The sequence below is a fragment of the Heteronotia binoei genome, chromosome 2, assembly GCF_032191835.1.
Source record: "Heteronotia binoei isolate CCM8104 ecotype False Entrance Well chromosome 2, APGP_CSIRO_Hbin_v1, whole genome shotgun sequence".
In the NCBI taxonomy this organism is placed as follows: Eukaryota; Metazoa; Chordata; class Lepidosauria; order Squamata; family Gekkonidae; genus Heteronotia; species Heteronotia binoei.
In genome coordinates, this window is record NC_083224.1 from 155022443 (window position 1) to 155094531 (window position 72089).

Here is a 72089-nt window from a genome sequence, read left to right on the forward strand (position 1 = left end):
TAATTGGGCACCTATTTTGGACTCATCCTGGTGTCCCAGCATGATTTCTTTCTTCTATATGTTTCAAGTACAGAGCTAGGTGCTAATACCTCAATTCCTCTCTAGTAGAAGACATTATGTGTGTATGGTCTGCTTTCTACCTTTGGGCACACTGATGTTCCTGATCTCTCTGCTTCCTGAGCCCAGCATCCATAAGCCTGTTGTCAAAGCTGGTGTCACAAAACTGCTTCCACTTCCTTTCCAGTGGGAGGGGAATCTCTTCCCATTTCCTTGGTTTCCTTTGTCTCGATATTGATAGGGTGGGAGGTGCTGCAGCAAGGTGCCTTTTGCCAAGCAAGGGTGCCTTGTGAGGCAAGGTGCCACCCTTGATGAGCCAAAAGCCTGCAGTCACTCTAGGGTTCCTGTTGGGGCAAGAGATTTCTCATCCCCAGCAGGCCCTTCCAGCCACTGCTCAGCTGGGCTGTTGCAGAAAAATGGAGAGGCAATGACCAGCATTGTGGAATGCTGATGCTGCTTCTGGTGCAACCAGCAGTGATGTTAGCACATTTCTGATGATGCTCTAGCATTCAATCAAAACTGTAAACCATAGAGTTTTGGCTAGATAGAGCACTGGCAGTGACACAATGATAGAGCACAATAATCTCACTGGCAAGCCCCACAATCCAGCAGTGAGTCTTCCACTGATTGCCAGCCTCATTCTGGCAAACCAAAGTTATCCCTGCAACACATAGGCTGAAATCCAAGAGTATTTCTATTGAATGTTGTGAGAGTTAACTAGAATTAAATGTATCTAGAATCTGCCCCCTACCCCTCAGATAGGCAGGTAGAATCATAGAGTTGGAAGGGACCTTTAGGGTCATCTAGTCCAACGCCCTGCACAATGCAGGAAACTCACAAACACCTCCCCCAAAATTCACAGGATCTTCATTGCTGTCAGATGGCCATCTAGCCTCTGTTTAAAAACCTCCAAGGAAGGAGAGTCCACCACCTCCCGAGGAAGCCTGTTCCACTGAGGAACCACTGAGGAAAGTTCTTCCTAACGTTGAGCTGGAACTCTTTTGATTTAATTTCAACCCATAGGTAGGTAGGTGGGTAGGTGGGTAGGTAGATAGATAGATAGATAGATAGATAGATAGATAGATAGATAGATAGATAGATAGATAGATAGATAGATAGATAGATAGATAGTAAGCTTACTAGCCTCAAATAAGGCTGAAACCATCAAAGTGGTGGCAAACTTCCTTTACTGTGTTTATAAGAGAAGTCTGTTTAGAATGTTTAATTAACCACCTTCCCCCCCCCCCCTGCTTCCTTGATTTGATACTGTTGTTGTTATGCCAATAAAGGCTCTGTGACTGTGACAGACAGACAGACAGACAGATAGATAGAGGCAGGAAAACCTGGCTTGACAAACTCATCCCTTCTTGAAAATTTCATATAGTATTAGTTACATATCTAATACTAGTGATGCAAAGGTTTGCTTCCTATTAATAGCCAGCATTCTGAGAGATCCCAGAGAGACATTTTACTTAACTTCACTAATGCCATGACCTTCATTTGTGTGTATGAGAGAGATGTAGGGATCCTCTGGAATTGCCTATTCATCAGTTATAGTAAATGAAGTGTTTGCTTGAATGAGAAATACGGAATCAGGCTGTCAGCCTTCCAGCTCATTCATTTGGTTTCTCTTCTCAATTGAGTCAACAAATTAAGTTAAAAGTATAGTTGGTAATTTCACAATGCAAATGTCTTCACTTGTGAAGTGGGCTTTTTGGTGCCCTCAATCAAGAAAGGCCTGAGAAATGATCATCATCCAATCTTGCTGCTTCAGCAAACAAATCAATGTAGCAGATATTCCACAAAGTCACACTGAAATCCATGTACACAAAATGCACATGCAGCATTTGTGTTTACAGAGTGATTCTTGCTCATTGGTCCCAGCACTTGTGGTTGTGAGTGTGTTCAGCTTTTTTGTTCATGATATTTTTAGATTGATGCCTTACATATTTGAAAGACACACTTAATAATATGAAGCACTCACAAAATAAATGTTTTTAACATACGGTATGTCTCACACAGCTACAGTCGTTCATGAGTCAAGATTCAAAGAGCAAATTTACAGGCAGTCTTAAGCAGAGTTATGCCCTTCTAAAACTGTAGAAGTCAATGGGTTTACAAGGGTATAACTCTCCTTCAAATTGCACTGTTAGTGGTGAACCTGGGGTTTCCACTGACTACAGGATCCCCCAATATGGTACTACAAGCCCCAAGGGGCCCAACAGTACTTCTCCTGGTGCTTACTAAGCTTTTCAGAAAGTGGTTGGGGCTAGTGTAAGGCAGGGCTTTCTATTGGCTGCCCTCATTCAAATGAATGGATTTGCTGTGGCAATAATGGAAGCCATGGGTGGCTATGGGAGAACTGAAGACTGGTAAGCAGCACCCAGACTTTCCTTAAAGTGTGGTTCCATTCCCCATTCAGGTTTTCCTTCTTTTTGAATTCCTATTTATTTTTCCTCCTCCAACCCGGGCTTTCATTCCTTTATTTTATTCTCCTTCTCTTCTTAGAGAAGCAAGCTTTGGTCATTTTCTACTGGGGAAAAAAGGCTTTTAACGCCCCCCCTCCCCCAAAAAATCTGAACAATATGGAATTCAGATAAGGGTTTAAATGACACAAATATCATTATGTCACTGAATGCTTGTCAGTCAGAATGAACCAGTTCTGACATGGACAGACCAATGGTTTCACTCAGCATAAGCCTGCTTTATGTGGCTTATCATCACTATTTCACACAGGGCTTTTTTGTAGAAAAAGCCCAGCAGGAACTCATTTGCATATTAGGCCACACCCCCTGATGCTAAGCCAGCCAGAACGGCATTCTTTGCATTCCTGCTCAACTGTGACCTGATCAACTGTTGCAAAGCAGGGAGTGAGCTTCATTTTGGTCTTAGATTTCAGGGAGTTGTACTTGTACATGAAGAGAGATAGGTGTTCAGAAGCAGAAGCTTGCCTGCTCCTTCTCCAGGGTTGCTGGTCTCCCAGTGGCTGGATAATGCCAACCAGTATAGATAATGCCTCCCAGTGGCTGAATAAAGCCAACAAGTACAGATAATGCCAACAATGACCAGACTGTGAATGAGGCAGCTTCATGCGTTCAATGTGCTCACCAAGCAATTCTTTTGCAAAGCAAGAAGGTGGGTACTGTATTTGACTCTGCCTCTTGCAACATCCATTTTGGGTTGGTACTCACCATTTCCTCTCAAAATTGCAAAGGTATCCACTGCTTCAAAAGGCTGGGAACCTCTGACTCACTGAATATATACTATGACCTTTCACTGTTCTACAAAGTCATAGGCCACATTCAAAGGCCATGAGAAACCTTGGTTTGTGACAGAAAGTTGTCAAGACATCCAAAAGAAAACATCTGGGCAAATAAGAAACTACTTCCCACAACTGGGGATTCTAAATGATAGCTCATAATCTTGGTTGCTTGTATTTCAACATCGAAGTAAAGTGGAGTTTGAATGCTTCCAAAGCTAGGAAGGATTCAACTGTGTTCCATGCAGTAGTGAAGGAGGGAAAGGAGAGACCAAGTATGACTCAGTGCATTTGTACCACCCTGAATAAACAATTATTTGTCATGGGTTCTGAATGTGGTTAATTCATTCATTCAACTGCTCAATAATATCACTTTCTCAATGCCTTATAATAAATATCTGAATTTTGAAATTTGTAGCCATAAACCTAAAATACAAACTGAGAAGAATTTAAATGAACATTTCTGCCACTTCAAATTATGAATTTAAATTCAAATTCCTGTGAAGTAAAACAATTTTTACATTCATCCTATATCTTAGCAGAAAAGATGTCTGGTAAATGCCCTTGAGTAGAGAACTACACAAATATAGCAGCACCATTGAGGACCTTCTAGATCCTACCAGCTCCTGACTGCATTCAAGGCCATTTGTAAAAGAAATTCCTTGGGCCAATAGGGATGTGCATAGTAGAGCAGTGGGCATGATCAGTGTACATAGACTGCGAGGCAGCTAAATGGGTGAGCTGAGAGCAATGACAGCCATAGCATTGAAGGAGAAATGAAATAGTGTGGAAATTCTGTCCATGGCGTTATATATAACTCTGATGATACATTTGTATCTGCTAGCATTCCCTTGGGACTGAAATGATCTTCATGCACTAGCCAAGTCACAATCAACACTGAACAGAAGGAGTCATGGGGAGGAGTGAGACAGGAAAATCCCCCCAAAAAAGAAAAAAAAGAAAAGGTCCAGTCAGACCACTAGGAATTTGTTAGCAACAGCTTAATTACTAAATCACAAGTGTGTGTATTAAATTCATGGTTGAATACAATTTGTACAATGACTATGGATGAAAATACATTTTATAAATGGTTAGCAATGTATGAGAAATAGAATTTTTTATGAAGTTTGACAATAATTTCTGTTAAATTTTGGAACCTGAAAAATGGTAATTATTGTGCACATGTCCACATTTAGCTCTTATCACAGACATTTTTCCTTTGTATGCATTTAAACCCAAAGAGTCTTGTTCTGTGGTGCTACTACACCACTAGGCTTCCCAATCCCCAGGTCCCAGTGGGGGATCCCCTGGTTTTACAGGCTTCCCACCGCCCCCAGCCAGCTGGCTGGTGGGGAAGCTCCACCCCCACTGCCACCATGCAGCTCTAGATCTCTGGCAGGTTTAGAAACCTGCAAACAGGTCCGTTTCATAATGTGTGTGTCTGTGTGCCTTTAAAGTTGAGCAGGAAGTACTTCATGGGAAGGGTCAGCAATACAGTCTCTTGGTTTGTTTTGCTTTCGTTTCAGAGGAACTAAGTGTGTGTGTGTGTGAGAGAGAGAGAGAGAGCAGCGTAGCCCCTGTTCTTTTCAGATGTCATTGTGGAGCAACCAACCCATAAGTGTGTGTGTGTGTGTGAGAGAGAGAGAGAGAGAGGGTTGCCAATCCCCAGGTTTGGAGGCCCTCCCTCCTCCCCCCACCTTAGGGTCATCAGAAAGTGGTGGTGTGGGGGGAAATGTCTACTGGGCAATTATTTCCTATGGAGAATGATTCCCATAGCGAATAATGGGGAATTGATCTGCGGGTATTGGGGGCTCTGAGGGGGGGCTGTTGTTTGAGATAGAGGCACCAGATTTTCAGTACAGCATCTAGTGCCTCTCCCCAAAATACCCCCTCCCCCCCACATTTCAAAACGATTGGACCAGGGGGTCCAATTCTATGAGCCCCAAAAGAAAGTGCCCCTATCCTTCATTATTTCCTATGGAAGGAAGGCATTTAAAAAGGTGTTCTGTCCCTTTAAATGTGATGGCCAGAACTCCCTTGGAGTTCAATTATGCTTGTCACACCCTTGCTCCTGGCTCCACCCCCAAAGTCCCCAGATATTTCTTGAATTGGACTTGGCAACCCTATACACCACTTTCACTTAAAGTTAATATTAAAAAATAAATAACATTTCCATATTCCTGTCCGGAGTTGCTGGTGTACTACATAGATATTAGGAGAGCATCCGGAATAATGAAGTGTGTTGCATTTATGTACTCCAAGATATTGTAAAATAGAGTTCATATGAAGGCACTGAACGTGAGAAAGAGAAATACTTTTGCAAAACTGGCCTATAAAACAGCAGTTGGGCCCTTCCTTCCCTTACTGAGCTCCTTCTGAATGCCAAGCTATGCCAGGAGCTGAGCCGTTGTTGCTCTCTATGAGGAGATAGAAAGCCAAGCAGCAACAAGGAGCAGGGGTGTCATATACATTGGTGGCATTTCTTAGCTGCAAGGGGATATGTTAGCTAGCAACCATCACTATTTAGGAAACTACCCCCTGGCTGACCGATGAGATGTCAGCACAGGCACAGCAGTGAGACTGTTTTATTGACTAGTCTGTGATGGATGGCCACAGTACTAGTGGGAATCAGACCAAGGGCAGTTTGCCACAGTGGCAGTGAATTATTTAGCAGGGGATGATGGATGCCAAGAAGAGCCACTTAAGAGGGCTTTGCCTGGCAGACAGGAGAACATCACAAGCACTAAGGTCATCACACACAGTAAAAGCCGAGACCAAAGGTGCCACACTTGCAGCGTCGGGTGTCTAATGTTCCGTTTTGAGCAAGGGTTCTATTTCACCTCTTAGATGCTGTCTCAATACAGCTGTATAACAGTTCTCCCTTTCGTCCTTAGAACCAACTAGCCTCTTGCTTCACATTTGGTAAATGATGGTCCATGATGTTACCATCCAGGAAATATAGCCCCATTCTCTGGGTTTGTTTTATGGAAGTTATGGCTGCATCTGAAACTCTCCAACTAGTATCATTCACTTATTGACTCCACTAGGAGGGTCCTGGGCCACAGTTCAAACAGCTAAATTATTTTAGGTGGTTGGCTGTCAATGTTCCCTCTAAGCTGTGAAGTCTTGTGAGCAAAAATTCCACTTTGTGAGCTACTGACATTAAAGTTGTGAGGTACTGGCATTAAAGTTGTGAGCTGGTGCACAAATTAGTTTGCTCTAGGGCTATTTTTCCTGAGCTGAGACAAAAATGTGTGAGCCAGAGGCTAAAAAATTGTGAGCTAGCTCTCACTAACTCACCTTAGAGGGAACATTGGTGGCTGTTAGTCTGTAGCAGTAGAACAGCAGTAGAACAGAATCTGAGTCCTGTAGCATCTTGTGTGGTTGTGTAAAGTGCTGTCAAGCCAAAACTGACCTATGGCAACTCCAGGGCTTTTTTTGTAGCAGGAAAACCTTTGCATTCTAGGTCTAACAGTGTTCCCTCTAAGTGATCAGTGTTCCCTCTAAGCTGAGTTAGTGTGAGCTAGCTCACAGTTTTTTAGTCTCTGGCTCACACAAACTAATTTATGCAATAGCTCACAACTTTAATGCCAGTAGCTCACAAAGCAGAGTTTTTGCTCACAAAACTCCACAGTTTAGAGGGAGTATTGCCTCTGATGCAGCCAATCCTCCAAGAGTTTACAGGGCTCTTAGTACAGGACTTACTGTAAACTTCAGGAAGATTGGCTACATCAGGGGTGTGTGGTCTAATATGCAAAGGAGGTCCTGCTACAAAGAAAGCCTGAGTGACTCCAACACAAGGTTTTCAAGGCAAGTAAGAAGCAGAAGTGGTTTGCCATTGCCTTCCTCTGTCCTGTCTTCCTTAGTGGTCTCCCATTCAAGTATCGTATTAGCTTCTGAGAGCTGACAAGATCCAACTATGGCATGCCACTTTCCCTCCTGTAGCTCCTTAAAGACTAACACAATTTTTCAGGGTTTAAGCTTTTGTGACTTTGACAAAGACTTCTATTCACAAAACCTGGAAAATTTTCTTGGCCACTAGAATATTATTGCACTTAAATCAGGGCCTAAATAGGTAGGGTTTCTTATCTACTTCTGCACCAGTTATAGAAAGGCTATGACTGTATTAAAGGAAATTGATTTGCCAGGTGCGACTGAAGAAATATCTGGGGACTTTGGTGGTAGAGCTAGGAGCAAGGGTGTGACAAGCATGATTGCACTCCAAAGGGAGTTATGGCCATCACATTTAAAGGAACTGCACACCTTTTAAATACCTTCCCTCCACTTGAAAATAATGAAGAATAGGGGCACCTTCCTTATGGGGTTCATAGTATTGGACCCCCGATCCAATCTTTTTGAAACTCAGGAATTGTTTTGAGAAGAGGCATCAGATGCTATGCTGAAAATTTGATGCCTCTACCTCCTATGAAGCCCCCAATACCCACAGATCAATTCTCTATTATACTCTATGGGAATCGGTCTCCATAGGTATAATGAGTGCCCAGCAGACATTTCCCTCCCGCTCCCATGTTTTCTGATAACTCTGAAGCAGGGGGAGAGCCTCCAAACCAGGGGATCCCCTGCCCTCAACTGGGGATTTATACAGGCAGTAAGACGTGAAAAATAACCATGATTTTCAAAACCACTCAGTTCTATTACAAATTCATAAGAGTCATACAAACCTCAATATCACGGAGTGCAAGGTTTGGGGGTGGAGAAAGTCATGTGAGTTCCCTTCCTTCCCTTGCAAGGCAGCCCCGTGATCCACTGAACTAGCAAGGTTTGGGGGTGGAGGAAGTCAAGGACACTATGTGGGACCCTTCCTTCCCTTGCAAGGCAGCTCTGTGCTCCTCTGATCTTGCCCAGCCAGTCTTGGAGGGAGGCGAATGTCTCTCTCTCTCTCTCTCTCTGTGTGTGTGTGTGTGTGTGTGTGTGAGAGAGAGAGATCCCATGACCAAATGCAAGGTTTGGGGATGGAGGAAGCCATATGGGTCCCCTTCCTTCCCTTGCATCCAGGTAGGACTGGAACCACCATACTGAATAAAGTATTCCAAACTACTGGACAGGGTTGGCACCCTGGCCATCACTCACTGTCTTTCAGCTTAAGCTACTTCACACATGTATTTGTTGTGAAGATAAAACAGAGGAGGTAAAAATGATGCTGTAAGTTGCCTTGGGTTGCCATTGGGAAGAAAAGCAAGGCAGACATACCTAAAGAAAATAAATAAAATGTGTTCCTGAACCCACAACTACGTGATCTAAGTCCAACACTCTGCATAGTAAGTAATTTCACATCATTGTGGTTTGTATGATGGAGCTGTACTATTTGTTTAACAGAGAACAGGATGAGCTGCAGAGTTACCCAAATTAAGTGAGTGTATCCACCACAAGACCTCAGCAACATGATTGTTCTTGAATTCAGTACAACTTAAATTACATTCAATATGTTAAAAAAACAAAAAAACCCCTTGCTTGTGCTATTAATGGGACTCATAAAGCAGTTTCCTGTGGGATATGGTTCTTCCAGTCTTGTTAAAAGTTCTTTCAGTAACTTATTCATTACTCTGTCTTTAAAGAGTACTGCAGTACTTACTTTGATACATTACATATGCAAGTCTTTCTGGAAACAGGTTTTAACCTAAGGTAATTTGAGCCCTAGTGGTTTAATGTGCCTAGACTGGGGAGTGATATAAAATATGCAATCTTTTAAAATAAGCAGGAGAAGAATAACCAGACAGCAAAAGTTCATGTAAATGGGAGAAAATTTAAATCAAAATTCATTTGGCTCATGCTTGCAAGAGGTTGTGGCTCAGATGAGAATCCAGGATTCCAAACAAATATCTCAAAGACATTTTAACATATAGATTGACATAAGGGTGTGTGTGTATTTAAAACTGATAGGATTTCTATTTCATAAGATTATTAATGGAATAAATTTGGGCCTTCATTTTCAATTATCATCTCTATTTTTGTGTGTCTGCTAAACATCTGGCATTATCATCAAAATATCTAGTGGTATATCTATATATTACAAATTCAAGCCACTTTCAAACTTTTATAAATGATAGAACTCATCTGAGGAAATCTGAATGCTGTAATTCTTTGGAGAGGTAGTAGCATCTCCGATAAAGAATCCTCAGGGTCTGCACAGAATAATTCTGTTTCTTTGGGGAATAATGACAATTATAATAATTTCAAACTGCTTTCCATTTGTAGTGTAGTTTTACATTTATGGAATGAGGCTATCAAGAAATAAAAGAAACCAAATGATCATGAAGGGCATATTGGAAAGTTGACTTTTATTATGCTCACTGATAAAGAAGATAAAAGGTTAATATAGCTCTAACAGAGAAGACTGGAAACAAATAATCCTTCATACCGCATTGTAGTGTGCAGGTGAATCACAAAACCTCACTGTCAATTGAAGGCCCTGATTATAATTTGGTGTTGAATGAGATTTAAAAAATATTTCTCATATCAGAGCTTTATAGCTCTACAAAATTTTAGACAGCAGTTCCTAAGTTTTTTCTGATGGGGCTGATTTTGGAACTCTCTTCTGAATTTCTCCTAGATTTCAGAATTACTTGTCTTGTTTCCAAATGAGAACTGGATTCATCAGGAAGTCTCAAGTGTTCTTTGTCTGGAATTTTGTGTGGAACGCTGTGCACTTGCAGTTAGATGCAAGTTTTAAAAATCCTTCAACTGATCTGAGTCTCTTCCCATTGTATACTGCCAAAGTTAGGGTTGCTGACTCCAGAATGGGAAATCCCTGGAGCTTTGGGGGTGGAGTTTGGGGAGGACAGGTTTTGGGAAGGAGACAGTATAATCCCACAGAGTCCACCCTCCACAGCAGCCATTTTCTCTACAGGAAATGATCTCTGTAGTCTGGAGATGTAGTTGGAATTCCAGGCCTCACTCAGATGTTAGTAACCCTAGCCAATGTACATTCAACACAAGAAGGCTTCTTAACATTAAGAATCGAGGAAATGCAGCATTGCTTTTCTGAAATCTCCAAGCCTCTCTCTCTCTCTTTCTCTCTCTCTCTCACACACACAAATTAATCCTGCTAATCTGGGTGGCAATTTCTGATTATTAGGATGTTTGTGGGAAGAGCCAAGGATGGGTCAGAGGCAGAAGATGGTTCATGTTTGATGAGTGAGTGAACAGAATCTAGAGGCTGGGACTGTGTGGTCAATGCAAAAAAAATAAACAACATGGTCTGCTCTAATACCTGATATTGAATATTAGACCAAATGACCAAATAAGCAGGTAAAACACCTGATGTTTGGCAACCATAAACACAGTTCAGGAAAACCATATACACATATTACATTAATGCAGACTTTTGAAATATTTGAAAGTTAGCTAGCAAGCAAACAAGACAAGTATGTGGGTTCACTAATATAATGGCATTTGAAGAAGAGTTGGTATTTATACCCCACTTTTCTGTACCCTAAGTAGTCTCAAAGCAGTTTACAATCACCTTCCCTTCCTCTCCTCACAACACTCAACTTGTGAGGTAGGTGGCCCTTCAAACTATCAATCAAGAGTACTTGCATGCCATCGGTTGAGTTCGCACCTATCTCCCACCTGATTGCAGAGCTGGTTCTGTCTAGGGTTGCCAAGTCCAATTCAAGAAATATCTGGGGACTTTGGGGGTGGAGCCAGGAGACTTTGGGGGTGGAGCCAGGAAGAAGGGTGTGACAAGCATAATTGAACTCCAAGGGAGTTCTGGCCATCACATTTAAAGGAACCACACATTTTTTTAAATGTCTTCCTTCCATAGGAAATAATGAAGGATAGGGGCACCTTCTTTTGGGGCTCCTAGAATGGGACCCCCTGGTCCAATCGTTTTGAAACTTGGGAGATACTTTGGGGAGCATCACTAGATACTGTACTGAAAATTTGGTGCCTCTACCTCAAAAAATAGCTCCCTCAGAGCCCCCGAAACCTCCAGATCAATTCCCCATTATACCCTATGAGAATCAATCTCCACATAGAGAATAATGCTCAGCAGACGTGTCCCCCCCCATTTCCGACTATGAAGGGGATGGGCCTTTCTACTCACGAGTTGCTGCCAACTTCTTCAAAGTAACATAGACACACCATCCCAAGAGGAAGCCTTTCAATCAGCGAGTGAAGCCTCCGGAGGTAGAAACGCACATGGTCCTCCGGGGGCAGAGCTCCCCCCCCCGCCGGCCAGACTCCCCAAGGAGACACCACCCAGTAGCCAGAGAGGATGCAAGGACTACAAATCCCAGCATGCACCTCACAAAGGTAGGCCGGACTGGAGCGAATAGCAGACCAGCGGTGGGTGGGTCTTTGCGACCCGGAGGAAGGGAGAAGCCTGAAGCCAGGCAGGGAAGGAAACACTGCGCCATTCCACCCCCCCACCCCACCCCCGCTATCAGATTTTTAGAGAGTGGGGGATTAGGCTGCTAATTCAGGGGTCCCCCGACAGGGCGGGGGAGTTGGGAAGCCTAGTTCTGTCAGTGAAAGGCAAACAACTTTGGTTGTGGCAGTTACTGGCTCTCCCTACTCTCCCATTGGCTGAGTTGCCTGTTGCCCCAATTCACAGAGGAGAGAAATAAAACCTTCCTTCAATTGTTTGAAGAGGAAGGTAGATAGCCAGAGAAAGGTTTCCCTTAATTGACTGAGGATTTCTCCCTATCTTTCTCTGGAAAGGGGGAGGAATGGCATCTAGTGCCAACAGATCAGAGAGAGAGAGAGAGAGAGATGTCCTGTGCTTATGATCAGCAATATTGTCAGAGAGAGACTGTTGGTCTGAAAGGTATCACTATAAGCCTCTGAGACAGAACTCATTGGGGCCAGTTCAGGACTGGAAAATTCATGGAGATTCTGTGGTGGAGTTGAGGAGGGCATAGGAGTTAGGGCTTCAGAGTAGGGGGTGCCAGACACAGGTTCTTGCTGTGGAAGCTGACTGGGTGATTTTGGATCACTCACAAACTTCCAGCCTAACCCACCTCACAGGGTTATGAGAAGAAGAAGATGAAGAAGAAGATATTGGATTTATATCCCGCCCTCCACTCCGAAGAGTCTCAGAGAGGCTCACAATCTCCTTTACCTTCCTCCCCCACAACAGATACCCTGTGAGGCGGGTGGGGCTAAGAGAGCTCTTACAGCAGCTGCCTTTTCAAGGACAACCTCTGCCAGGGCTATGGCTAACCCAAGGCCATTCCAGCAGGTTCAAGTGGAGGAGTGGGGAATCAAACCCGGTTCTCCCAGATAAGAGTCCGTGCACTTAACCACTACACCAAACTGGCTCTCCAGAAGAGAGAAGAGAATGATGTAAGCTGCTTTGATTCCCCCACACACGGTGTGGAGAAAGACAGCCTATGTAGAGGCTGCAGGTAGGGGGAAGGGGGGGGAGATGGAAAGCTGAAGTCAGAGGGGCAGATAAAGGGAAACAGATAGGGTTGCAAGGAAATTCCTGGAAATTTAAGGGATGCAGCCTGGATATGGTGGGGTTTGAGGAGGGGTGGGACCTTAGTCAGGTACAATGCCATTTCCCCTGGGGAACCACTGTTTCCAGTCTCTAGGTAAGAGCTGGAGATCACTCAGAGTTGCAACTGCTCTCCAGATGGCAGTGATCAGCTCCTCTTGATGTGTGTAGGGGAGTGAATGCCTTCTCTTGGGTGGGTGGGAAGACAGCAAGGGTGGAAGGCACTCACTCAGAGCCTCTTTGTAGAGCCCATTGTATTTTTTTTCATAACCGGTCTGATTCCTGGTTTATTAAATAAATAGTGACCTGAGCCACTACTAGCCTCTCTCTTTCACTGCCTGGTGTATGTGTAGAGTAAGCTCTTTGGGTTTCTTGGGGATGATGCACCTTCCAACCATGATGGAGAGAGTGGGGGCCAAGGCTGCCCATGGGGGGGAAGAAGTCCATCCCTCCCACCAATCTGATGGGCTGCCATTGCCAAGGCAAGCCTGACCTGCCTGTTCACTGGTATCCAGCACCAGTGGAATGTCAGCAGGGGTCTTGGCAGATGTGGGCTCTCTGCTTCCAGCTGTTTCCCTGGGGATGGACATGGAGGAGAAAGAGCTGCTAGATCTACCAGAAGAGGAACAGCTGCTAAAACTATTCATGGAGGACTTGAAAGAATCTGTTGGTGGTGACGGGGAACTGTGAGAAAAAGACCCCTAATTTCAGAACATCATAGTCACCTGTTTGGTTGCCAGGGTACCTGGAGACTCAACTCACACACATCTGCCAGGAAAACATGGGTTTTGTCTACCAGACTGTAAGGGACTAACAGCCACAACGTTGCAGCAGCACTCCGTATCTCTGGAAGAGTGCTAACCAGGAGAACAGATGGGTTTCCAGTCGCTCCGTGCAATCACCATCTTGGCCATTGCAGCAGAAGAAGTTGCGCCACCAGGAACTGTCCAGGCAAGCGGTTTTCAGCCTTGACCATAGAATCCATATGGGAAGGCTAACATCATCAGCAGCTACCTTTCTGCAGTGCCAGACTCCATGACAGCGAAGCGGGAGGCTCACGTACTCAACAGATGTCACCTATGCATAAGGCAATCAAGCTTATCTTAGGCATGGATCCTGTTAGACTGCCTAAGCCTTTGTCCAACGGAACCCAAGACAAAGGATGGTGCCAGTAGAGGAATGAAGAAGAGAAAGAACATCTTCACCCACAGCCAAGTTTCTTTGTATAGATTGGGTGTTACCTTAGGTAGCAATTTGGCCATCTATTGTCACCTTTTAGATAAGTTTTGATAGCTTTTTAATAAACTCCACCCATTTTTTCCCTTAATGGTCATCCTGGAGCCTCCCCGTTTGGCCCATTGTTGCCTGGAAGTCCAATCAGGTAACCAGGGCCAGGTCTGCTCATTGGCCAGGTATGGGCATCCAATCAGGTGCCCCCAATAAACTGGCTATTGGCTACCTCATAAGTCCAGCCCTTATGGTCATTGTGGAGCCTCCCCTTTTTCTGAGGTCATGTACCAGCTGACCACCTGTCATCCGCCCCTGTATCTCCCATCCCCTAAGGGCTCAAGGTAGTCCTTATAACCTGTGACCCAGCTCCCCATAGGTGTGCATCTAGCAGTACCCCATTCCTGCTGTTTAGATACATCCCCGATTCTTGGCCAGTTGAGAGTCCTTCCCCCTAGTCCTCGTTTATTGCCTTCCTTGAAGACTACGATTGGTAATTATCACCCTTTGTCCATCCTTATGTTACCTCTATGCATTTTTCTCTATTTTTATTAGCACTGTATGTGTGTTGTATGTATCCATTACCTTGTATGTATGTTCTATAATTTCTGTAATACATTTTTAATTGTTTTACTTAATTAGTGTCCTTGGTAAATTTAGCAACAATTTCTGGAAGTGGAATCCTGTATACATAGATTCTAGATCCTTTTTAAGCCAAAGGTGCCCACCTATCAATTCCCCAACCTCTTTTGAGGGCATTGTTAGGGAAACTGCTCTCAAAATAACTTGGGGAATTAGACTGAGAGACAGCTAGCCCCAAAAAGGAATCTTTGTTATCTGTGTATACGAGGCTCAACCGTTCAGATGGTCAAAGCTTAATAAAGGACTCTAATTTAGTAAAATCAATTGTGGTTTATTTGAAACAATAGTTCTTTCATTCAAGGTACAAAATCAATCACACATTCACACAGGTCTAAGAAATATAGAGAGATCGATAGGGGAACATAAAGGATGGACATACAGGGTAATACTACCTCTTGCAGACTCCAAGGGAAGGCTCCGATGGCGACGAATGAGGAAATGGGGGAAAGGTCCCGAAACTGATCAGGAATCGGGGGTGTAACTACACAGCGGGAATGGGGGTTACTGAGTAGAAGGCACACCTGTGGGTAGCTAGTCCACAGGTTATATAGAGTCACCTTAGTCCTGAGGGGATGGGAGGTGACTGGGAGTGGTAATGGGAGGTTCTGCTGATGACCAAGAAGGCTGGACATCGGCTGGACCAATGGCGGGTCCATGGCGACACCTGATTGGGTGTATGCTTCCACCAATGAACATCACCTTCATCCTGGGCATCCTGGAAACTTCCAAGTTGCGACAGGACCTGGGGCGGCTCCAATGATATCAGTATGTAGATAGTTGGGTGATTGGGATGAGATGGGATTAACTGGGAATGTGACAATAGAGAATCAGATATGGACCTAGGTATCCCGGTGTAGACAAAAGGGCTAGGATGTATCAGGAGAGATCCTTCCTCTTTCTCATCACCTCCTGGGCGAAGCCTGTTGTTCAGGATATTACTTGGCAATCAGGATTAATAGCGGAGCCATTAATCCATTCATGAGGTAAATGGGTTGCTTGCAGGCTCAGGGTGTGTACGTGTGACTTTCCCACTAAGAAGGAATGAGTTCAGCCTGGTGGGGTATGCTTGGGTCAGGAAAGCAAGATGGATTCTGCTGTTGTTAGCTTTAGGTCCATGGAGCCAGGCTGGAAACATGGTGGCCTGGCTTCTTCCACTGCAGTGGCCAAGACTGGGCACACAAGGAGCAGCTGGAGCATGTCTGTAGTTCTGGCTAACACTCTTCAGAGACGTAGAATGCAAAGCTGAGGCTTATGGTATCCACATAAGCCTTAGAAACTGCAAGCAAAGTCCACTTCTTAGAGCAGAGGTGTGAGAGTCAAATCTCCAGGCACCTTGGCAACCATGCTGGTGATCATGATGTTCACATGTATGAAAAGTAGGGGGCTTTTCCTCACAGTTCCCCCCCTCAAGACCTACGTCACCATCTGGTGGCGAGGTCTTGCAATAACACAATGTCCATATCTGTAGTTGACAGGCGGCGAGTCCACGTAGCTTCAGGTGTCTATCGGGGTGTACCGTCTATCTAAAAGGGTTGGAGCCACTATCTAAACTACTCAAAAATTAATTTGGAAACATATCCCAATAGGCCAAAGGTTCCTTCCTTTGAATACTACGATGCAGGGATAACAGGCATTGGCAACATTGTAGGGCATACAGTATTAAAACACAGGGTTACAATCATTGAAATAAAAGTTGAGTTCATAAAATCATTACTGCTATTTAAACCAGATAAATAACAAGAATTGATCTATAAATCACACACAATCATGACAATAATTGATTAGGAAAACGCACAGGTACATTAGAGTTCATGGTTACAAGTGAATCCATATCTTAATCTTGAGTCTTCTTTTCTTCTTCTCCCCCCCCTTGATAAGCTTCTTATACTGGGGTTTGAAAAGGATCTTCTTCCATGTACCTATTGGGTATGTGAAAGTCCTAGTGGAGGGTGAACTAAAGAGTCTTCCCACCCCCCCCTAGCACCCAGCGAAATCTGTCTTTATTGTTGCTAAAAGGGAGTCTTCCTGTACCCCAGCATGTAATTGGCAATGGTGCTTTTATTCCTGTGTCACCGATGGTCCATAGAGCAACAGTGGGCTTTGAGGAAAGAACCAAAAAGGAACCAAAAACATTCACCCATGACAACATGGAGATGATTCTGTACCAGAGTAGGGAGCAGTGAAGCAGATCAAAAATGCATACATTCAACCATGAAGAAAGGAGTCTTAAAAAGCTATCAGTGAAGTGTCCTCCTGTCCAGAGTATGGTGACCAGTGAGCTTTTACGTCACAAGCTTACATATGTCATGTTAGGGGCCTGCATTGGGCCAGTTTGCCTATTACACTAATCATTCAGGACTTTAGGAGGCTTTTTCCTTGTCAAGGAAGGAAAGTAACATACACAATTCAGAAAACACAACCCAAAATATTCTTTGTTGCAACATAAAACTTAAAATAACATTGTGCACAAGGTTGGAGCTCCAGGAAACTGACCATAGTTTGGGGCGTCCCCCATATGATAAAAATAGTTCCACAAAGAAGAGACAAAAGAAAACTTTTGCTATAGCCTTAGAATATAATAAATTGTCAAAACAATATAAAAACTTCGAAAACAAAAACTGAGGCCTCAATAGAACAATGCTAGCTAGCTTTATATGAGAGGGATCATACCCAAAATGACAGGTGAGCTAGAGCAGAGAAATTAAAAACCTGGACATTAGTGAGGTGATCAGGTCCCACTAAATCCAGTTTTTCTCTGGGCTAGTTCAGCTGAAACGATCTTGGCATGGGGGTCTCACATGTGAGCATAGATTTCAACAAAAACTTAACAAAACAAGAATTCTGAAAAGCAACATAATGGTTACACATACATAAAACAATTCTTAACAGGACTATCAACAACTCTTAGAACTACTGAGCATGCATTAGATTTGATTTGCAGGTCCAGATTCCCTGCACATCTATATTGAAAGAAAAGATGAGCAAACTTAACAAAACAAATCCTAGAAATCAAATTCTGGTTAATTCACCTTGACAAACACATAAAACAATTCATAAAAAGAGAAAAGATGTGGCAAGGCATCTGTAGTACCACGAGAAAAATGCTTAGTTGTTGCAAGGGCAAGTCAAAAGAAAGACTTGAAGCACGAAAGCATATCCCTTGACGAAGAAACCTTTTATGGAGTAAAAGGCAAAACTAAGATGATGGCACAATGCTCCAGGTTTAAGGCTTGTGCCAGAGAACGATTTTCCTCTGTGCATACACAGAGTGCAAAGAATGTGTTGCTGGAAGGCAACATCCTGTCAGAAATACCAAGTAGACCAACATTTGAACATGATACAACAAGACTTGAATTGGGGAGCCTTGATAGGCTCAGCCAACTGGTTATAGATGCACAAATAACACAAAAGGACATTTAGTAGCAAGAAGAAAATCATGATTAGAAATGAACCCTGAGGAATCTACATTAAGAATCTAACAGGTTATTGCTCATTTCCTTGAGAACATGGAAAATAGAAAAGGGTTTTCACTCAGAAAAAGTCTAGTTCTAACAAGATATAGGTGGAGGCAGAACCATCCATTGGTCATTATATTACTTAAGACCAAACAAAGATACTGAGCCCACAAGGTGGGGCCTTTTAAGAACATGTGGATACTTCTTTCCACAGGCAGACTGGATTAAACTAAAATTAAAACTCAAGCTTCACCAAATAGCTAAAAGGGAAGATTGATGATGCAAATGGCATTCAGAGAGAAAATGAAGATATCAATAGTTGAAGTACATTTGAGGAATCCAGATTTCTAATGGAGACCAAGAACTTTCAGGAATTCTGCCAACAACCAGAGTATTAGTTCTTGAGGCTTAAGAGAGAAAAAGCACAGGGAGAGGGTAATTTTACCCCAAGGAAGTGTACAGATGTCCTATACTTCTTGTAGGAACCAAAATTGGTGAGATAAAGTTTTCTTAGCTCTAATGTTTAGCAAAGGGCCTATAGATTGCAAAGCAAAGCACTGGGATTGCCCAATAGACTTTGAGGAGCAATTTCTTAAAAGTGTTTCCCTTAAAATTAAAGCTACGAAATCTAAGTATAGGAGAGATTGGTACCAGTCACTAGAAGAAGAAAAAAAAAATATTTTAAGACTTAAAAGGTACAGCAAAAATAAATAACAGAAAGAAAGCTTCTAATCTAAGAGAGCTCTTAGTATTAGGGCAGTTTACAGGCAGGGGATTTTCTCTAGCAGAGAAGGATTGGCTGTAAGTAGAGCTGTGGGATGCCAGTTCCAGGCTGGAGATTCCTGAAATTTTGAATTAAATTTGAAAATCACAAGGCATGCAGTCTGTTTCCTTGGACACTTATTTCCTCCAGAGGCACTAGCCTCACCGTACTGGGGGAAAGGCTATGATTTTGGGAGAGAGACCTCCAGGTCTCACCTGGAGACTGGCAACCTTACAAAAAACAAAGCAGTATGCACCTCTTCCACCCAGGTCTTTCTCTGGCTGGGAAGAGGCTGTCTCTGTGAGAGACTGCAATATTTAAAAAAAGTTTGGTAATGAAAAACTTTTGAAATTATATCTTTTTAGACCCAAAATCAGAAGATGAGAATTCAAAATAGCACAAAAATACCTCAACTGTATTTCCACCCCCCCTAGATGAAGAAGGTGGGGAGGGTTTTAACAGACAAACCAAAATGCCTTCCCTCTTGCATGAAGTTTAGCTTAACAAAAGGCTAAAACAGACACAATGGATCTGGCCAGTACTCTTATCTGACCCTGATAAGTTTTTACAAAGAAAGGTGGATGAGGAAAATAATGAGCTTTCTGCCTGGGTGGGGCTCAAAATTGTAACTCTTTCCAGTTTCTTTAACTCAAGCTGGATTTGGCTGAGTTTATTTCAAGAGGGTCTGCATGAGATTTGCCAATCAGTACTACATTAGTTGTTGCTGCTCCTGCAGCTGGAGGTTCTACTTTCTGTACTTTCAAATTTAAATGACAGATTTGCCCATTTGAGGTTAGCTGTCTTGTGTTGCTGTGACCTTTGAGAAGGAGACCTGAGATAAACAAAAATTTAATTTCTCAGGGCAAGGCATTTAAAATTCTATTCCTTTGCCTTAGTTACTTATCAAATCTTTACTGCTACAGATTTCCATTGAGCAAGAGGGAGAACAATTAGCATTTCTTCCTGATGGCAGGAGTGCTGAGCATTTGCAATACTTTAGCCAGTTCTATTTGGGCTAATCTGCAGGCACTCTGTACAAGCTCAGAGGCTATACCATTTAAATTCACAGAACTGAGGAAATAAATATTTTCTGACTTTATAAGCAAGAGAGAGGAAGATGAACTTGGGAGTTTCACAGATTTTCATTCAGCCAATTTGAAAGTTAAACAGGCAGTTTCTTACATTTTGCTCTGAAAGCTTTGAATCAACAAAAACTAGTTCAGTCTCTTTCTCAGGTGCTTGATGCTGGCATCTTTAAATGGTTAAACTAAATACATACTACATCAAGCTCCCATTACCCTGCAGAGAAAACTAACTCTGCAGGCTGGAACCCTTGCTGGGATTCCAGGAGATCTCCAGGCCTCACCTGGAGAAATGGCCTGGTCTAATTGTAGTCCAAGTCATTGCTTGTATGTTTTCTTATTCAGTCAAGGGAAAAGGTGCCCTTGTTACCTTTAAACCTAATAAAGCCAGATCTTTCTGTTTTAAGAGACATTCAAGTCTAGATGTTAGATTTTCCTTTGGGTGGGGGGAGGTTCAGAGACAAAGGAACCTTGCTTGCCCATGTGGGATTACCATTCTCTGAAGTTCCACAGAATTCTGGCTTTCAAATTCCCCAAATGGGATGAGATAAAGACAGAAAATTTCTGGCGTAAAGGGCTGAGGCTTGCTCATGCAGCAGTATCTGGAGCAAGTCCTTGCTAAAAGAAATACCTTGTGCCATAAGTGGGGAACTCTGCATAGGCTCAGAGACCACATTTCCTTCATGATTCTGGGGTAAGAGAACTGAAATAGGGACTGTTTTCTCATTTTCATGGGGGAAAGAAGTCTGGGGCTGCACAGCTGGGTTTGCCCCGCCATATTTCCTTTTATCCTGCACTTCCAGAATTTCCAGTCTCCTCTCTGTGGCCCTGCAAGATTCCAGGACATGTTGCAGGAGACTGGCAGTTTCCTTTTCTTTCCCACCAGCTTCTAACTTTTGCTGAAGTTCCTGGTTTTTCTCAGCAAGCTTTTGGATTTCTAAATCTTTTTCCTGAGTAAGATTTGTAAGTTTCCCTACCCTTTCCTTATTAGGGAAATCTTCCACAGCAGTAGCCTTGGGGAAGCTACCTCCATTTTCTGCAAACCCTGGGGCTGTGGGAACCATGTGCCCTGGTGGCTTCATGGCATCTGAAAGGGCAGCAAGTAGCACATGTGTGGGCTGCTTATCAAACTGCCTCATGTCTGCTCCAGTGGCTCTAAGCTGGGACCAAGCTACCATTCTGACTTTGTCTCGAGGGGTCCACTGGGCTAAGTGAGGACAGAGTCGCCTAGGAGCATGAGCCTGCTTGTAGAGGGGAACCCTTGGGGCAAGCTGGGGATGGCAAGAAGAGCTGGAACCAAAGCCACTGTTTTGGAACTTCCAGTTCTTGCTCTCTTTTCCATGCCCATCCTGTTCCTGATTCCAGTAAGCAGGGTGCTGGCCTTTTCTATTTAATTGTGCTTGAGTGAGCTGTGTTTCTAAAACAGCAGCCTTCTGTTCAGAGACTTGGGCATGCTTTAAAGCATTCTCCAGTCTCCATCTGACCTCATGGAGAGAGTGGGTTAAATTTTGTTTGTCTATTAGGTGCTCATATCTCTCATCCCTGAACCTTTCTACCTCCTTCTCATAAGTTTTTAACCAAGCTTCTGTCTTCCTAAGCTTAGAGGATACCTGTTTCTGCTGTTCTTCTACCTTACGGGCAGCCTGCTCCTGGCATTCTTTTAGCTTAGCTTCTGACTTTTCTAAGTTTTGGTAGGTTTCCCCATAGAGCTTTTGGGCATCTTTGGTATGTTCCACTGAGGCTTGCAATGCTGTGAACAAGCCCCATGCAACAAACCTGTCCAGTTCGGATCCTATATCTTCACAGTGGTTGTCAAAGAAATTCCTAAGTCCCTCCAGGATATCCATTCCCTGGAAGAACTCTGGGTACCAAGGGTTTGGTCCTTTATTTGCCAACCATTCTCCCAGTTTTCCCAAGGTTTCCCTCATTATTTTTACAGATTCAGCTTCATGCTGTTTTCTGGCTGTGGTCTTTTTAGTGACCACAGGACGGACTGGGGCTGAGCTGTTTTTATTTCCTTCTACCACCTCTTCATCCTCACTCTCCTCGTCTGATGTGAAATCATAGAGGCCAGAGGGCGAGACGACAGCTATGAAAGCATTTTTGCGGTCTATCTTATTCTTCAGGAGAGCGATCTCCTTTTTGCATGCCTCATGATTGGCTGCTTCTCTGGTTTTCCGGCTCCTTTCGGCCGCGATTTCAACGGCATGTTGCAACTTATTATTGCGATCTTTTGTTTGCTCCAGCTCCTTTCCCAACGCCTTTACCTGCGATTGGGCCTTTTTTAGAGCGGACATGGTGTCTTGGTGTACTAAATTTAAGGTGTGTTTCTCTGCTCTAATCTCTTCTATGGTTCGACTTGCATGTTGCCAGTCGAGGTCCAAGCTATTATTTTCCGCCGGCAGTCTATTTATCTCTGCGGCGTATTTTCTATGCAATTCTGCTTTCTCTGCCTCATGGTTTTGCTGAGACTCTGCTTTTTCTCTCTCATGGGTCTGGAGTAAGAGTTCCTTTTCCGCGGTATGCTTCCGGAACTCATCCTCCAGCACCTCTGCATGTGTCTTAAGGCTTGCCTCTAATTCTTGTTCCTTTCTTTCTATCTGCACCTCTTGCTGTTTTATTTGCTCTTCCCTCTGGGTAAGCTGTTCCCTGAGTTGCTTATTCAGGGTAGTGCTATCTCGTAGGGCTTCAAACAAGCCCCACGTGGCAAAAAGATATTTTTTTCCAGAACTGATCTTTTTGTCTTTGCTTAATTCATCTAAGGTCTCTCGGAGGGTCTGAAGGGGGTCTGGGCCTTCGCCAAAGGCTCCCTTCTTCCAAGGGTTATCTCCTTTCTTTATCAGCCACTTTTCTAGCTTGGGGATTTCTTCCTTCTCGGCCAAGCGTTGCATGGCGGCGTATGTTAGTTAGTTTTCTTTTATTTGACTTTGGTTAGGGGTTTAAATGTCAAGCCAGCCGCCGGCTGCGCCTTGACCAAAGAAAGGGTAGTGAGCCAACCGCCGGTTGCGCCTCAACTACAATTAGGGTAACGAGCCAGCCGCCGGCTGCGCCTCGACCCAAGAAAAGGGTAGTGAGCCAGCCGCCGGCTGCGCCTCGACTACAGTTAAAGGGAACGAGCCAGCCGCCGGCTGCGCCTCGATCCAAAGAAAGGGTAGTGAGCCAGCCGCCGGCTGCGCCTCACCTACAGTTAAAGGGAACGAGCCAGCCGCCGGCTGCGCCTCGATCCAAAGAAAGGGTAGTGAGCCAGCCGCCGGCTGCGCCTCAACTATAGTTAAAGGGAACGAGCCAGCCGCCGGCTGCGCCTCGATCCAAAGAAAGGGTAGTGAGCCAGCCGCCGGCTGCGCCTCAACTACAGTTAAAGGGAACGAGCCAGCCGCCGGCTGCGCCTCGATCCAGGAAAAGGGTAGTGAGCCAACCGCCGGTTGCGCCTCAACTACAGTTAGGGTAACGAGCCAGCCGCCGGCTGCGCCTCGATCCAGGAAAAAGGTAGTGAGCCAACCGCCGGTTGCGCCTCAACTACAGTTACGGGAACGAGCCAGCCGCCGGCTGCGCCTCGACCCAAAATGAAGGCACGAGCCAACCACCGGTTGCGCCTCGGCCCAAAATGTTGCCCGTCAGTCAGATTGCATCGGTCCACTGGCCCGCCTGCCTTCTTGACTGTCGGGTGCCTTAGACTAGCCTTGGCCTAGACTCGTGCAAGGACTTGGGTGTGTGTGTGTAGGTGTCTGAGTGTGTATGTAGTGTGTGTGCGTGTGTGCACTAAGCTCTAAAGAAAAGGGAGAAGGGAAGGGTGCTCTATCCAGATCTTAACAGCTCTGACCTATCCTGACATTCCCTCCCACGATAGACGCGTTTAGAAAGGCCTCGGGACGGCGGCCAGGCTTCACGGGACTTCCCCCTTGCGTTCTATCGGGCTCAGTCCTCTTGCGAGGTGTCTGGCCTCCTAGGTGCGGCTGAGAAGTCCAACGCTGAATGATAGAAAGGGGAGCAGCCCAACCCACAATTTATAGAAATGCTCGCTAGAGCCGTTCACACAGAACTCATTCACTCAATCACTCACGCAATAGCCTCGCTAGCAAGACTTTCTGAACGGTGCAACCTTACGTCTGTCTGTATGAAGACACGCGTGTCGACTCGCGTGCGTTCACACAAACAGGATAATGCCCAAGCTTTCTCCACCAATTTCTGTTAGGGAAACTGCTCTCAAAATAACTTGGGGAATTAGACTGAGAGACAGCTAGCCCCAAAAAGGAATCTTTGTTATCTGTGTATACGAGGCTCAACCGTTCAGATGGTCAAAGCTTAATAAAGGACTCTAATTTAGTAAAATCAATTGTGGTTTATTTGAAACAATAGTTCTTTCATTCAAGGTACAAAATCAATCACACATTCACACAGGTCTAAGAAATATAGAGAGATCGATAGGGGAACATAAAGGATGGACATACAGGGTAATACTACCTCTCGCAGACTCCAAGGGAAGGCTCCGATGGCGACGAATGAGGAAATGGGGGAAAGGTCCCGAAACTGATCAGGAATCGGGGGTGTAACTACACAGCGGGAATGGGGGTTACTGAGTAGAAGGCACACCTGTGGGTAGCTAGTCCACAGGTTATATAGAGTCACCTTAGTCCTGAGGGGATGGGAGGTGACTGGGAGTGGTAATGGGAGGTTCTGCTGATGACCAAGAAGGCTGGACATCGGCTGGACCAATGGCGGGTCCATGGCGACACCTGATTGGGTGTATGCTTCCACCAATGAACATCACCTTCATCCTGGGCATCCTGGAAACTTCCAAGTTGCGACAGGACCTGGGGCGGCTCCAATGATATCAGTATGTAGATAGTTGGGTGATTGGGATGAGATGGGATTAACTGGGAATGTGACAATAGAGAATCAGATATGGACCTAGGTATCCCGGTGTAGACAAAAGGGCTAGGATGTATCAGGAGAGATCCTTCCTCTTTCTCATCACCTCCTGGGCGAAGCCTGTTGTTCAGGATATTACTTGGCAATCAGGATTAATAGCGGAGCCATTAATCCATTCATGAGGTAAATGGGTTGCTTGCAGGCTCAGGGTGTGTACGTGTGACTTTCCCACTAAGAAGGAATGAGTTCAGCCTGGTGGGGTATGCTTGGGTCAGGAAAGCAAGATGGATTCTGCTGTTGTTAGCTTTAGGTCCATGGAGCCAGGCTGGAAACATGGTGGCCTGGCTTCTTCCACTGCAGTGGCCAAGACTGGGCACACAAGGAGCAGCTGGAGCATGTCTGTAGTTCTGGCTAACACTCTTCAGAGACATAGAATGCAAAGCTGAGGCTTATGGTATCCACATAAGCCTTAGAAACTGCAAGCAAAGTCCACTTCTTAGAGCAGAGGTGTGAGAGTCAAATCTCCAGGCACCCTGGCAACCATGCTGGTGATCATGATGTTCACATGTATGAAAAGTAGGGGGCTTTTCCTCACAGCATTTTGGCTTACAGAACCCTCCACCGCTAGCCTACTCCAATTTTTGACACCCATTGCACAACCTCATTGTGGAAGTATTTCTCCACCCACCCAAATGATCCCGTGTGGTGCAGTGCAAAGTCTGTGACATCATGGTGCAGAGGGGCTTTAACCCCCAACATCTTTCCTCCATCACCATGGAGACCTTCAGATACGCCAGCTATATTGCCTCCAAAAGAACAAGTAGCACCCATCAGGGAGAGTAAGAAGCCTGCTTAGTGGGGAGAAGGGTGTCCCATCCAACTAAGAAGAAGGTTAACACAAGGGGTGCTGTGGGTGGTGAAACTTCCAGGTACGCCAGCCTCCAGGATGTAATTCCTGTGGTGCCTGCAATACTGCTGAGCAGAAGGACTAGAGTGAAGACCCAGGAGGCAGGCATTTGTGTAATTGCCAAGATGATTGCCCTGAATGGACTATCTTTGTCCATCATGGAGAATGTGAGCTTTCACCAGGTGCTGCATGTCTTTGCCTCCTGATATGCTCTCCCTCTAGGAGGACCATAGATGTTGCTGCTGGACCTCTTGCAGTGTGCTTTTAGGTAGCAGCCGTATCTGTTGAGGACTTCATGGATGCACTGATTCACAAAGAAACCTCTGGTACTGGTTATCACCATACATCCTAAAGAAACATGCTTGGATACTGTCTGTTCATATTTTAAGATAGTTAAAACATTCAGTTGCCCCATTCAGTTACACAGAGCTACAGAGGAAAAGTGTTTATCTCAGAAAGTCAAACTAGAAACAATCCTTATTAAATTCAATGGGATTTACTTCTGAGTAACCATGCTGCAAGGTGAGGTTATCTAAAATATGGATGATCAGATAAGTAGTGATATTATGTAAGCTACTAATACATGTTAATTATTGTGATTGTGGTTGAGTTGAAGCTTTCATTTGTTTGGGAAAGTGGTATTTGATGGGAAATGTTTAAAAAAGCATAGTATTGGACATATTCACCTTTCTTTGTCCGGTTCAATACCATTGTTTCCAAGGGGGCAATTGCTCTTTTAGGGCCACCCTTGTGGTTTCTTCTTCTTCCTCCTCAATTAGTTCCATGTATGATAACAGTCAATGATTACATAGTGAATGGGATGACATCATGATTCTTTGTAGCCAACAAGATTTGGCTGCATGATGACAGCACTGAAGGCAAGGGATAATTTCTTTAGCCCCCCCCCCCCTCTCCCAGTAATTCCTCTCATTTCTTCCTTCCTGGATAAGTTCAGTGTGTAATGTAGTTCATTCAAGTACTACATAATGAACAGGATGACATCATGATGCTTCATAACCAATCAATTTTGGCTGTGTGGTTATATCACTGATGGCACAAGAGAGTAATTTAAGAGAGTGTGTGGATGAGTGGGTTTAATTTAAACAAAACAAATCAGTTAACTTTTTGTAAAGGAATGCAAAAAAGTGTGCTGGAGAAGGAAGACTTTTTTTTAGCACTTCTTGAAAATTTCTAAAAAGGCAATAAATAATTTCTGCTTAATTCCAGTTTGAACATGACACAGGATGCTAGATGATTATTCCATAGGAAAAGATGTGATATGATAAATAAGGTGAAAGACTCACCTGCAGATGCAGAAAATGAGGTTGAATCTTGTTCAGTGAGAAAGTATGCAAAAAGTAACATTATTTTTCAACTGGTTGTGCATCTATTTATATTTAAAAGAAAACACACAAACTTGATGCTCCCCTTGTTTACATCTCTTTTACTTTCTGGTACTGACCAAGTGTGTTTTATTGACTCACCAAAATACATTAACAAATAATTGGGTTTGACTGTTTAATGTTTATCTCCAGTTTCAGCAGAGCTCATGCACCTCCTGGGTCATTTTGGGATGCATTATCGTGCAGTGCATTTTACTTCTATTTGAGCTGCAATTTGAACCAATCACTAAGTGTGCCACCTTGACTGGGTTTCCTGGTCTTTTATTTTCCCTTTTATTTTATCAATTTCCAGCTAATGTAAAAATGTAAAGGCAAGCCAACTGAATTAACTTCCTTGTTGAAAAAAGCATGACTATAAAGGGGGGAAAATATTTTTAACAGTCAAGAAACTGTTTCTTGCAAATGCCAGTCAATCCATTTCTGTCCTTCTGTCAAAGAAGGTAATTAACATCTGCTAGAGGTGAATGTATACCTTCAGTGGTGTTAGGTGTTTCATTAAATATCTCTGCAGAAAGACATAACAGGAGAGATTTTCAGTGTTTTAAAAAATTCCAATTTCATTTAAACCAAGAAGGAAGGAAAGGATAAAGCCTTTTAGCAAGCTCTTTGAAATTCATATGTAGGGCATTACTGAACTATGCCTACATTCAGCAAGATCAAGAGAGCTGACCCTCCTAACGAAAAATTCTTGTTGTAAAGCAATAATTCTCAGACTGCGTCCTGGAACCAGTGTGCCAGAAGAAATAAATTTTGTTATAAGTTATAGATTGGATCCCATGTACCTGTTCCTCTAGTGGTAGCATTTTCCTCCTTTTCCTGACCCAGAGACTCTTTGGAATGCCTGCTAAGAGAAGAAGTCATCATTATTGTTCTATCCTAATGAATTGCTCTGCCCCCCTAGCATCTTCCTCTGAGTGCTGGGAATTCAACCATGGTTTCGCATTGCATACAATGAGATCACCAGTCATCCCCAAAACAGACACACCACCTTCAGAACAGGCACCCCAATGAAAACTGCCCCTTTTCCCTGGAGGAGAAAGGGCTAATCTACCCATTTGGGTCTTCCGATTGCAGCCTCTGTGTTTCATATGCATACATACATGTAACTAGGACAATCTATATGTGACTCAATGTTGCGCATAGTTTGGCCATTCTTATGCCCAGCACTGAAACCAACTACACCTTCTGGCCCTTCTCTTGAATTGTCTGGCACTGATAAGCCTCAAAACTCCAAGGTCATCCATTTGCTGTACCTCATATACCTTTCCTGTACCCCATATACCTTTCCTGGGCTGCTTCAAGTTACTGTGTTGCCCTGAATGAAAACAGACTGTCCTCTGCCTTCTGGCTTGCTGCATACAGTTGAAAAGCAAAAACAAAGAACTGATAACCAGTTGCAGTCTTTTCCTTGTTCCATACAAGTGAATAGAGAAAGGTAGAATCCTCTGTTCTTGTGTCTGAGATGACACAGCCTGGAGTCTCTGGAGCTCTGTTATTTCATTCAGTTTTCTGTACTGCCTGTGAAGCTGAATGGACTGGCTGGGCTGGGCTGGCTGACTTCTCTCATTCCATTATACCAAAGGCTCAGCTTAGCCATTGCCATTAACTGGAAAAAGGACTTTGCCATAAAAGTTATTAGAGGCATTTTCTTGTGCTTGAGGTTCTTTCAGGGAAGGAAATTCTAGAACTAATTCAACAGTAGTCTGACTTGGATCACTCTACGGGTATTTTGAGGATCTATTCATTTATATCTTTGGACTTTCGTGTTTCTACTCCACAGTTCTTTGTTTGATGTTAGACAGAAAATTTTGTATCATTACAGATTCATTGAAAAAGCAAAATCAGTTTTCTAAACAAACAAACAAAAAACCCTGTACCTAGGGTTGCCAAGTCCAATTCAAGAAATATCTGGGGACTTTGGGGATGGAGCCAGGAGACTTTGGGGGTGGAGCCAGGAGACACTGGGGGCGGGGCCAGGAACAAGGGTGTGACAAGCATAATTGAACTCCAAGAGAGTTCTGGCCATCACATTTAAAGGGACAGCACACCTTTTTAAATGTCTTCCTTCCATAGGAAATAATGAAGGATAGGGGCACCTTCTTTTGGGGCTCATAGAATTAGACCCCCTGGTCCAATTGTTTTGAAACTTGGGGGGTACTTTGGGGAGAGGCACTAGATACTATATTGAAAATGTGGTGCCTCTACCTCAAAAAACAGCTCCCCCAGAGCCCCCAAAACCTCCAGAACAATTCCCCATTATACCCTATGAGAATCGAACACATAGGGAATAATGAAGACGTTTCCCTCTCTCCCCCCCCCCCTTTCTGGCCAGTCTGAAGCAGCGGATCAGCCTCTCTACTTAACATTTGCTGCCAGCTTCTTCACAGACACACCATCCTACATTGAAGCCAAGCCTCTGGAGGTGCAAAGGCACATGGTCCTTTGTGGGCGGGGCTCCCTCTCCCCCCCCCCCCGCCAGCCAGCTGATTGGGGCCAGAAACAGCCTGGGAAAACTGACGAAAGGCTGCTGCGATCGGGGCTGGGTGGGAAGGGCAGGGCAAGGAGAAGCTGCTGAGATCGTGGCTGGGTGGGAAGGGCAGGGCAAGGAGAAGCTGCTGAGATCAGGGCTGGGTGGGAAGGGCCGTCATTTCCCCCCCCCCCGCTTTCCAGATTTTTGGCTAGCGGGGGGAGAAGGCTCCAAATCGAGAGTCCCCAGGCAAGGCGGGGGATTTGGGAAACCTACCTGTACCTGTAGATTAAAGGAAAAGGTAGTCCCCTGTGCAAGCAGCAGTTGTTTCCCACTCTGGGGTGACGTCGAATCATGACATTTTCATGGCAGACTTTTTACAGGGTGGTTTGCCATTGCCTTCACCAGTCATCTACACTTTACCCCTAGAAAGCTGGGTACTCATTTTACTGACCTCAGAAGGATGGAAGGCTGAGTCAACCTTGAGCTGGCTACCTGGACCCAACTTCTGCTGGGATCGAACTCAGGTTGTGAGCAGAGCTTACCATTCTGCACCACAGGGCAGAGAGAGAGAGAGTGCACCCCAGTCTGAAATAGATACATATTGCTTGCTCATGAGAGACTTAAAGACTGGCATTATTAAGAATGTTTCTTTGGATGGTAAAATTCTCCATTGCCTCAGATTCATCAAAGAAATATAGATCACTTAAGTCCACACCAGCAGGTCAAGGGTATAAATATGCTGTATTTGAACTGCATCACACACAATTTCAGCCAGGCATCCGTCTTGGACTCAGGCCTCTACTATCCCACCTTCCTCAGGAGGAGCATGTCAAGTCTGACTACTCGATGCAAAGTGTCTACCTGTCAGCCACTGTGTAGAAACTAAAAGGGACATATATATTTTAAATGCATTTTTATTTTATTAGATTTGTATCCCACCCTCCTCACAAATCAGCTCCTTACGATACTATAGTACAGAAATAAGGCTGTCTGTTTTTGCTTTAATCTCACTGTGCAATTAAAGTTCTCTTATATTTAATTATTTCCCTGAAGTTCAACACTACAGAGTGTGAAAACAAAATTCTTTTTCAAGGCCAAATTCCTAACCCTAACCCTAACCCTTACCATATGGGACCATTCATTCTAATGAATCTCATAGGCTATAATGGAGAATGGAAAAACATCCAAAAAAATTTCCCATCAAGAGTATACCATTCAGTGTGATATTAAAAATACATCTTACCCAACCCTAAACCAGACCCCAATTTTAAAGTGAACATATGTGTGTCCTGAACTCTAACCCTAACCCTAACCCTTACCATATGGGCCCATTCATTCTAATGAATCTCATAGGCTATAATGGAGAATGGAAAAACATCCAAAATTTTTCCCCATCAAGAGTGTACCATTCAGTGTGATATTAAAAACAAATCTTACCCAACCCTAAACCCAACCCCAATATTCACCCAAACATAAGTGTGTCCTGAACTCTAACCCTAACCCTAACCCTTACCATATGGGCCCATTCATTCTAATGAATCTCATAGGCTATAATGGAGAATGGAAAAACATCCAAATTTTTTTCCCATCAAGAGTATACCATTCAGTGTGATATTAAAAATACATCTCACCCAACCCTAAACCCAACCCCAATATTCACCCAAACATAAGTGTGTCCTGAACTCTAACCCTAACCCAAACCTTATGGGACCATTCACTGTAATGAATCTCATAGGCTATAATGGAGAATGGAAAAACATCCAAAATTTTTCTCCATCAATAGTGTACCATTCAGTGTTATATTAAAAATACATCTTACCCAACCCTAAACAAGACCCAAATTTTAAACCGAACATATGTGTGTCCTGAACTCTAACCTTAACCCTAAACCTTATCATATGGGCCAATTCATTCTAATGAATCTCATAGGCTATAATGGAGAATGGAAAAACATCCAAAAATTTTTCCCATCGAGTATACCATTCAGTGTCATGTTAAAAATACATCTTACCCAACCCTAAACCCAACCCCAATATTCACCCAAACATAAGTGTGTCCTGAACTCTATCCCTAACCCTAACCCTTACCATATGGGCCCATTCATTCTAATGAATCTCATAGGGTATAATGCAGAATGGAAAAACATCCAAAATTTTTTCCCATCAAGAGTATACCATTCAGTGTGATATTAAAAATACATCTCACCCAACCCTAAACCCAACCCCAATATTCACCCAAACATAAGTGTGTCCTGAACTCTAACCCTAACCCTAACCTTATGGGACCATTCACTGTAATGAATCTCATAGGCTATAATGGAGAATGGAAAAACATCCAAAATTTTTCTCCATCAATAGTGTACCATTCAGTGTTATATTAAAAATACATCTTACCCAACCCTAAACAAGACCCAAATTTTAAACCGAACATATGTGTGTCCTGAACTCTAACCTTAACCCTAAACCTTATCATATGGGCCAATTCATTCTAATGAATCTCATAGGCTATAATGGAGAATGGAAAAACATCCAAAAAATTTTCCCATCGAGTATACCATTCAGTGTCATGTTAAAAATACATCTTACCCAACTCTAAACCCAACCCCAATATTCACCCAAACATAAGTGTGTCCTGAACTCTAACCCTAACCCTAACCCTTACCATATGGGCCCATTCATTCTAATGAATCTCATAGGCTATAATGGAGAGTGGAAAAACATCCAAAATTTTTCCCATCAAGAGTATACCATTCAGTGTGATATTAAAACTACAACTCACCCAACCCTAAACCCAACCCCAATATTCACCCAAACATAAGTGTGTCCTGAACTCTAACCCTAACCTTATTTGACCATTCACTGTAATGAATTTCATAGGCTATAATGGAGAATGGAAAAACATCCAAAATTTTTCTCCATCAATAGTGTACCATTCAGTGTGATATTAAAAATACATCTTACCCAACCCTACAGAAGACCCAAATTTTAAACCGAACATTTGTGTGTCCTGAACTCTAACCTTAACCCTAAACCTTATCATATGGACCAATTCATTCTAATGAATCTCATAGGCTATAATGCAGAATGGAAAAACATCCAAAAAATTTTCCCATCGAGTATACCATTCACTGTCATGTTAAAAATACATCTTACCCAACCCTAAACCCAACCCCAATATTCACCCAAACATAAGTGTGTCCTGAACTTTAACCCTAACCCTAACCCTTACCATATGGGCCCATTCATTCTAATGAATCTCATAGGCTATAATGGAGAATGGAAAAACATCCAAAAAATTTTCCCATCAAGAGTATACCATTCATTGTGATATTAAAAATACATCTTACCCAACCCTAAACCCAACCCCAATATTCACCCAAACATAAGTGTGTCCTGAACTCTAACCCTAACCCTAACCTTATGGGACCATTCACTGTAATGAATCTCATAGGCTATAATGGAGAATGGAAAAACATCGAAAATTTTCCCCCATCAAGAGTGTACCATTCAGTGTGATATTAAAACTACATCTCACCCAACCCTAAACCCAACCCCAATATTCACCCAAACATAAGTGTGTCCTGAACTCTAACCCTAACCCTAACCTTATTTGACCATTCACTGTAATGAATTTCATAGGCTATAATGGAGAATGGAAAAACATCCAAAATTTTTCTCCATCAATAGTGTACCATTCAGTGTGATATTAAAAATACATCTTACCCAACCCTACAGAAGACCCAAATTTTAAACCGAACATTTGTGTGTCCTGAACTCTAACCTTAACCCTAAACCTTATCATATGGACCAATTCATTCTAATGAATCTCATAGGCTATAATGCAGAATGGAAAAACATCCAAAAAATTTTCCCATCGAGTATACCATTCACTGTCATGTTAAAAATACATCTTACCCAACCCTAAACCCAACCCCAATATTCACCCAAACATAAGTGTGTCCTGAACTCTAACCCTAACCCTAACCATATGGGCCCATTCATTCTAATGTATCTCATAGGCTATAATGGAGAATGGAAAAACATCCAAAAAATTTTCCCATCAAGAGTATACCATTCATTGTGATATTAAAAATACATCTTACCCAACCCTAAAACCAACCCCAATATTCACCCAAACATAAGTGTGTCCTGAACTCTAACCCTAACCCTAACCCTTACCATATGGGCCCATTCATTCTAATGAATCTCATAGGCTATAGTGGAGAATGGAAAAACATCCAAAATTTTCCCCCATCAAGAGTGTACCATTCAGTGTGATGTTAAAAATACATCTTATCCAACCCTAAACCCAACCCCAATATTCACCCAAACGTATGTGTGTCCTGAACTCTAACACTAACCCTAACTCTTACCATATGGGCCCATTCATTCTAATGAATCTCTTAGGCTATAATGGAGAATGGAAAAACATCCAAAATTTTTCCCCATCAAGAGTATACCATTCAGTGTGATATTAAAAATACATCTTACCCAACCCTAAACGAAACCCCAATATTCACACGAACATAAGTATGTCCTGAACTGAAACCTTAACCCTAACCCTTACCATATGGGCCCATTCATTCTAATGAATCTCATAGGCTATAATGGAGAATGGAAAAACATCCAAAATTTTTCTCCATCAATACTGCACCATTCAGTGTGATATTAAAAATACATCTTACCCAACCCTAAACCAGACCCCAATTTTAAACCGAACATATGTGTGTCCTGAACTCTAACCCTAACCCTTACCATATGGGCCCATTCATTCTAATGAATCTCATAGGCTATAATGGAGAATGGAAAAACATCCAAAAAATTTTCCCATCAAGAGTATACCATTCATTGTGATATTAAAAATACATCTTACCCAACCCTAAACCCAACCCCAATATTCACCCAAACATAAGTGTGTCCTGAACTCTAACCCTAACCCTAACCCTTACCATATGGGCCCATTCATTCTAATGAATCTCATAGGCTATAATGGAGAGTGGAAAAACATCCAAAATTTTTCCCATCAAGAGTATACCATTCAGTGTGATATTAAAACTACATCTCACCCAACCCTAAACCCAACCCCAATATTCACCCAAACATAAGTGTGTCCTGAACTCTAACCCTAACCCTAACCTTATTTGACCATTCACTGTAATGAATTTCATAGGCTATAATGGAGAATGAAAAAACATCCAAAATTTTTCTCCATCAATAGTGTACCATTCAGTGTGATATTAAAAATACATCTTACCCAACCTTACAGAAGACCCAAATTTTAAACCGAACATTTGTGTGTCCTGAACTCTAACCTTAACCCTAACCCTTATCATATGGACCAATTCATTCTAATGAATCTCATAGGCTATAATGCAGAATGGAAAAACATCCAAAAAATTTTCCCATCGAGTATACCATTCACTGTCATGTTAAAAATACATCTTACCCAACCCTAAACCCAACCCCAATATTCACCCAAACATAAGTGTGTCCTGAACTCTAACCCTAACCCTAACCCTTACCATATGGGCCCATTCATTCTAATGAATCTCATAGGCTATAATGGAGAATGGAAAAACATCCAAAAAATTTTCCCATCAAGAGTATACCATTCATTGTGATATTAAAAATACATCTTACCCAACCCTAAACCCAACCCCAATATTCACCCAAACATAAGTGTGTCCTGAACTCTAACCCTAACCCTAACCCTTACCATATGGGCCCATTCATTCTAATGAATCTCATAGGCTATAATGGAGAGTGGAAAAACATCCCAAATTTTTCCCATCAAGAGTATACCATTCAGTGTGATATTAAAACTACATCTCACCCAAACCTAAACCCAACCCCAATATTCACCCAAACATAAGTGTGTCCTGAACTCTAACCCTAACCCTAACCTTATTTGACCATTCACTGTAATGAATTTCATAGGCTATAATGGAGAATGGAAAAACATCCAAAATTTTTCTCCATCAATAGTGTACCATTAAGTGTGATATTAAAAATACATCTTACCCAACCCTAAACCCAACCCCAATATTCACCCAAACATAAGTGTGTCCTGAACTCTAACCCTAACCCTAACCCTTACCATATGGGCCCATTCATTCTAATGAATCTCATAGGCTATAATGGAGAGTGGAAAAACATCCAAAATTTTTCCCATCAAGAGTATACCATTCAGTGTGATATTAAAACTACATCTCACCCAACCCTAAACCCAACCCCAATATTCACCCAAACATAAGTGTGTCCTGGACTCTAACCCTAACCCTAACCTTATTTGACCATTCACTGTAATGAATTTCATAGGCTATAATGGAGAATGAAAAAACATCCAAAATTTTTCTCCATCAATAGTGTACCATTCAGTGTGATATTAAAAATACATCTTACCTAACCTTACAGAAGACCCAAATTTTAAACCGAACATTTGTGTGTCCTGAACTCTAACCTTAACCCTAACCCTTATCATATGGACCAATTCATTCTAATGAATCTCATAGGCTATAATGCAGAATGGAAAAACATCCAAAAAATTTTCCCATCGAGTATACCATTCACTGTCATGTTAAAAATACATCTTACCCAACCCTAAACCCAACCCCAATATTCACCCAAACATAAGTGTGTCCTGAACTCTAACCCTAACCCTAACCCTTACCATATGGGCCCATTCATTCTAATGAATCTCATAGGCTATAATGGAGAATGGAAAAACATCCAAAAAATTTTCCCATCAAGAGTATACCATTCATTGTGATATTAAAAATACATCTTACCCAACCCTAAACCCAACCCCAATATTCACCCAAACATAAGTGTGTCCTGAACTCTAACCCTAACCCTAACCCTTACCATATGGGCCCATTCATTCTAATGAATCTCATAGGCTATAATGGAGAGTGGAAAAACATCCCAAATTTTTCCCATCAAGAGTATACCATTCAGTGTGATATTAAAACTACATCTCACCCAACCCTAAACCCAACCCCAATATTCACCCAAACATAAGTGTGTCCTGAACTCTAACCCTAACCCTAACCTTATTTGACCATTCACTGTAATGAATTTCATAGGCTATAATGGAGAATGGAAAAACATCCAAAATTTTTCTCCATCAATAGTGTACCATTCAGTGTGATATTAAAAATACATCTTACCCAACCCTACAGAAGACCCAAATTTTAAACCGAACATTTGTGTGTCCTGAACTCTAACCTTAACCCTAACCCTTATCATATGGACCAATTCATTCTAATGAATCTCATAGGCTATAATGCAGAATGGAAGAACATCCAAAAATTTTTCCCATCGAGTATACCATTCACTGTCATGTTAAAAATACATCTTACCCAACCCTAAACCCAACCCCAATATTCACCCAAACATAAGTGTGTCCTGAACTCTAACCCTAACCCTAACCCTTACCATATGGGCCCATTCATTCTAATGAATCTCATAGGCTATAATGGAGAATGGAAAAACATCAAAAATTTTTCCCATCAAGAGTATACCATTCAGTGTGATATTAAAACTACATCTCACCCAACCCTAAACCCAACCCCAATATTCACCCAAACATAAGTGTGTCCTGAACTCTAACCCTAACCCTAACCTTATTTGACCATTCACTGTAATGAATTTCATAGGCTATAATGGAGAATTTAAAAAACATCCAAAATTTTTCTCCATCAATAGTGTACCATTCAGTGTGATATTAAAAATACATCTTACCCAACCCTACAGAAGACCCAAATTTTAAACCGAACATTTGTGTGTCCTGAACTCTAACCTTAACCCTAAACCTTATCATATGGACCAATTCATTCTAATGAATCTCATAGGCTATAATGCAGAATGGAAAAACATCCAAAAAATTTTCCCATCGAGTATACCATTCACTGTCATGTTAAAAATACATCTTACCCAACCCTAAACCCAACCCCAATATTCACCCAAACATAAGTGTGTCCTGAACTCTAACCCTAACCCTAACCCTTACCATATGGGCCCATTCATTCTAATGAATCTCATAGGCTATAATGGAGAATGGAAAAACATCCAAAAATTTTTCCCATCAAGAGTATACCATTCATTGTGATATTAAAAATACATCTTACCCAACCCTAAACCCAACCCCAATATTCACCCAAACATAAGTGTGTCCTGAACTCTAACCCTAACCCTAACCTTATGGGACCATTCACTGTAATGAATCTCATAGGCTATAATGGAGAATGGAAAAACATCCAAAATTTTCCCCCATCAAGAGTGTACCATTCAGTGTGATGTTAAAAATACATCTTACCCAAAACTTAACCCAACCCCAATATTCACCCAAACATAAGTGTGTCCTGAACTCTAACCCTAACCCTAACCCTAACCCTTACCATATGGGCCCATTCATTCTAATGAATCTCATAGGCTATAGTGGAGAATGGAAAAACATCCAAAATTTTCCCCCATCAAGAGTGTACCATTCAGTGTGATGTTAAAAATACATCTTATCCAACCCTAAACCCAACCCCAATATTCACCCAAACGTATGTGTGTCCTGAACTCTAACACTAACCCTAACTCTTACCATATGGGCCCATTCATTCTAATGAATCTCTTAGGCTATAATGGAGAATGGAAAAACATCCAAAATTTTTCCCTATCAAGAGTATACCATTCAGTGTGATATTAAAGATACATCTTACCCAACCCTAAACGAAACCCCAATATTCACACGAACATAAGTATGTCCTGAACTGAAACCTTAACCCTAACCCTTACCATATGGGCCCATTCATTCTAATGAATCTCATAGGCTATAATGGAGAATGGAAAAACATCCAAAATTTTTCTCCATCAATACTGCACCATTCAGTGTGATATTAAAAATACATCTTACCCAACCCTAAACCAGACCCCAATTTTAAACCGAACATATGTGTGTCCTGAACTCTAACCCTAACCCTTACCATATGGGCCCATTCATTCTAATGAATCTCATAGGCTATAATGGAGAATGGAAAAACATCCAAAAAATTTTCCCATCAAGAGTATACCATTCATTGTGATATTAAAAATACATCTTACCCAACCCTAAACCCAACCCCAATATTCACCCAAACATAAGTGTGTCCTGAACTCTAACCCTAACCCTAACCCTTACCATATGGGCCCATTCATTCTAATGAATCTCATAGGCTATAATGGAGAGTGGAAAAACATCCAAAATTTTTCCCATCAAGAGTATACCATTCAGTGTGATATTAAAACTACATCTCACCCAACCCTAAACCCAACCCCAATATTCACCCAAACATAAGTGTGTCCTGAACTCTAACCCTAACCCTAACCTTATTTGACCATTCACTGTAATGAATTTCATAGGCTATAATGGAGAATGAAAAAACATCCAAAATTTTTCTCCATCAATAGTGTACCATTCAGTGTGATATTAAAAATACATCTTACCCAACCTTACAGAAGACCCAAATTTTAAACCGAACATTTGTGTGTCCTGAACTCTAACCTTAACCCTAACCCTTATCATATGGACCAATTCATTCTAATGAATCTCATAGGCTATAATGGAGAATGGAAAAACATCCAAAAAATTTTCCCATCGAGTATACCATTCACTGTCATGTTAAAAATACATCTTACCCAACCCTAAACCCAACCCCAATATTCACCCAAACATAAGTGTGTCCTGAACTCTAACCATAACCCTAACCCTTACCATATGGGCCCATTCATTCTAATGAATCTCATAGGCTATAATGGAGAATGGAAAAACATCCAAAAAATTTTCCCATCAAGAGTATACCATTCATTGTGATATTAAAAATACATCTTACCCAAACCTAAACCCAACCCCAATATTCACCCAAACATAAGTGTGTCCTGAACTCTAACCCTAACCCTAACCTTATGGGAACATTCACTGTAATGAATCTCATAGGCTATAATGGAGAATGGAAAAACATCGAAAATTTTCCCCCATCAAGAGTGTACCATTCAGTGTGATGTTGAAAATACATCTTACCCAAAACTTAACCCAACCCCAATATTCACCCAAACATAAGTGTGTCCTGAACTCTAACCCTAACCCTAACCCTAACCCTTACCATATGGGCCCATTCATTCTAATGAATCTCATAGGCTATAGTGGAGAATGGAAAAACATCCAAAATTTTCCCCCATCAAGAGTGTACCATTCAGTGTGATATTAAAAATACATCTTACCCAACCCTAAACCCAACCCCAATATTCACCCAAAAATAAGTGTGTCCTGAACTCTAACCCTAACCCTAACCCTTACCATATGTGCCCATTCATTCTAATGAATCTCATAGGCTATAATGGAGAATGGAAAACATCCAAAATTTTTCTCCATCAATAGTGTACCATTCAGTGTGATTTTAAAAATACCTCTTACCCAACCCTAAACCAGACCCCAATTTTAAACCGAACATATGTGTGTCCTGAACTCTAACCCTACCCTTAACCCTTACCATATGGGCCCATTCATTCTAATGAATCTCATAGGCTATAATGGAGAATGGAAAAACATCCAAAAATTTTTCCCATCAAGAGTGTACCATTCAGTGTGATATTAAAAATACATCTTACCCAACCCTAAACCAGACCCCAATTTTAAACCGAACATATGTGTGTCCTGAACTCTAACCCTAACCCTAACCCTTACCATATGGGCCCATTCATTCTAATGAATCTCACAGGCTATAATGGAGAATGGAAAAAAATCCAAAATTTTTCCCCATCAAGAGTGTACCATTCAGTGTGATATTAAAAATACAACTTACCCAACCCTAAACCAGACCCCAATTTTAAACCGAACATATGTGTGTCCTCAACTCTAACCCTAACCCTAACCCTTACCATATGGGCCCATTCATTCTAATGAATCTCATAGGCTATAATGGAGAATGGAAAAACATCCAAAATTTTTCCCCATCAAGAGTGTACCATTCAGTGTGATATTAAAAATACATCTTACCCAACCCTAAACCCAACCCCAATATTCACCCAAACATAAGTGTGTCCTGAACTCTAACCCTAACCCTAACCCTTACCATATGTGCCCATTCATTCTAATGAATCTCATAGGCTATAATGGAGAATGGAAAACATCCAAAATTTTTCTCCATCAATAGTGTACCATTCAGTGTGATATTAAAAATACATCTTACCCAACCCTAAACCAGACCCCAATTTTAAACCGAACATATGTGTTTCCTAACTCTAACCCTAACCCTAACCCTTACCATATGGGCCCATTCATTCTAATGAATCTCATAGGCTATAATGGAGAATGGAAAACATCCAAAATTTTTCTCCATCAATACTGCACCATTCAGTGTGATATTAAAAATACATCTTACCCAACCCTAAACCAGACCCCAATTTTAAACCGAACATATGTGTGTCCTGAACTCTAACCCTAACCCTAACCCTTACCATATGGGCCCATTCATTCTAATGAATCTCATAGGCTATAATGGAGAATGGAAAAACATCCAAAATTTTTCCCCATCAAGAGTGTACCATTCAGTGTGATATTAAAAATACATCTTACCCAACCCTAAACCCAACCCCAATATTCACCCAAACATAAGTGTGTCCTGAACTCTAACCCTAACCCTAACCCTTACCATATGTGCCCATTCATTCTAACGAATCTCATAGGCTATAATGGAGAATGGAAAACATCCAAAATTTTTCTCCATCAATAGTGTACCATTCAGTGTGATATTAAAAATACATCTTACCCAACCCTAAACCAGACCCCAATTTTAAACCGAACATATGTGTTTCCTAACTCTAACCCTAACCCTTACCATATGGGCCCATTCATTCTAATGAATCTCATAGGCTATAATGGAGAATGGAAAAACATCCAAAATTTTTCCCCATCAAGAGTGTACCATTCAGTGTGATATTAAAAATATATCTTACCCAACCCTAAACCCAACCCCAATTTTAAACCGAACATATGTGTGTCCTGAACTCTAACCCTAACTCTAACCCTTACCATATGGGCCCATTCATTCTAATGAATCTCATAGGCTATAATGGAGAATGGAAAAACATCCAAAATTTTTCCCCATCAAGAGTGTACCATTCAGTGTGATATTAAAAATACATCTTACCCAACCCTAAACCCAACCCCAATATTCACCCAAACATAAGTGTGTCCTGAACTCTAACCCTAACCCTAACCCTTACCATATGTGCCCATTCATTCTAACGAATCTCATAGGCTATAATGGAGAATGGAAAACATCCAAAATTTTTCTCCATCAATACTGCACCATTCAGTGTGATATTAAAAATACATCTTACCCAACCCTAAACCAGACCCCAATTTTAAACCGAACATATGTGTGTCCTGAACTCTAACCCTAACCCTTACCATATGGGCCCATTCATTCTAATGAATCTCATAGGCTATAATGGAGAATGGAAAAACAACCAAAATTTTTTCCCATCAAGAGTGTACCATTCAGTGTGATATTAAAAATACATCTTACCCAACCCTAGACCCAACCCCAATATTCACCCAAACATAAGTGTGTCCTGAACTCTAACCCTAACCCTAACCCTTACCATATGTGCCCATTCATTCTAATGAATCTCATAGGCTATAATGGAGAATGGAAAACATCCAAAATTTTTCTCCATCAATACTGCACCATTCAGTGTGATATTAAAAATACATCTTACCCAACCCTAAACTAGACCCCAATTTTAAACCGAACATATGTGTGTCCTGAACTCTAACCCTAACGCTTACCATATGGGCCCATTCATTCTAATGAATCTCATAGGCTATAATGGAGAATGGAAAAACATCCAAAATTTTTCCCCATCAAGAGTGTACCATTCAGTGTGATATTAAAAATACATCTTACCCAACCCTAAACCCAACCCCAATATTCACCCAAACATAAGTGTGTCCTGAACTCTAACCCTAACCCTAACCCTTACCATATGTGCCCATTCATTCTAATGAATCTCATAGGCTATAATGGAGAATGGAAAACATCCAAAATTTTTCTCCATCAATAGTGTACCATTCAGTGTGATTTTAAAAATTCCTCTTACCCAACCCTAAACCAGACCCCAATTTTAAACAGAACATATGTGTGTCCTGAACTCTAACCCTAACCCTAACCCTTACCATATGGGCCCATTCATTCTAATGAATCTCATAGGCTATAATGGAGAATGGAAAAACATCAAAAAATTTTCCCCATCAAGAATGTACCATTCAGTGTGATATTAAAAATACATCTTACCGAACCCTAAACCCAACTCCAATTTTAAACCGAACATATGTGTGTCCTGAACTCTAACCCTAACCCTAACCCTTACCATATGGGCCCATTCATTCTAATGAATCTCATAGGCTATAATGGAGAATGGAAAAACATCCAAAAAATTTTCCCATCAAGAGTGTACCATTCAGTGTGATATTAAAAATACATCTTACCCAACCCTAAACCAGACCCCAATTTTAAACCGAACATATGTGTGTCCTGAACTCTAACCCTAACCCTAACCCTTACCATATGGGCCCATTCATTCTAATGAATCTCATAGGCTATAATGGAGAATGGAAAAAAATCCAAAATTTTTCCCCATCAAGAGTGTACCATTCAGTGTGATATTAAAAATACATCTTACCTAACCCTAAACCCAACCCCAATTTTAAACCGAACATATGTGTGTCCTGAACTCTAACCCTAACCCTTACCATATGGGCCCATTCATTCTAATGAATCTCATAGGCTATAATGGAGAATGGAAAAACATCCAAAACTTTTTCCCATCAAGAGTGTACCATTCAGTGTGATATTAAAAATACATCTTACCCAACCCTAAACCAGACCCCAATTTTAAACCGAACATATGTGTGTCCTGAACTGTAACCCTAACCCTAACCCTTACCATATGGGCCCATTCATTCTAATGAATCTCATAGGCTATAATGGAGAATGGAAAAACATCCAAAATTTTTCCCCATCAAGAGTGTACCATTCAGTGTGATATTAAAAATACATCTTACCCAACCCTAAACCCAACCCCAATATTCACCCAAACATAAGTGTGTCCTGAACTCTAACCCTAACCCTAACCCTTACCATATGTGCCCATTCATTCTAATGAATCTCATAGGCTATAATGGAGAATGGAAAACATCCAAAATTTTTCTCCAGCAATAGTTTACCATTCAGTGTGATATTAAAAATACATCTTACCCAACCCTAAACCAGACCCCAATTTTAAACCGAACATATGTGTTTCCTAACTCTAACCCTAACCCTAACCCTTACCATATGGGCCCATTCATTCTAATGAATCTCATAGGCTATAATGGAGAATGGAAAAACATCCAAAATTTTTCCCCATCAAGAGTGTACCATTCAGTGTGATATTAAAAATACATCTTACCCAACCCTAAACCAGACCCCAATTTTAAACCGAACATATGTGTGTCCTGAACTCTAACCCTAACCCTAACCCTAACCCTTACCATATGGGCCCATTCATTCTAATGAATCTCATAGGCTATAATGGAGAATGGAAAAACATCCAAAATTTTTCCCCATCAAGAGTGTACCATTCAGTGTGATATTAAAAATACATCTTACCCAACCCTAAACCCAACCCCAATATTCACCCAAACATAAGTGTGTCCTGAACTCTAACCCTAACCCTAACCCTTACCATATGTGCCCATTCATTCTAATGAATCTCATAGGCTATAATGGAGAATGGAAAACATCCAAAATTTTTCTCCATCAATAGTGTACCATTCAGTGTGATTTTAAAAATACCTCTTACCCAACCCTAAACCAGACCCCAATTTTAAACCGAACATATGTGTGTCCTGAACTCTAACCCTAACCCTAACCCTTACCATATGGGCCCATTCATTCTAATGAATCTCATAGGCTATAATGGAGAATGGAAAAACATCCAAAATTTTTCCCCATCAAGAGTGTACCATTCAGTGTGATATTAAAAATACATCTTACCCAACCCTAAACCCAACCCCAATATTCACCCAAACATAAGTGTGTCCTGAACTCTAACCCTAACCCTAACCCTTACCATATGTGCCCATTCATTCTAATGAATCTCATAGGCTATAATGGAGAATGGAAAACATCCAAAATTTTTCTCCATCAATAGTGTACCATTCAGTGTGATTTTAAAAATACCTCTTACCCAACCCTAAACCAGACCCCAATTTTAAACCGAACATATGTGTGTCCTGAACTCTAACCCTAACCCTAACCCTTACCATATGGGCCCATTCATTCTAATGAATCTCATAGGCTATAATGGAGAATGGAAAAACATCCAAAATTTTTCCCCATCAAGAGTGTACCATTCAGTGTGATATTAAAAATACATCTTACCCAACCCTAAACCCAACCCCAATATTCACCCAAACATAAGTGTGTCCTGAACTCTAACCCTAACCCTAACCCTTACCATATGTGCCCATTCATTCTAATGAATCTCATAGGCTATAATGGAGAATGGAAAACATCCAAAATTTTTCTCCATCAATAGTTTACCATTCGGTGTGATATTAAAAATACATCTTACCCAACCCTAAACCAGACCCCAATTTTAAACCGAACATATGTGTGTCCTCAACTCTAACCCTAACCCTAACCCTTACCATATGGGCCCATTCATTCTAATGAATCTCATAGGCTATAATGGAGAATGGAAAAACATCCAAAATTTTTCTCCATCAATACTGCACCATTCAGTGTGATATTAAAAATACATCTTACCCAACCCTAAACCAGACCCCAATTTTAAACCGAACATATGTGTGTCCTGAACTCTAACCCTAACCCTTACCATATGGGCCCATTCATTCTAATGAATCTCATAGGCTATAATGGAGAATGGAAAAACAACCAAAATTTTTTCCCATCAAGAGTGTACCATTCAGTGTGATATTAAAAATACATCTTACCCAACCCTAGACCCAACCCCAATATTCACCCAAACATAAGTGTGTCCTGAACTCTAACCCTAACCCTAACCCTTACCATATGTGCCCATTCATTCTAATGAATCTCATAGGCTATAATGGAGAATGGAGAACATCCAAAATTTTTCTCCATCAATACTGCACCATTCAGTGTGATATTAAAAATACATCTTACCCAACCCTAAACTAGACCCCAATTTTAAACCGAACATATGTGTGTCCTGAACTCTAACCCTAACGCTTACCATATGGGCCCATTCATTCTAATGAATCTCATAGGCTATAATGGAGAATGGAAAAACATCCAAAATTTTTCCCCATCAAGAGTGTACCATTCAGTGTGATATTAAAAATACATCTTACCCAACCCTAAACCCAACCCCAATATTCACCCAAACATAAGTGTGTCCTGAACTCTAACCCTAACCCTAACCCTTACCATATGTGCCCATTCATTCTAATGAATCTCATAGGCTATAATGGAGAATGGAAAACATCCAAAATTTTTCTCCATCAATACTGCACCATTCAGTGTGATATTAAAAATACATCTTACCCAACCCTAAACCAGACCCCAATTTTAAACCGAACATATGTGTGTCCTGAACTCTAACCCTAACGCTTACCATATGGGCCCATTCATTCTAATGAATCTCATAGGCTATAATGGAGAATGGAAAAACATCCAAAATTTTTCCCCATCAAGAGTGTACCATTCAGTGTGATATTAAAAATACATCTTACCCAACCCTAAACCCAACCCCAATATTCACCCAAACATAAGTGTGTCCTGAACTCTAACCCTAACCCTAACCCTTACCATATGTGCCCATTCATTCTAATGAATCTCATAGGCTATAATGGAGAATGGAAAACATCCAAAATTTTTCTCCATCAATAGTGTACCATTCAGTGTGATTTTAAAAATTCCTCTTACCCAACCCTAAACCAGACCCCAATTTTAAACAGAACATATGTGTGTCCTGAACTCTAACCCTAACCCTAACCCTTACCATATGGGCCCATTCATTCTAATGAATCTCATAGGCTATAATGGAGAATGGAAAAACATCAAAAAATTTTCCCCATCAAGAATGTACCATTCAGTGTGACATTAAAAATACATCTTACCGAACCCTAAACCCAACCCCAATTTTAAACCGAACATATGTGTGTCCTGAACTCTAACCCTAACCCTAACCCTTACCATATGGGCCCATTCATTCTAATGAATCTCATAGGCTATAATGGAGAATGGAAAAACATCCAAAATTTTTCCCCATCAAGAGTGTACCATTCAGTGTGATATTAAAAATACATCTTACCCAACCCTAAACCCAACCCCAATATTCACCCAAACATAAGTGTGTCCTGAACTCTAACCCTAACCCTAACCCTTACCATATGTGCCCATTCATTCTAATGAATCTCATAGGCTATAATGGAGAATGGAAAACATCCAAAATTTTTCTCCATCAATAGTGTACCATTCAGTGTGATTTTAAAAATACCTCTTACCCAACCCTAAACCAGACCCCAATTTTAAACCGAACATATGTGTGTCCTGAACTCTAACCCTAACCCTAACCCTTACCATATGGGCCCATTCATTCTAATGAATCTCATAGGCTATAATGGAGAATGGAAAAACATCCAAAAATTTTTCCCATCAATTGTGTACCATTCAGTGTGATATTAAAAATACATCTTACCCAACCCTAAACCAGACCCCAATTTTAAACCAAATATATGTGTGTCCTGAACTCTAACCCTAACCTTAACCCTTACCATATGGGCCCATTCATTCTAATGAATCTCATAGGCTATAATGGAGAATGGAAAAACATCCAAAAATTTTTCCCATCAAGAGTGTACCATTCAGTGTGATATTAAAAATACATCCTACCCAACCCTAAACCAGACCCCAATTTTAAAGTGAACATATGTGTGTCCTGAACTCTAACCCTAACCCTAACCCTTACCATATGGGCCCATTCATTCTAATGAATCTCATAGGCTATAATGGAGAATGGAAAAACATCCAAAATTTTTCCCCATCAAGAGTGTACCATTCAGTGTGATATTAAAAATACATCTTACCCAACCCTAAACCCAACCCCAATATTCACCCAAACATAAGTGTGTCCTGAACTCTAACCCTAACCCTAACCCTTACCATATGTGCCCATTCATTCTAATGAATCTCATAGGCTATAATGGAGAATGGAAAACATCCAAAATTTTTCTCCATCAATAGTTTACCATTCGGTGTGATATTAAAAATACATCTTACCCAACCCTAAACCAGACCCCAATTTTAAACCGAACATATGTGTGTCCTCAACTCTAACCCTAACCCTAACCCTTACCATATGGGCCCATTCATTCTAATGAATCTCATAGGCTATAATGGAGAATGGAAAAACATCCAAAATTTTTCTCCATCAATACTGCACCATTCAGTGTGATATTAAAAATACATCTTACCCAACCCTAAACCAGACCCCAATTTTAAACCGAACATATGTGTGTCCTGAACTCTAACCCTAACCCTTACCATATGGGCCCATTCATTCTAATGAATCTCATAGGCTATAATGGAGAATGGAAAAACAACCAAAATTTTTTCCCATCAAGAGTGTACCATTCAGTGTGATATTAAAAATACATCTTACCCAACCCTAGACCCAACCCCAATATTCACCCAAACATAAGTGTGTCCTGAACTCTAACCCTAACCCTAACCCTTACCATATGTGCCCATTCATTCTAATGAATCTCATAGGCTATAATGGAGAATGGAAAACATCCAAAATTTTTCTCCATCAATACTGCACCATTCAGTGTGATATTAAAAATACATCTTACCCAACCCTAAACTAGACCCCAATTTTAAACCGAACATATGTGTGTCCTGAACTCTAACCCTAACGCTTACCATATGGGCCCATTCATTCTAATGAATCTCATAGGCTATAATGGAGAATGGAAAAACATCCAAAATTTTTCCCCATCAAGAGTGTACCATTCAGTGTGATATTAAAAATACATCTTACCCAACCCTAAACCCAACCCCAATATTCACCCAAACATAAGTGTGTCCTGAACTCTAACCCTAACCCTAACCCTTACCATATGTGCCCATTCATTCTAATGAATCTCATAGGCTATAATGGAGAATGGAAAACATCCAAAATTTTTCTCCATCAATAGTGTACCATTCAGTGTGATTTTAAAAATTCCTCTTACCCAACCCTAAACCAGACCCCAATTTTAAACAGAACATATGTGTGTCCTGAACTCTAACCCTAACCCTAACCCTTACCATATGGGCCCATTCATTCTAATGAATCTCATAGGCTATAATGGAGAATGGAAAAACATCAAAAAATTTTCCCCATCAAGAATGTACCATTCAGTGTGATATTAAAAATACATCTTACCGAACCCTAAACCCAACCCCAATTTTAAACCGAACATATGTGTGTCCTGAACTCTAACCCTAACCCTAACCCTTACCATATGGGCCCATTCATTCTAATGAATCTCATAGGCTATAATGGAGAATGGAAAAACATCCAAAAAATTTTCCCATCAAGAGTGTACCATTCAGTGTGATATTAAAAATACATCTTACCCAACCCTAAACCAGACCCCAATTTTAAACCGAACATATGTGTGTCCTGAACTCTAACCCTAACCCTAACCCTTACCATATGGGCCCATTCATTCTAATGAATCTCATAGGCTATAATGGAGAATGGAAAAAAATCCAAAATTTTTCCCCATCAAGAGTGTACCATTCAGTGTGATATTAAAAATACATCTTACCCAACCCTAAACCAGACCCCAATTTTAAACCGAACATATGTGTGTCCTGAACTCTAACCCTAACCCTAACCCTTACCATATGGGCCCATTCATTCTAATGAATCTCATAGGCTATAATGGAGAATGGAAAAAAATCCAAAATTTTTCCCCATCAAGAGTGTACCATTCAGTGTGATATTAAAAATACATCTTACCCAACCCTAAACCCAAGCCCAATATTCACCCAAACATAAGTGTGTCCTGAACTCTAACCCTAACCCTAACCCTTACCATATGGGCCCATTCATTCTAATGAATCTCATAGGCTATAATGGAGAATGGAAAAACATCCAAAATTTTTCCCCATCAAGAGTGTACCATTCAGTGTGATATTAAAAATACATCTTACCTAACCCTAAACCCAACCCCAATTTTAAACCGAACATATGTGTGTCCTGAACTCTAACCCTAACCCTTACCATATGGGCCCATTCATTCTAATGAATCTCATAGGCTATAATGGAGAATGGAAAAACATCCAAAACTTTTTCCCATCAAGAGTGTACCATTCAGTGTGATATTAAAAATACATCTTACCCAACCCTAAACCAGACCCCAATTTTAAACCGAACATATGTGTGTCCTGAACTCTAACCCTAACGCTTACCATATGGGCCCATTCATTCTAATGAATCTCATAGGCTATAATGGAGAATGGAAAAACATCCAAAATTTTTCCCCATCAAGAGTGTACCATTCAGTGTGATATTAAAAATACATCTTACCCAACCCTAAACCCAACCCCAATATTCACCCAAACATAAGTGTGTCCTGAACTCTAACCCTAACCCTAACCCTTACCATATGTGCCCATTCATTCTAATGAATCTCATAGGCTATAATGGAGAATGGAAAACATCCAAAATTTTTCTCCATCAATAGTGTACCATTCAGTGTGATTTTAAAAATTCCTCTTACCCAACCCTAAACCAGACCCCAATTTTAAACAGAACATATGTGTGTCCTGAACTCTAACCCTAACCCTAACCCTTACCATATGGGCCCATTCATTCTAATGAATCTCATAGGCTATAATGGAGAATGGAAAAACATCAAAAAATTTTCCCCATCAAGAATGTACCATTCAGTGTGACATTAAAAATACATCTTACCGAACCCTAAACCCAACCCCAATTTTAAACCGAACATATGTGTGTCCTGAACTCTAACCCTAACCCTAACCCTTACCATATGGGCCCATTCATTCTAATGAATCTCATAGGCTATAATGGAGAATGGAAAAACATCCAAAAAATTTTCACATCAAGAGTGTACCATTCAGTGTGATATTAAAAATACATCTTACCCAACCCTAAACCAGACCCCAATTTTAAACCGAACATATGTGTGTCCTGAACTCTAACCCTAACCCTAACCCTTACCATATGGGCCCATTCATTCTAATGAATCTCATAGGCTATAATGGAGAATGGAAAAAAATCCAAAATTTTTCCCCATCAAGAGTGTACCATTCAGTGTGATATTAAAAATACATCTTACCCAACCCTAAACCCAACCCCAATATTCACCCAAACATAAGTGTGTCCTGAACTCTAACCCTAACCCTAACCCTTACCATATGGGCCCATTCATTCTAATGAATCTCATAGGCTATAATGGAGAATGGAAAAACATCCAAAACTTTTTCCCATCAAGAGTGTACCATTCAGTGTGATATTAAAAATACATCTTACCCAACCCTAAACCAGACCCCAATTTTAAACCGAACATATGTGTGTCCTGAACTCTAACCCTAACCCTAACCCTTACCATATGGGCCCATTCATTCTAATGAATCTCATAGGCTATAATGGAGAATGGAAAAACATCCAAAATTTTTCCCCATCAAGAGTGTACCATTCAGTGTGATATTAAAAATACATCTTACCCAACCCTAAACCCAACCCCAATATTCACCCAAACATAAGTGTGTCCTGAACTCTAACCCTAACCCTAACCCTTACCATATGTGCCCATTCATTCTAATGAATCTCATAGGCTATAATGGAGAATGGAAAACATCCAAAATTTTTCTCCAGCAATAGTTTACCATTCAGTGTGATATTAAAAATACATCTTACCCAACCCTAAACCAGACCCCAATTTTAAACCGAACATATGTGTTTCCTAACTCTAACCCTAACCCTAACCCTTACCATATGGGCCCATTCATTCTAATGAATCTCATAGGCTATAATGGAGAATGGAAAAACATCCAAAATTTTTCCCCATCAAGAGTGTACCATTCAGTGTGATATTAAAAATACATCTTACCCAACCCTAAACCCAACCCCAATATTCACCCAAACATAAGTGTGTCCTGAACTCTAACCCTAACCCTAACCCTTACCATATGTGCCCATTCATTCTAATGAATCTCATAGGCTATAATGGAGAATGGAAAACATCCAAAATTTTTCTCCATCAATAGTGTACCATTCAGTGTGATTTTAAAAATTCCTCTTACCCAACCCTAAACCAGACCCCAATTTTAAACAGAACATATGTGTGTCCTGAACTCTAACCCTAACCCTAACCCTTACCATATGGGCCCATTCATTCTAATGAATCTCATAGGCTATAATGGAGAATGGAAAAACATCAAAAAATTTTCCCCATCAAGAATGTACCATTCAGTGTGATATTAAAAATACATCTTACCGAACCCTAAACCCAACCCCAATTTTAAACCGAACATATGTGTGTCCTGAACTCTAACCCTAACCCTAACCCTTACCATATGGGCCCATTCATTCTAATGAATCTCATAGGCTATAATGGAGAATGGAAAAACATCCAAAAAATTTTCCCATCAAGAGTGTACCATTCAGTGTGATATTAAAAATACATCTTACCCAACCCTAAACCAGACCCCAATTTTAAACCGAACATATGTGTGTCCTGAACTCTAACCCTAACCCTAACCCTTACCATATGGGCCCATTCATTCTAATGAATCTCATAGGCTATAATGGAGAATGGAAAAAAATCCAAAATTTTTCCCCATCAAGAGTGTACCATTCAGTGTGATATTAAAAATACATCTTACCCAACCCTAAACCAGACCCCAATTTTAAACCGAACATATGTGTGTCCTGAACTCTAACCCTAACCCTAACCCTTACCATATGGGCCCATTCATTCTAATGAATCTCATAGGCTATAATGGAGAATGGAAAAAAATCCAAAATTTTTCCCCATCAAGAGTGTACCATTCAGTGTGATATTAAAAATACATCTTACCCAACCCTAAACCCAAGCCCAATATTCACCCAAACATAAGTGTGTCCTGAACTCTAACCCTAACCCTAACCCTTACCATATGGGCCCATTCATTCTAATGAATCTCATAGGCTATAATGGAGAATGGAAAAACATCCAAAATTTTTCCCCATCAAGAGTGTACCATTCAGTGTGATATTAAAAATACATCTTACCTAACCCTAAACCCAACCCCAATTTTAAACCGAACATATGTGTGTCCTGAACTCTAACCCTAACCCTTACCATATGGGCCCATTCATTCTAATGAATCTCATAGGCTATAATGGAGAATGGAAAAACATCCAAAACTTTTTCCCATCAAGAGTGTACCATTCAGTGTGATATTAAAAATACATCTTACCCAACCCTAAACCAGACCCCAATTTTAAACCGAACATATGTGTGTCCTGAACTCTAACCCTAACGCTTACCATATGGGCCCATTCATTCTAATGAATCTCATAGGCTATAATGGAGAATGGAAAAACATCCAAAATTTTTCCCCATCAAGAGTGTACCATTCAGTGTGATATTAAAAATACATCTTACCCAACCCTAAACCCAACCCCAATATTCACCCAAACATAAGTGTGTCCTGAACTCTAACCCTAACCCTAACCCTTACCATATGTGCCCATTCATTCTAATGAATCTCATAGGCTATAATGGAGAATGGAAAACATCCAAAATTTTTCTCCATCAATAGTGTACCATTCAGTGTGATTTTAAAAATTCCTCTTACCCAACCCTAAACCAGACCCCAATTTTAAACAGAACATATGTGTGTCCTGAACTCTAACCCTAACCCTAACCCTTACCATATGGGCCCATTCATTCTAATGAATCTCATAGGCTATAATGGAGAATGGAAAAACATCAAAAAATTTTCCCCATCAAGAATGTACCATTCAGTGTGACATTAAAAATACATCTTACCGAACCCTAAACCCAACCCCAATTTTAAACCGAACATATGTGTGTCCTGAACTCTAACCCTAACCCTAACCCTTACCATATGGGCCCATTCATTCTAATGAATCTCATAGGCTATAATGGAGAATGGAAAAACATCCAAAAAATTTTCACATCAAGAGTGTACCATTCAGTGTGATATTAAAAATACATCTTACCCAACCCTAAACCAGACCCCAATTTTAAACCGAACATATGTGTGTCCTGAACTCTAACCCTAACCCTAACCCTTACCATATGGGCCCATTCATTCTAATGAATCTCATAGGCTATAATGGAGAATGGAAAAAAATCCAAAATTTTTCCCCATCAAGAGTGTACCATTCAGTGTGATATTAAAAATACATCTTACCCAACCCTAAACCCAACCCCAATATTCACCCAAACATAAGTGTGTCCTGAACTCTAACCCTAACCCTAACCCTTACCATATGGGCCCATTCATTCTAATGAATCTCATAGGCTATAATGGAGAATGGAAAAACATCCAAAACTTTTTCCCATCAAGAGTGTACCATTCAGTGTGATATTAAAAATACATCTTACCCAACCCTAAACCAGACCCCAATTTTAAACCGAACATATGTGTGTCCTGAACTCTAACCCTAACCCTAACCCTTACCATATGGGCCCATTCATTCTAATGAATCTCATAGGCTATAATGGAGAATGGAAAAACATCCAAAATTTTTCCCCATCAAGAGTGTACCATTCAGTGTGATATTAAAAATACATCTTACCCAACCCTAAACCCAACCCCAATATTCACCCAAACATAAGTGTGTCCTGAACTCTAACCCTAACCCTAACCCTTACCATATGTGCCCATTCATTCTAATGAATCTCATAGGCTATAATGGAGAATGGAAAACATCCAAAATTTTTCTCCAGCAATAGTTTACCATTCAGTGTGATATTAAAAATACATCTTACCCAACCCTAAACCAGACCCCAATTTTAAACCGAACATATGTGTTTCCTAACTCTAACCCTAACCCTAACCCTTACCATATGGGCCCATTCATTCTAATGAATCTCATAGGCTATAATGGAGAATGGAAAAACATCCAAAATTTTTCCCCATCAAGAGTGTACCATTCAGTGTGATATTAAAAATACATCTTACCCAACCCTAAACCAGACCCCAATTTTAAACCGAACATATGTGTGTCCTGAACTCCAACCCTAACCCTAACCCTTACCATATGGGCCCATTCATTCTAATGAATCTCATAGGCTATAATGGAGAATGGAAAAACATCCAAAAATTTTCCCCATCAAGAGTGTACCATTCAGTGTGATATTAAAAATACATCTTACCCAACCCTAAACCCAACCCCAATATTCACCCAAACATAAGTGTGTCCTGAACTCTAACCCTAACCCTAACCCTTACCATATGTGCCCATTCATTCTAATGAATCTCATAGGCTATAATGGAGAATGGAAAACATCCAAAATTTTTCTCCATCAATAGTGTACCATTCAGTGTGATTTTAAAAATACCTCTTACCCAACCCTAAACCAGACCCCAATTTTAAACCGAACATATGTGTGTCCTGAACTCTAACCCTAACCCTTACCATATGGGCCCATTCATTCTAATGAATCTCATAGGCTATAATGGAGAATGGAAAAACATCCAAAAATTTTTCCCATCAATTGTGTACCATTCAGTGTGATATTAAAAATACATCTTACCCAACCCTAAACCAGACCCCAATTTTAAACCAAATATATGTGTGTCCTGAACTCTAACCCTAACCTTAACCCTTACCATATGGGCCCATTCATTCTAATGAATCTCATAGGCTATAATGGAGAATGGAAAAACATCCAAAAATTTTTCCCATCAAGAGTGTACCATTCAGTGTGATATTAAAAATACATCCTACCCAACCCTAAACCAGACCCCAATTTTAAAGTGAACATATGTGTGTCCTGAACTCTAACCCTAACCCTAACCCTTACCATATGGGCCCATTCATTCTAATGAATCTCATAGGCTATAATGGAGAATGGAAAAACATCCAAAATTTTTCCCCATCAAGAGTGTACCATTCAATGTGATATTAAAAATACATCTTACCCAACCCTAAACCCAACCCCAATATTCACCCAAACATAAGTGTGTCCTGAACTCTAACCCTAACCCTAACCCTTACCATATGTGCCCATTCATTCTAATGAATCTCATAGGCTATAATGGAGAATGGAAAACATCCAAAATTTTTCTCCATCAATAGTTTACCATTCGGTGTGATATTAAAAATACATCTTACCCAACCCTAAACCAGACCCCAATTTTAAACCGAACATATGTGTGTCCTCAACTCTAACCCTAACCCTAACCCTTACCATATGGGCCCATTCATTCTAATGAATCTCATAGGCTATAATGGAGAATGGAAAAACATCCAAAATTTTTCTCCATCAATACTGCACCATTCAGTGTGATATTAAAAATAGATCTTACCCAACCCTAAACCAGACCCCAATTTTAAACCGAACATATGTGTGTCCTGAACTCTAACCCTAACCCTTACCATATGGGCCCATTCATTCTAATGAATCTCATAGGCTATAATGGAGAATGGAAAAACAACCAAAATTTTTTCCCATCAAGAGTGTACCATTCAGTGTGATATTAAAAATACATCTTACCCAACCCTAGACCCAACCCCAATATTCACCCAAACATAAGTGTGTCCTGAACTCTAACCCTAACCCTTACCATATGTGCCCATTCATTCTAATGAATCTCATAGGCTATAATGGAGAATGGAAAACATCCAAAATTTTTCTCCATCAATACTGCACCATTCAGTGTGATATTAAAAATACATCTTACCCAACCCTAAACTAGACCCCAATTTTAAACCGAACATATGTGTGTCCTGAACTCTAACCCTAACGCTTACCATATGGGCCCATTCATTCTAATGAATCTCATAGGCTATAATGGAGAATGGAAAAACATCCAAAATTTTTCCCCATCAAGAGTGTACCATTCAGTGTGATATTAAAAATACATCTTACCCAACCCTAAACCCAACCCCAATATTCACCCAAACATAAGTGTGTCCTGAACTCTAACCCTAACCCTAACCCTTACCATATGTGCCCATTCATTCTAATGAATCTCATAGGCTATAATGGAGAATGGAAAACATCCAAAATTTTTCTCCATCAATACTGCACCATTCAGTGTGATATTAAAAATACATCTTACCCAACCCTAAACCAGACCCCAATTTTAAACCGAACATATGTGTGTCCTGAACTCTAACCCTAACGCTTACCATATGGGCCCATTCATTCTAATGAATCTCATAGGCTATAATGGAGAATGGAAAAACATCCAAAATTTTTCCCCATCAAGAGTGTACCATTCAGTGTGATATTAAAAATACATCTTACCCAACCCTAAACCCAACCCCAATATTCACCCAAACATAAGTGTGTCCTGAACTCTAACCCTAACCCTAACCCTTACCATATGTGCCCATTCATTCTAATGAATCTCATAGGCTATAATGGAGAATGGAAAACATCCAAAATTTTTCTCCATCAATAGTGTACCATTCAGTGTGATTTTAAAAATTCCTCTTACCCAACCCTAAACCAGACCCCAATTTTAAACAGAACATATGTGTGTCCTGAACTCTAACCCTAACCCTAACCCTTACCATATGGGCCCATTCATTCTAATGAATCTCATAGGCTATAATGGAGAATGGAAAAACATCAAAAAATTTTCCCCATCAAGAATGTACCATTCAGTGTGATATTAAAAATACATCTTACCGAACCCTAAACCCAACCCCAATTTTAAACCGAACATATGTGTGTCCTGAACTCTAACCCTAACCCTAACCCTTACCATATGGGCCCATTCATTCTAATGAATCTCATAGGCTATAATGGAGAATGGAAAAACATCCAAAAAATTTTCCCATCAAGAGTGTACCATTCAGTGTGATATTAAAAATACATCTTACCCAACCCTAAACCAGACCCCAATTTTAAACCGAACATATGTGTGTCCTGAACTCTAACCCTAACCCTAACCCTTACCATATGGGCCCATTCATTCTAATGAATCTCATAGGCTATAATGGAGAATGGAAAAAAATCCAAAATTTTTCCCCATCAAGAGTGTACCATTCAGCGTGATATTAAAAATACATCTTACCCAACCCTAAACCCAACCCCAATATTCACCCAAACATAAGTGTGTCCTGAACTCTAACCCTAACCCTAACCCTTACCATATGGGCCCATTCATTCTAATGAATCTCATAGGCTATAATGGAGAATGGAAAAACATCCAAAATTTTTCCCCATCAAGAGTGTACCATTCAGTGTGATATTAAAAATACATCTTACCTAACCCTAAACCCAACCCCAATTTTAAACCGAACATATGTGTGTCCTGAACTCTAACCCTAACCCTTACCATATGGGCCCATTCATTCTAATGAATCTCATAGGCTATAATGGAGAATGGAAAAACATCCAAAACTTTTTCCCATCAAGAGTGTACCATTCAGTGTGATATTAAAAATACATCTTACCCAACCCTAAACCAGACCCCAATTTTAAACCGAACATATGTGTGTCCTGAACTCTAACCCTAACGCTTACCATATGGGCCCATTCATTCTAATGAATCTCATAGGCTATAATGGAGAATGGAAAAACATCCAAAATTTTTCCCCATCAAGAGTGTACCATTCAGTGTGATATTAAAAATACATCTTACCCAACCCTAAACCCAACCCCAATATTCACCCAAACATAAGTGTGTCCTGAACTCTAACCCTAACCCTAACCCTTACCATATGTGCCCATTCATTCTAATGAATCTCATAGGCTATAATGGAGAATGGAAAACATCCAAAATTTTTCTCCATCAATAGTGTACCATTCAGTGTGATTTTAAAAATTCCTCTTACCCAACCCTAAACCAGACCCCAATTTTAAACAGAACATATGTGTGTCCTGAACTCTAACCCTAACCCTAACCCTTACCATATGGGCCCATTCATTCTAATGAATCTCATAGGCTATAATGGAGAATGGAAAAACATCAAAAAATTTTCCCCATCAAGAATGTACCATTCAGTGTGACATTAAAAATACATCTTACCGAACCCTAAACCCAACCCCAATTTTAAACCGAACATATGTGTGTCCTGAACTCTAACCCTAACCCTAACCCTTACCATATGGGCCCATTCATTCTAATGAATCTCATAGGCTATAATGGAGAATGGAAAAACATCCAAAAAATTTTCACATCAAGAGTGTACCATTCAGTGTGATATTAAAAATACATCTTACCCAACCCTAAACCAGACCCCAATTTTAAACCGAACATATGTGTGTCCTGAACTCTAACCCTAACCCTAACCCTTACCATATGGGCCCATTCATTCTAATGAATCTCATAGGCTATAATGGAGAATGGAAAAACATCCAAAATTTTTCCCCATCAAGAGTGTACCATTCAGTGTGATATTAAAAATACATCTTACCCAACCCTAAACCCAACCCCAATATTCACCCAAACATAAGTGTGTCCTGAACTCTAACCCTAACCCTAACCCTTACCATATGTGCCCATTCATTCTAATGAATCTCATAGGCTATAATGGAGAATGGAAAACATCCAAAATTTTTCTCCAGCAATAGTTTACCATTCAGTGTGATATTAAAAATACATCTTACCCAACCCTAAACCAGACCCCAATTTTAAACCGAACATATGTGTTTCCTAACTCTAACCCTAACCCTAACCCTTACCATATGGGCCCATTCATTCTAATGAATCTCATAGGCTATAATGGAGAATGGAAAAACATCCAAAATTTTTCCCCATCAAGAGTGTACCATTCAGTGTGATATTAAAAATACATCTTACCCAACCCTAAACCAGACCCCAATTTTAAACCGAACATATGTGTGTCCTGAACTCTAACCCTAACCCTAACCCTTACCATATGGGCCCATTCATTCTAATGAATCTCATAGGCTATAATGGAGAATGGAAAAACATCCAAAATTTTTCCCCATCAAGAGTGTACCATTCAGTGTGATATTAAAAATACATCTTACCCAACCCTAAACCCAACCCCAATATTCACCCAAACATAAGTGTGTCCTGAACTCTAACCCTAACTCTAACCCTTACCATATGTGCCCATTCATTCTAATGAATCTCATAGGCTATAATGGAGAATGGAAAACATCCAAAATTTTTCTCCATCAATAGTGTACCATTCAGTGTGATTTTAAAAATACCTCTTACCCAACCCTAAACCAGACCCCAATTTTAAACCGAACATATGTGTGTCCTGAACTCTAACCCTAACCCTAACCCTTACCATATGGGCCCATTCATTCTAATGAATCTCATAGGCTATAATGGAGAATGGAAAAACATCCAAAAATTTTTCCCATCAATTGTGTACCATTCAGTGTGATATAAAAAATACATCTTACCCAACCCTAAACCAGACCCCAATTTTAAACCAAACATATGTGTGTCCTCAACTCTAACCCTAACCCTAACCCTTACCATATGGGCCCATTCATTCTAATGAATCTCATAGGCTATAATGGAGAATGGAAAAACATCCAAAATTTTTCCCCATCAAGAGTGTACCATTCAGTGTGATATTAAAAATACATCTTACCCAACCCTAAACCCAACCCCAATATTCACCCAAACATAAGTGTGTCGTGAACTCTAACCCTAACCCTAACCCTTACCATATGTGCCCATTCATTCTAATGAATCTCATAGGCTATAATGGAGAATGGAAAACATCCAAAATTTTTCTCCATCAATAGTTTTCCATTCAGTGTGATATTAAAAATACCTCTTATCCAACCCTAAACCAGACCCCAATTTTAAACCAAATATATGTGTGTCCTGAACTCTAACCCTAACCTTAACCCTTACCATATGGGCCCATTCATTCTAATGAATCTCATAGGCTATAATGGAGAATGGAAAAACATCCAAAAATTTTTCCCATCAAGAGTGTACCATTCAGTGTGATATTAAAAATACATCCTACCCAACCCTAAACCAGACCCCAATTTTAAACCGAACATATGTGTGTCCTGAACTCTAACCCTAACCCTAACCCTTACCATATGGGCCCATTCATTCTAATGAATCTCATAGGCTATAATGGAGAATGGAAAAAAATCCAAAATTTTTCCCCATCAAGAGTGTACCATTCAGTGTGATATTAAAAATACATCTTACCCAACCCTAAACCCAACCCCAATATTCACCCAAACATAAGTGTGTCCTGAACTCTAACCCTAACCCTAACCCTTACCATATGTGCCCATTCATTCTAATGAATCTCATAGGCATTAATGGAGAATGGAAAACATCCAAAATTTTTCTCCATCAATAGTTTACCATTCAGTGTGATATTAAAAATACATCTTACCCAACCCTAAACCAGACCCCAATTTTAAACCAAACATATGTGTGTCCTGAACTCTAACCCTAACCCTAACCCTTACCATATGGGCCCATTCATTCTAATGAATCTCATAGGCTATAATGGAGAATGGAAAAACATCCAAAATTTTTCCCCATCAAGAGTGTACCATTCAGTGTGATATTAAAAATACATCTTACCTAACCCTAAACCCAACCCCAATTTTAAACCGAACATATGTGTGTCCTGAACTCTAACCCTAACCCTTACCATATGGGCCCATTCATTCTAATGAATCTCATAGGCTATAATGGAGAATGGAAAAACATCCAAAACTTTTTCCCATCAAGAGTGTACCATTCAGTGTGATATTAAAAATACATCTTACCCAACCCTAAACCAGACCCCAATTTTAAACCGAACATATGTGTGTCCTGAACTCTAACCCTAACCCTAACCCTTACCATATGGGCCCATTCATTCTAATGAATCTCATAGGCTATAATGGAGAATGGAAAAACATCCAAAATTTTTCCCCATCAAGAGTGTACCATTCAGTGTGATATTAAAAATACATCTTACCCAACCCTAAACCCAACCCCAATATTCACCCAAACATAAGTGTGTCCTGAACTCTAACCCTAACCCTTACCATATGGGCCCATTCATTCTAATGAATCTCATAGGCTATAATGGAGAATGGAAAAACATCCAAAAAATTTTCCCATCAAGAGTGTACCATTCAGTGTGATATTAAAAATACATCTTACCCAACCCTATACCAGACCCCAATTTTAAACCGAACATATGTGTGTCCTGAACTCTAACCCTAACCCTAACCCTTACCATATGGGCCCATTCATTCTAATGAATCTCATAGGCTATAATGGAGAATGGAAAACATCCAAAATTTTTCTCCATCAATAGTGTACCATTCAGTGTGATATTAAAAATACATCTTACCCAACCCTAAACCAGACCCCAATTTTAAACCGAACATATGTGTTTCCTAACTCTAACCCTAACCCTTACCATATGGGCCCATTCATTCTAATGAATCTCATAGGCTATAATGGAGAATGGAAAAACATCCAAAATTTTTCCCCATCAAGAGTGTACCATTCAGTGTGATATTAAAAATACATCTTACCCAACCCTAAACCCAACCCCAATTTTAAACCGAACATATGTGTGTCCTGAACTCTAACCCTAACTCTAACCCTTACCATATGGGCCCATTCATTCTAATGAATCTCATAGGCTATAATGGAGAATGGAAAAACATCCAAAATTTTTCCCCATCAAGAGTGTACCATTCAGTGTGATATTAAAAATACATCTTACCTAACCCTAAACCCAACCCCAATATTCACCCAAACATAAGTGTGTCCTGAACTCTAACCCTAACCCTAACCCTTACCATATGTGCCCATTCATTCTAATGAATCTCATAGGCTATAATGGAGAATGGAAAAACATCCAAAACTTTTTCCCATCAAGAGTGTACCATTCAGTGTGATATTAAAAATACATCTTACCTAACCCTAAACCCAACCCCAATTTTAAACCGAACATATGTGTGTCCTGAACTCTAACCCTAACCCTTACCATATGGGCCCATTCATTCTAATGAATCTCATTGGCTATAATGGAGAATGGAAAAACATCCAAAACTTTTTCCCATCAAGAGTGTACCATTCAGTGTGATATTAAAAATACATCTTACCCAACCCTAAACCCAACCCCAATATTCACCCAAACATAAGTGTGTCCTGAACTCTAACCCTAACCCTAACCCTTACCATATGTGCCCATTCATTCTAATGAATCTCATAGGCTATAATGGAGAATGGAAAACATCCAAAATTTTTCTCCATCAATACTGCACCATTCAGTGTGATATTAAAAATACATCTTACCCAACCCTAAACTAGACCCCAATTTTAAACCGAACATATGTGTGTCCTGAACTCTAACCCTAACGCTTACCATATGGGCCCATTCATTCTAATGAATCTCATAGGCTATAATGGAGAATGGAAAAACATCCAAAATTTTTCCCCATCAAGAGTGTACCATTCAGTGTGATATTAAAAATACATCTTACCCAACCCTAAACCCAACCCCAATATTCACCCAAACATAAGTGTGTCCTGAACTCTAACCCTAACCCTAACCCTTACCATATGTGCCCATTCATTCTAATGAATCTCATAGGCTATAATGGAGAATGGAAAACATCCAAAATTTTTCTCCATCAATACTGCACCATTCAGTGTGATATTAAAAATACATCTTACCCAACCCTAAACCAGACCCCAATTTTAAACCGAACATATGTGTGTCCTGAACTCTAACCCTAACGCTTACCATATGGGCCCATTCATTCTAATGAATCTCATAGGCTATAATGGAGAATGGAAAAACATCCAAAATTTTTCCCCATCAAGAGTGTACCATTCAGTGTGATATTAAAAATACATCTTACCCAACCCTAAACCCAACCCCAATATTCACCCAAACATAAGTGTGTCCTGAACTCTAACCCTAACCCTAACCCTTACCATATGGGCCCATTCATTCTAATGAATCTCATAGGCTATAATGGAGAATGGAAAACATCCAAAATTTTTCTCCATCAATAGTGTACCATTCAGTGTGATTTTAAAAATTCCTCTTACCCAACCCTAAACCAGACCCCAATTTTAAACAGAACATATGTGTGTCCTGAACTCTAACCCTAACCCTAACCCTTACCATATGGGCCCATTCATTCTAATGAATCTCATAGGCTATAATGGAGAATGGAAAAACATCAAAAAATTTTCCCCATCAAGAATGTACCATTCAGTGTGATATTAAAAATACATCTTACCGAACCCTAAACCCAACCCCAATTTTAAACCGAACATAGGTGTGTCCTGAACTCTAACCCTAACCCTAACCCTTACCATATGGGCCCATTCATTCTAATGAATCTCATAGGCTATAATGGAGAATGGAAAAACATCCAAAAAATTTTCCCATCAAGAGTGTACCATTCAGTGTGATATTAAAAATACATCTTACCCAACCCTAAACCAGACCCCAATTTTAAACCGAACATATGTGTGTCCTGAACTCTAACCCTAACCCTAACCCTTACCATATGGGCCCATTCATTCTAATGAATCTCATAGGCTATAATGGAGAATGGAAAAAAATCCAAAATTTTTCCCCATCAAGAGTGTACCATTCAGTGTGATATTAAAAATACATCTTACCCAACCCTAAACCCAACCCCAATATTCACCCAAACATAAGTGTGTCCTGAACTCTAACCCTAACCCTAACCCTTACCATATGTGCCCATTCATTCTTATGAATCTCATAGGCATTAATGGAGAATGGAAAACATCCAAAATTTTTCTCCATCAATAGTTTACCATTCAGTGTGATATTAAAAATACATCTTACCCAACCCTAAACCAGACCCCAATTTTAAACCAAACATATGTGTGTCCTGAACTCTAACCCTAACCCTAACCCTTACCATATGGGCCCATTCATTCTAATGAATCTCATAGGCTATAATGGAGAATGGAAAAACATCCAAAATTTTTCCCCATCAAGAGTGTACCATTCAGTGTGATATTAAAAATACATCTTACCTAACCCTAAACCCAACCCCAATTTTAAACCGAACATATGTGAGTCCTGAACTCTAACCCTAACCCTTACCATATGGGCCCATTCATTCTAATGAATCTCATAGGCTATAATGGAGAATGGAAAAACATCCAAAACTTTTTCCCATCAAGAGTGTACCATTCAGTGTGATATTAAAAATACATCTTACCCAACCCTAAACCAGACCCCAATTTTAAACCGAACATATGTGTGTCCTGAACTCTAACCCTAACCCTAACCCTTACCATATGGGCCCATTCATTCTAATGAATCTCATAGGCTATAATGGAGAATGGAAAAACATCCAAAATTTTTCCCCATCAAGAGTGTACCATTCAGTGTGATATTAAAAATACATCTTACCCAACCCTAAACCCAACCCCAATATTCACCCAAACATAAGTGTGTCCTGAACTCTAACCCTAACCCTAACCCTTACCATATGTGCCCATTCATTCTAATGAATCTCATAGGCTATAATGGAGAATGGAAAACATCCAAAATTTTTCTCCATCAATAGTGTACCATTCAGTGTGATTTTAAAAATACCTCTTACCCAACCCTAAACCAGACCCCAATTTTAAACCGAACATATGTGTGTCCTGAACTCTAACCCTAACCCTAACCCTTACCATATGGGCCCATTCATTCTAATGAATCTCATAGGCTATAATGGAGAATGGAAAAACATCCAAAAAATTTTCCCATCAATTGTGTACCATTCAGTGTGATATTAAAAATACATCTTACCCAACCCTAAACCAGACCCCAATTTTAAACCAAACATATGTGTGTCCTCAACTCTAACCCTAACCCTAACCCTTACCATATGGGCCCATTCATTCTAATGAATCTCATAGGCTATAATGGAGAATGGAAAAACATCCAAAATTTTTCCCCATCAAGAGTGTACCATTCAGTGTGATATTAAAAATACATCTTACCCAACCCTAAACCCAACCCCAATATTCACCCAAACATAAGTGTGTCGTGAACTCTAACCCTAACCCTAACCCTTACCATATGTGCCCATTCATTCTAATGAATCTCATAGGCTATAATGGAGAATGGAAAACATCCAAAATTTTTCTCCATCAATAGTTTTCCATTCAGTGTGATATTAAAAATACCTCTTATCCAACCCTAAACCAGACCCCAATTTTAAACCAAATATATGTGTGTCCTGAACTCTAACCCTAACCTTAACCCTTACCATATGGGCCCATTCATTCTAATGAATCTCATAGGCTATAATGGAGAATGGAAAAACATCCAAAAATTTTTCCCATCAAGAGTGTACCATTCAGTGTGATATTAAAAATACATCCTACCCAACCCTAAACCAGACCCCAATTTTAAACCGAACATATGTGTGTCCTGAACTCTAACCCTAACCCTAACCCTTACCATATGGGCCCATTCATTCTAATGAATCTCATAGGCTATAATGGAGAATGGAAAAAAATCCAAAATTTTTCCCCATCAAGAGTGTACCATTCAGTGTGATATTAAAAATACATCTTACCCAACCCTAAACCAGACCCCAATTTTAAACCGAACATATGTGTGTCCTCAACCCTAACCCTAACCCTTACCATATGGGCCCATTCATTCTAATGAATCTCATAGGCTATAATGGAGAATGGAAAAACATCCAAAATTTTTCCCCATCAAGAGTGTACCATTCAGTGTGATATTAAAAATACATCTTACCCAACCCTAAACCCAACCCCAATATTCACCCAAACATAAGTGTGTCCTGAACTCTAACCCTAACCCTTACCATATGTGCCCATTCATTCTAATGAATCTCATAGGCTATAATGGAGAATGGAAAACATCCAAAATTTTTCTCCATCAATAGTGTACCATTCAGTGTGATTTTAAAAATACCTCTTACCCAACCCTAAACCAGACCCCAATTTTAAACCGAACATATGTGTGTCCTGAACTCTAACCCTAACCCTAACCCTTACCATATGGGCCCATTCATTCTAATGAATCTCATAGGCTATAATGGAGAATGGAAAAACATCCAAAAAATTTTCCCATCAATTGTGTACCATTCAGTGTGATATTAAAAATACATCTTACCCAACCCTAAACCAGACCCCAATTTTAAACCAAACATATGTGTGTCCTCAACTCTAACCCTAACCCTAACCCTTACCATATGGGCCCATTCATTCTAATGAATCTCATAGGCTATAATGGAGAATGGAAAAACATCCAAAATTTTTCCCCATCAAGAGTGTACCATTCAGTGTGATATTAAAAATACATCTTACCCAACCCTAAACCCAACCCCAATATTCACCCAAACATAAGTGTGTCGTGAACTCTAACCCTAACCCTAACCCTTACCATATGTGCCCATTCATTCTAATGAATCTCATAGGCTATAATGGAGAATGGAAAACATCCAAAATTTTTCTCCATCAATAGTTTTCCATTCAGTGTGATATTAAAAATACCTCTTATCCAACCCTAAACCAGACCCCAATTTTAAACCAAATATATGTGTGTCCTGAACTCTAACCCTAACCTTAACCCTTACCATATGGGCCCATTCATTCTAATGAATCTCATAGGCTATAATGGAGAATGGAAAAACATCCAAAAATTTTTCCCATCAAGAGTGTACCATTCAGTGTGATATTAAAAATACATCCTACCCAACCCTAAACCAGACCCCAATTTTAAACCGAACATATGTGTGTCCTGAACTCTAACCCTAACCCTAACCCTTACCATATGGGCCCATTCATTCTAATGAATCTCATAGGCTATAATGGAGAATGGAAAAAAATCCAAAATTTTTCCCCATCAAGAGTGTACCATTCAGTGTGATATTAAAAATACATCTTACCCAACCCTAAACCAGACCCCAATTTTAAACCGAACATATGTGTGTCCTCAACCCTAACCCTAACCCTTACCATATGGGCCCATTCATTCTAATGAATCTCATAGGCTATAATGGAGAATGGAAAAACATCCAAAATTTTTCCCCATCAAGAGTGTACCATTCAGTGTGATATTAAAAATACATCTTACCCAACCCTAAACCCAACCCCAATATTCACCCAAACATAAGTGTGTCCTGAACTCTAACCCTAACCCTTACCATATGTGCCCATTCATTCTAATGAATCTCATAGGCTATAATGGAGAATGGAAAACATCCAAAATTTTTCTCCATCAATAGTGTACCATTCAGTGTGATTTTAAAAATACCTCTTACCCAACCCTAAACCAGACCCCAATTTTAAACCGAACATATGTGTGTCCTGAACTCTAACCCTAACCCTAACCCTTACCATATGGGCCCATTCATTCTAATGAATCTCATAGGCTATAATGGAGAATGGAAAAACATCCAAAAATTTTTCCCATCAATTGTGTACCATTCAGTGTGATATTAAAAATACATCTTACCCAACCCTAAACCAGACCCCAATTTTAAACCAAACATATGTGTGTCCTCAACTCTAACCCTAACCCTAACCCTTACCATATGGGCCCATTCATTCTAATGAATCTCATAGGCTATAATGGAGAATGGAAAAACATCCAAAATTTTTCCCCATCAAGAGTGTACCATTCAGTGTGATATTAAAAATACATCTTACCCAACCCTAAACCCAACCCCAATATTCACCCAAACATAAGTGTGTCGTGAACTCTAACCCTAACCCTAACCCTTACCATATGTGCCCATTCATTCTAATGAATCTCATAGGCTATAATGGAGAATGGAAAACATCCAAAATTTTTCTCCATCAATAGTTTTCCATTCAGTGTGATATTAAAAATACCTCTTATCCAACCCTAAACCAGACCCCAATTTTAAACCAAATATATGTGTGTCCTGAACTCTAACCCTAACCTTAACCCTTACCATATGGGCCCATTCATTCTAATGAATCTCATAGGCTATAATGGAGAATGGAAAAACATCCAAAAATTTTTCCCATCAAGAGTGTACCATTCAGTGTGATATTAAAAATACACCCTACCCAACCCTAAACCAGACCCCAATTTTAAACCGAACATATGTGTGTCCTGAACTCTAACCCTAACCCTAACCCTTACCATATGGGCCCATTCATTCTAATGAATCTCATAGGCTATAATGGAGAATGGAAAAAAATCCAAAATTTTTCCCCATCAAGAGTGTACCATTCAGTGTGATATTAAAAATACATCTTACCCAACCCTAAACCAGACCCCAATTTTAAACCGAACATATGTGTGTCCTCAACCCTAACCCTAACCCTTACCATATGGGCCCATTCATTCTAATGAATCTCATAGGCTATAATGGAGAATGGAAAAACATCCAAAATTTTTCCCCATCAAGAGTGTACCATTCAGTGTGATATTAAAAATACATCTTACCCAACCCTAAACCCAACCCCAATATTCACCCAAACATAAGTGTGTCCTGAACTCTAACCCTAACCCTTACCATATGTGCCCATTCATTCTAATGAATCTCATAGGCTATAATGGAGAATGGAAAACATCCAAAATTTTTCCCCATCAAGAGTGTACCATTCAGTGTGATATTAAAAATACATCTTACCCAACCCTAAACCCAACCCCAATATTCACCCAAACATAAGTGTGTCCTGAACTCTAACCCTAACCCTAACCCTTACCATATGTGCCCATTCATTCTAATGAATCTCATAGGCTATAATGGAGAATGGAAAACATCCAAAATTTTTCTCCATCAATACTGCACCATTCACTGTGATATTAAAAATACATCTTACCCAACCCTAAACCAGACCCCAATTTTAAACCGAACATATGTGTGTCCTGAACTCTAACCCTAACCCTTACCATATGTGCCCATTCATTCTAATGAATCTCATAGGCTATAATGGAGAATGGAAAAACATCCAAAATTTTTCCCCATCAAGAGTGTACCATTCAGTGTGATATTAAAAATACATCTTACCCAACCCTAAACCCAACCCCAATATTCACCCAAACATAAGTGTGTCCTGAACTCTAACCCTAACCCTAACCCTTACCATATGTGCCCATTCATTCTAATGAATCTCATAGGCTATAATGGAGAATGGAAAACATCCAAAATTTTTCTCCATCAATAGTGTACCATTCAGTGTGATTTTAAAAATTCCTCTTACCCAACCCTAAACCAGACCCCAATTTTAAACAGAACATATGTGTGTCCTGAACTCTAACCCTAACCCTAACCCTTACCATATGGGCCCATTCATTCTAATGAATCTCATAGGCTATAATGGAGAATGGAAAAACATCAAAAAATTTTCCCCATCAAGAATGTACCATTCAGTGTGATATTAAAAATACATCTTACCGAACCCTAAACCCAACCCCAATTTTAAACCGAACATATGTGTGTCCTGAACTCTAACCCTAACCCTAACCCTTACCATATGGGCCCATTCATTCTAATGAATCTCATAGGCTATAATGGAGAATGGAAAAACATCCAAAAAATTTTCCCATCAAGAGTGTACCATTCAGTGTGATATTAAAAATACATCTTACCCAACCCTAAACCAGACCCCAATTTTAAACCGAACATATGTGTGTCCTGAACTCTAACCCTAACCCTAACCCTTACCATATGGGCCCATTCATTCTAATGAATCTCATAGGCTATAATGGAGAATGGAAAAAAATCCAAAATTTTTCCCCATCAAGAGTGTACCATTCAGTGTGATATTAAAAATACATCTTACCCAACCCTAAACCCAACCCCAATATTCACCCAAACATAAGTGTGTCCTGAACTCTAACCCTAACCCTAACCCTTACCATATGTGCCCATTCATTCTAATGAATCTCATAGGCATTAATGGAGAATGGAAAACATCCAAAATTTTTCTCCATCAATAGTTTACCATTCAGTGTGATATTAAAAATACATCTTACCCAACCCTAAACCAGACCCCAATTTTAAACCAAACATATGTGTGTCCTGAACTCTAACCCTAACCCTAACCCTTACCATATGGGCCCATTCATTCTAATGAATCTCATAGGCTATAATGGAGAATGGAAAAACATCCAAAATTTTTCCCCATCAAGAGTGTACCATTCAGTGTGATATTAAAAATACATCTTACCTAACCCTAAACCCAACCCCAATTTTAAACCGAACATATGTGTGTCCTGAACTCTAACCCTAACCCTTACCATATGGGCCCATTCATTCTAATGAATCTCATAGGCTATAATGGAGAATGGAAAAACATCCAAAACTTTTTCCCATCAAGAGTGTACCATTCAGTGTGATATTAAAAATACATCTTACCCAACCCTAAACCAGACCCCAATTTTAAACCGAACATATGTGTGTCCTGAACTCTAACCCTAACCCTAACCCTTACCATATGGGCCCATTCATTCTAATGAATCTCATAGGCTATAATGGAGAATGGAAAAACATCCAAAATTTTTCCCCATCAAGAGTGTACCATTCAGTGTGATATTAAAAATACATCTTACCCAACCCTAAACCCAACCCCAATATTCACCCAAACATAAGTGTGTCCTGAACTCTAACCCTAACCCTAACCCTTACCATATGTGCCCATTCATTCTAATGAATCTCATAGGCTATAATGGAGAATGGAAAACATCCAAAATTTTTCTCCAGCAATAGTTTACCATTCAGTGTGATATTAAAAATACATCTTACCCAACCCTAAACCAGACCCCAATTTTAAACCGAACATATGTGTTTCCTAACTCTAACCCTAACCCTAACCCTTACCATATGGGCCCATTCATTCTAATGAATCTCATAGGCTATAATGGAGAATGGAAAAACATCCAAAATTTTTCCCCATCAAGAGTGTACCATTCAGTGTGATATTAAAAATACATCCTACCCAACCCTAAACCAGACCCCAATTTTAAACCGAACATATGTGTGTCCTGAACTCTAACCCTAACCCTAACCCTAACCCTTACCATATGGGCCCATTCATTCTAATGAATCTCATAGGCTATAATGGAGAATGGAAAAACATCCAAAATTTTTCCCCATCAAGAGTGTACCATTCAGTGTGATATTAAAAATACATCTTACCCAACCCTAAACCCAACCCCAATATTCACCCAAACATAAGTGTGTCCTGAACTCTAACCCTAACCCTAACCCTTACCATATGTGCCCATTCATTCTAATGAA